Source organism: Sinohyriopsis cumingii, chromosome 10 (genome assembly GCF_028554795.1).
Source record: "Sinohyriopsis cumingii isolate HCF-2022 chromosome 10, ASM2855479v2, whole genome shotgun sequence".
NCBI lineage: Eukaryota > Metazoa > Mollusca > Bivalvia > Unionida > Unionidae > Sinohyriopsis > Sinohyriopsis cumingii.
This window is the reverse complement of record NC_142970.1, coordinates 101,526,078-101,598,166: the sequence shown is the minus strand read 5'-3', so window position 1 is coordinate 101,598,166 and position 72,089 is coordinate 101,526,078. Positions and strand designations below refer to the sequence as shown.

At 34.7% G+C, this 72,089-nt stretch overlaps 2 protein-coding genes across 2 annotated transcripts; both read right to left on the bottom strand.

Annotated features, from left to right (window-relative positions):
- Positions 1–17,426: 17,426 nt before the first annotated feature.
- On the bottom strand, positions 17,427–20,757 carry LOC149790730 (uncharacterized). The gene is made up of 2 exons (XM_089972785.1): positions 19,981–20,757; positions 17,427–19,605 (listed from the first exon to the last, which is right to left on the bottom strand). Exons 1-2 carry the CDS (start codon positions 20,627–20,629, stop codon positions 18,971–18,973), a joined length of 1,284 nt encoding a protein of 427 aa, XP_089828911.1. The 5' UTR covers positions 20,630–20,757; the 3' UTR covers positions 17,427–18,970.
- On the bottom strand, positions 20,625–66,626 carry LOC149790729 (protein henna-like). The gene is made up of 14 exons (XM_089972784.1): positions 66,149–66,626; positions 46,944–47,053; positions 45,723–45,787; positions 43,238–43,305; positions 41,162–41,212; positions 39,908–40,053; positions 35,901–36,036; positions 34,337–34,463; positions 33,439–33,534; positions 31,919–32,052; positions 25,298–25,380; positions 22,149–22,214; positions 21,494–21,565; positions 20,625–20,972 (listed from the first exon to the last, which is right to left on the bottom strand). The coding sequence occupies exons 2-14, from the start codon at positions 46,996–46,998 to the stop codon at positions 20,758–20,760; spliced, it is 1,314 nt and encodes a 437-aa protein (XP_089828910.1). The 5' UTR covers positions 46,999–47,053; positions 66,149–66,626; the 3' UTR covers positions 20,625–20,757.
- Between the last annotated feature and the right edge of the window lie 5,463 nt (positions 66,627–72,089).

Here is a 72,089-nt window from a genome sequence, read left to right as displayed (position 1 = left end):
CGCCCCCGTTTCGATTGCTCGTTAATAATCTCATAATCGGATAATATTTTTTCACTGTCGAGACCATCAGATAATTCAATTCCTTGATTTTTTAATTTTGAAATCTCGGCTAATATATTATTGATGTCTTCGATATTCATTATTCTTATAAAACATCTTGTTTTTAAATAAAAAAAAATGAAACCCTGTGTATCAATTCCGAAGGTGTTTAACATTCGATGAAACATAAAACAGAATATTACAGTTGTTTGTAAAGACAACTTATTAATTGTAATAGACTGCAGCGTTCACACTGTCGGCAACTTTGTCACTCGGTGATATACCATCACAAATTATTCCCTTTGATGTTAGATATGAAAATCGAATTCTTCGCCCGGTCTTTTTTGAGATCGCTGAATTTTGTATTCCTTCTGCAACAAATTGTACCGAGGCTCTACAAATGTCAAAGTATTTACCAGCCGCATTCATAGAGTGAAATATTTTTTCTTCGTGCGTTATTGTATCAAACGATTTGACGCTCTTTGCTTTTTTTGCGTGCTTCCCTGTTTTACCTTTTTTGTTATTCTGACTCCGCGAGACAGCTTGCAGGTTTGAAAGAGAATTATCAGTCTTATTACTATTAATATGATCAATCACAAGTCCATTCTCGATTGGCCCTTTAAACGTTTCATATACCACCCTGTGACAGAGATACTTCTTCTTTCCGGCACTAAACATCAGATACCCCTGATTACTTACGGTACCAACCGGCTTCTTCAGTCTACGATTTCTAACAATGCCGTCGCGAGATGCCTCGTAATTGACGAGCACAGGATGCGGCTGAAATTCTTGGTCCATTTATATAATAATACTATTTGTCTAATTTATTATTTGGTTTAATTATAAATCTTTCAACATAGTCTTGGGGGGTTTTGATGACGAAGTCAGCGGTGGGGTCAATGACGGCGTTTTTAATTCGTTTATCATAATAGCGTTTTAACTCTCTGTATCGCTTTCCGCCACAATTAATACACAACTGCGATTTTCCTCTTACACCGACGTGGCAAACCAAGCACGGTAGGGGGCCAAGAGAGCCATTACGAACGCTTTGTAAATGATACCCGCAGAATTCACCTCTACATGATTTATTGCACGGGGTTATCGACCCAATCATTAACCATTTGCAGTGATTCATTATACTATATTCTTTCATTTAAATACTTGTTTTAATTATATGGATGAGTTCGAGAGATTAGCAGCAATTAAGCCCCGGAAAAATATTAAGTTCAATCTCGATAGAGTCCTCAAGGACACACCAAAAGCGTTAATAAACGATAGAACCCTGTTAAATAAAATACGCGATTGTATCAATGAATTCAAGCGTGATGGTGCATCTCATAGTTGGTCAACATTTCGAATTGATGGCGTTGTTGATGCTACCATGAACGACAACCGCGCAGCAACGATAATATCACAACTTGACGGTAAAAGGTATTTCTTCAGAGTAAAATTCATTGTCCGGGTGGAATCAGGTAATTGGATCATACGTGATAAATTTGAACCAGTTCTCAGCGATAAGAAAACAGTCATTGTTAGCCGCGACTCCAAGCCGGGGTTGTTAACCGGAATTGATAGACCATACTATGAACGAGCGTATCCTGAAACAGCAGTTGTTTATGGAATATACCCGTTAAATAAGAAACCTGATATCGGAAAACTGAAACCGATGAAACAATCAACGGGGATAAATTGTGTAGCAGAACGAATAATAGAGCATTTTACAAATGCATGTCGAGGAAACAAATTGACTGATTTACGACGTAGCAAAATCAACCAGTGGGAACTAACCGTAAAAGAGCGTGGAGCGACCATCAGCGACATAGCGAGATTAGAAACATCGCTGAGATTTCCAATAACCGTTACAACGATAACCGGTGAAGTATTATACGAATCGAAGTATAAATCGAAGGGAACCCCAATCAAAATTATTGATCATAACGAACACGCATGGACGCCCGCGATCACAATATTTCCACGGGATAGAACAGTAAAGTATATACCCGAAGAATTCCTGGGAGAACAATTCTCCAAGGACGGTTTTCTCGCGGAGAGGAAACTATTTGATGCTATTGCCTACTTGTGTAAAAACGACCCTGTATCAGTGTGGTTACTTCGCAGCGCTGAAAACGATGCGGATACCTTTGATCAGTTTGTAAGACCAAACGGCGAATTATATCGTACTGAAGCATTTCACAACAGGATGAAAAAAACCGCCATGGAATTTGAAGAGCATGATGAACAACTGCTAACAAATTGTTTTACGATTCCATCGGTTGTAGCTCATGTTGCAGCAAGGAAAAATGCGTGGAGACCAACGCGCAAGGAATTTTTACCAGATGTACAATCCAGTTGTTTGGAATACTATCACGGTGGACTATGGAACACTGAATACAACCGCGACGCTATGATTTCCGTTGATATGGTTGCCTGTTATCCAGCGAGTTTTCTCGGGTATGGATCCGCCGCTGAGTATTTCAAACGATTTGGACACCCCAGACATGAAATGACTCGTGTTGCTATTAATGGACCACTGCCTGATTTTGATTCAACCGGATTCGCTCGCATAGTATCATTTGAATTCGCGGCAGGACTCCATCGCTGTTGCTATATTTGGATCGGTAGACACATAGCTGAAAAGAAGTGGTTGCCAATAGCGCTGCTACGGTATATGATTGATTGTAGCATGCTAGTTTCGTTGATTGTCAGTGACGCGATTATATCATACCGGGCGCAGACTGAAGTCTGGTTACCAGAACCGGAGCGTCTAGACAGCATAATTGACGAGTCCAGAAAACACATTGATGCCGACGAGGAATATATCATCGAATGGTCCAGGAGGATATTCAACCAACGAAACCGCGAGGCAAAAGATCTCGGTAGAAGAATAATTGGTAAGTTTACACAAGGTGGAAAAAACTGCGATTACAAACGATATTGCTCACGGCTGATTATAGATGACGCAGAATATGATTTCGTAATCAAGGACGCAGTGGCGAAAAATAGATACGTGAACTGCAAAACAGCTTTCTTGTCCAATGGAACAAAGTTGGGTACAGTTGTTTCCTACAGCGATGGAGACAGCCCCGCGTATCCACATTTGAGGGCGTCTATGCTGGGTTATGCCGCTATCAATTTATTCTCGATGATAAATAGATTCCCCGATACCGCGGTTAGAGTAGCCGTTGATTCATTTTATATTGACGTAAAGTATAAGAAAAACGTAACCGAGTTTACTAGTCCGGACGAGAGTTGGGGTACATGGAGAATTAAAGAAGAAATACGACGCGATTATTCCCCGTCAGCAAATGTCATCGTTGAGAACAATTACCTACGCGGTAATAATTTATCAGAATGGTCTAATGCACCATCGTGTTCTGATCCAATTTGTAGACACAAGACGGTTTATTTAAGCGGCTGTGGCGGGTCAGGAAAGACGACTCGGGCAATTGAATTATTTCGAACGCGGGCAAGTATAATCGTGCTTACACCGACTCATAGACTAGCGCGAGAGATAAAACAACGAAATGTTGACGCCGTTACTTATCACAGCTTCTTTCGATACAGCGGCGGTGAGTGGAATCCTGATCGAATGGGTGAAAAATTTATTCCCGACATTATCATCTGGGATGAGATATGTACTGTTTCGTTAGATACTTTACAAATGTTTCTTGAGTGGTTGCTGCGCGCGAATACAGCGGTAATCATGTGTGGGGATCATGGCCAACCACCACCATTTGTCGGCGAGGGTCCACATGATTGGTTAAAGGGTTTTGTGGACTATTATGAAGAAACCGATACTGATTACCGAGCACTTGATGAACAACTGCGCGAGGTTAAAAAACTAATCAGATTACAGCCGGATAGAGTTCAGTGTGAAATAATCCGCGAGGTGATTCCGGAAACGCCGTTGAATGAATTCTGGGAAACATGGAGACCAAACGATTTGATTGTAGCGAGTAGAAAGATAGTCAGAGACACACTTCAGCGGAGGTTGTTTGCGTTGCATAAGGAAAAGTTTCCAACGCGCCCAGTGCCGTTATGTTATAGACCCGCGGATACACGGCGGCAGAACATTGAAGTTGAGATTCCAGCCCCGACAGCGTCGGGGACAAAAAAACAAATTCTCGTGCTGAATGATATTGTGCTCGTTGATATCAGCGTCGTCGAGGACGCGCTACGTGCTAATAAATCCCCGTGGACGCTAGGATACGCAACAACAATACATTCCTCGCAGGGACTAACCATCACGGACACAATTGTTTGGATAGTTGATAATCGCATCGAATGGTCGAATCTAGTCTATCTTGCAGTGTCCAGAGTACGAAGGATAAATCAGCTTCGAAGAATTGTTGTTGACGGAGCCGGTGACGGAGTCACTGACGAAGCCGGCGACAAAGTCACCATCGATGCAAGCGTCATTGATAGAAAACTCTCGGGTTACCGCCAACAGGATTAAAAAAAACAGCGGCGTTTTGATATTGATGCCGAATTAATAATCTCGCTACGACAACAACAGAATAATCACTGCGCGAGTTGCAATTGTATAATGAGTTGGCGTTATTCGGATAAAGACACTCGCCAATTTACCGTGGATAGGATCGATAACAGTCTCGGTCATGTCAAAAACAATGTGAGGTTGACCTGTCTTGAGTGCAATAGACGCAACGGCGCTAGTTAAGACCACGTGGGGGTAATTGAGTATCGTTAGGTATCACTTGTAGTTGCTCGCGTGTAAATCCGCGCTGAGGAGCAGTTGAATCCAGTCTGTAGATCGGTGGTCTACCAGTTGATCGTGTTATCGTTGATATGTTATGTGTGGTAACACTCCAAATAGGATCAGTAGCTCTTTTTTTACCGCCTTCAAGCTCTCCTGGTTCATATAGATATCTAACAGTGACATTGCCAAGAATCGACTTGGAAACGCTATTTATTTTTGATTTTCCGGGTATATACTCGTATTTAATCGCGTCGCTGGGCTTCATGTTGATTGCTCGGGTAATCTCGTTATTTAACGCTGCAATTACACCTGGCAACCTTTTGACCCATTCTCGAGATCGTTTTTCTTGGATGAATTCCTTCGCGTATTGATATCCAAATAACCGTTCAGCGAGAGTCCGATTGAATCGTTCAACAATTGCCTGATCACGATGTAGCGCAGTATGACCTCGTCGTATCGCGACGCTATGATGTTTCAGCGTTGATAAAACAGCGCCGCGAAATTCACTACCAGGATCAACTTGTAATAGATTTGGCCAGCGCAGAGGACCTCTTCGATAAATCCGCTCAAACGCATCGGCTACTTCAGTTGCTGACTTTGTTTTCAACGGTTCCGCTTGTTTGTATCGACTCGCAACATCAACTACGGTTAGCGCGTATTTGTAACCGTTGTCATGCGGTAGAAATAGTATATCAGCCTGATGAACTTCATTAGGTACGCTGACATCAAAGCGCGAGAAGTTGATTTGTTTAGGCGGTGGTAGATAGATTTGCCATATAGCCTGTTTGGATAACCAATTAACCGCAGTGGTCTTTGTTACCTTTGCAGCGCTTGCAAGCTTACCAATTGCGGCCTTCACCTTCCAGTATCCTCTCGGAGAATAATAGATGGAATCCATCGTTTTTCTTGGATGATTGTTATTAATTACCAGCGCCAATCATTAATTTACCTTTCATAGCCGATTTTACCAACCATGAGGCCAATTTTTCTTTGACGGATTTATCAGGAATAGCATTTAGCGCGTGAATTAATTTTACATCCGCGATATGACGCTGTTGCAGATCGCTACTTTTGTAAGCAACATCATGAGCATGACACGCCTTATCGATAGCGTTTATTGGATACTCACCGGGTTTGGGCTGATTTTGATCATCGAGTCTAATATCTAATCGTGTTCCGGGGCCACAGTAGTTATATCCTGGGAGGTGTTTTTCTCCTGGATACTTTGCCCACGGTGTTCCGGGGAGTTTTGCCAATTTGGCTGCGATGTCACCTCCTCGCTTTTTTTTAAAACATCTCCGGGTCTAATAGAAATAAATCTAAATTTCTTTGTACCGCATTGTACACACTTACCAGTAAGCGCCGATCTGTTATTTCTTGTCGTAACGGTTGTCATATCATTTGTGCCAGTACGCACTCTACACTTCACACAATATAGATCCATAATTTATGTATAGAGATATGAATATAATTGATTTTTCGGCGACTAAAACAAGAGAACCAGTTAAGCATGTTGCAGCGTTACCAAACTCGATCCGGATGATTATCATCGGACCATCTGGATCCGGCAAGACGCAATTGTTACTCAATTTAATAATGAGATGGATGAAGTGGGATAAGTTGTATTTGGTTGCTCCTAGCGTAGATGATCAACGATGCTACGAGGTGTTGAAAGATTTCAACGAGAATGCATCAGCGATCGCTAAAAAGAATGTTATTGAGTTTATTACGGATATCAATGATGCACCGGGTATTGATGATATTGATGGCGACGTTAACAATCTAGTCGTATACGATGATGTTATGTTAGACAATCAAAAGAACCCAGCTAGGATATTTTCCAGAGGCAGGCATAAAAACACTGACGTGATATATGTCACTCAACGATACACTCAGATTCCAAAAGTAATCAGAGATAACTGCAATATTCTTGCTGTATTCAACGGCGTTGATACACACACGCTACGAAATATTTGGCAGACATGGTGCGGCGGTGACATGGACTTTAATGTTTTTCGAAACTTTTTTAGTCATGCTCAGTCGACCCCACATGGATTCATAACGATAAATTTACATGATCCTCGGACACGATATCGTATCGGACTTGACCAAATATTCGGTTAGTTGTAAATAATTTTCATTGTAAATAACCACTTAGCAGCAGAGGGGGCGATGACATCGACGCGGTCGTCGATGTGCTTACCGGACGCTGACGACGCTGGGGATCGGCGCGCAGAAGGTGTTAATTAAACCAAATGACGACGCGACGATCCCCCAACGACGTCGTCGTTTTTTTTTTACCAGGCGCTGACGACACTAGATCGTTGAGTGCAGAAAGTAATAATTAAGCAAAATAACGATTGGACAAAATGTCCGATTCGCCCCCTCTGCTGCTGTCTGTGTTCAGCGCTGCAAAATTTAGTATATTTACTACATGTCCCTGGCGTCATTCACCCGAAACTTTTTCTGGAGTTGTCTCTATCATATTAAATAAAGGGAACGAAGAAATATTTATTCTGGAGGTATCTGATAAGAAATTAACCGCAGCGTCTTACTATTAGTTTCTGGAATTTGTTGCTGAAACACCTCAATTGATTTCTAAATAAGATATAATGAGCCTTCTGATCAACGTGCAGAAATTTAGATATAATCAAGCTCCTGAACGGCAAACAAAATTAAAAGATATCGTTGATGGGTATATAGTAAAAGTAAAGAAATATCGCAGACGTGTAGTTATTGTTGACATAATTGTTTATTCAGCGTCTGCTGTTATTGCTGGAACCAGCGTATTATTATAAGCAATAACACCATCACTTGTAATGGCACCAGTAGTTGTAACAATTTGTGTTTCAACTGAAACAACGATTGCTGGTATTCTTAGTATCGTTGCAAAAAGATATTTACGTGCACAAATTCAAAATTGCATGATTATATAATAAAATTGCACATAGCGACGTTAGCATACTCAAAATTATCCTCATTATTATCAACAAGTCTTAATGATGGAAAAATATCAGATTTTGAGTTCACGGATATGATTAAAATCTACAAAGAAGCAATGACTGTGCTTGATTTAGAAAATCAGGATTTAAATAATAATGTCAACTCCACTGACATCGTCAGGCGAGCTACTTCAGCAAATCGTAACGAACACAACTCCGTCAAAAACAACAATGATATTGGTAAGCTAAACTAATTCAGAATGTAGTGTTAACTTTCCAACTACAATTACAGTGAAAGAAATCGCACTAGCACAATTAGTAGTATATTACAGCTGGCCAAATATCAGATCAAAATCATTTGGTGGATTACAGGCGAATAATTCGCTTGTATTTGCAAATAAAAAAATAAAGATGACAGAACACCTCACTGGCAGGTTGTCGCTATTCCTACAGATAATTGTCAGATCAAACAAATCAATGATGACTTCAAACGTAAAATTAAAAATCCAAAATAACTATAACAGTTCACGAATAGACGTTATCAGCTGTAATTGAAATAAATTCGACGGATTACGTTGTAGATATTTATCAATCATCGATTAAATCTGTTTTGGGTTGGCCTGAAATTAGACCAGGGTATTATGGACCACTAGAACCAAAGTTAAATGATTTTAATACAGACATAAAATTATTTATAACAACTCCAGAATCTCGGAGAAAATTTCCGTGGAATTCTTTCCGTTATTGGGGAGATAAGTTTCCGACAATAATAGGTGATTTATATACCCATGATGATAAATTAAATCCGATTGTCCATGAACAATTTATCAAATCATTTTCCGATCCCCTTAACTCCGAGTTTACACGATCATTTAACCAATTGAAAATTTATTTTCTGGCGGTACACAATACTACAACGATGATATCAAACAACAGATTATTACAACGATACAACATCTGAATCAGGTTTATCAGATTTTGATTATAGGAATAAAAATGTCATTTGAAATATGAATCGCCTCGGCGATGAATTTGTTGATTACCATGGAAAACCCCATACAACAACCCTTAAACGGATGTTTCTAAGACACTATGCGATCAGAGAAGAACAATTATCAGATATTACACTACCAGACTTTGAAACTGACGGACTAAACAATCACTCAACTATCTCAGCAACGAGAACATTCCTAAACTCGTTGAATCATCAGATTCAGTCATGTTTTAATTTCTTAATAATCCTCTGCGCTACAGTACTGAGTAAAATTACAGCGTGTATTTATTTCTGTTTAGAAACAAGCTGTATAAAAATAATTATATATATAGATATATATATTGATACATATATATATATATATATATATATATATATATATATATATATATATATATATATATATATATATATATATATATATATATATATATATATATATATATATATATATAGATATATATATATATATAGATATATAGATATATACACATATATAGATATAGATATATATATATATATATATATATATATATATATATATATATATATATATATATATATATATATATATATATATATATATATATATATATATATATATATATATATATATATATATATATCTGCCTTGACAAAGTCAGGTTTGAAAAAATATATATTTCTGTGTAACAGATCTAAAAATAGCTTCGTTCTATTGTACATGTAACCGCGTGTTTTTCTGTCTTGACTTTGTTGCAAGTTAGAAACCATAAATAATCCTTCTACTAATTTAAACTATTATACAATTATGTTACTTCACTCATATCAATTATGACATGGATGGTTAATTAATTGCGATGACAAAAATTATTTACGATTTACGGAGAAAGATATACTACAGCGTTATCTTTTTTCAGGTCATTGACATCAAAAGGGAGGTAACTTTTAAATTACTATGTCAAGGATACAAGAGTTATCTCCCTTAAAAAATATTGAAATTCTAAAGAGCTATCAGAAAAAATAATTATTTTAATAAAACAAAATATTAAATAAATAGTAATTTCAAATCAAATAACAGCAAACACGTTATCAGTTAAATATGATTATCCATTTATTTAATTATTTTATCAGCATATTTCTTTTGTAATCGTTCTCGCACTATTTCATCTCGTGATGAATATACAGCGCTATTTGATGGATGTGAAAATCCTCGCGTAATTTTATCAATCACCTTCACTGAAACAATTTCATCATTCATCCTTTTGGTAATCATATTCCGTCCTGGAGTGGTTTATCATTAACAACATTATTTTTTTATTAATGACATTACTAATTATTTTTAGTTTATTTTGTTTAGGTCATCATAAAAATATCTAAATCAGTTTGAAATGATAAATTGACAGTTGTATCATAATTAATAACTACATGACGACAAAAAGTTACATAAATAGTTAGTAATATATTCGAGATAACTATTTAATTAACTCTACCGAAGAGAGACATCTATCTCTCTCAACAATAATGGAAAGATATTTTTTGTTTATATTTTTTCAAAACGCCGATCTGTATATTTTATTTGCCACAGAATGTATTGAAGCAAAACAAATATCGAAATATTTACCAGTTGCATATGTCGATTGAAATATTATTTCTTCGCCAGTCTCTTTATTTACGGATACAACTGATCTTGCAGTCTTATCATTACGGCCAGTATTTCACAATCTGCAATTTTGGCTCTCAGTGACAGCTCACAAATTATTCAAAGAGTTATTTTGGGGATTTGAGTCAATATGAGCAATCAAAAGACCGTCTTTGTTTACTCCATGGACACACTCGAATATAACTTGGCGACAGTAATATTTTTTCTTCCCAACAGTAAATTTTAGATAACCAAAATTATTAACATCGCCGACTAAGGGTCTTTTTAGTCGACAGTAACTGATGATACCATCACGAGATGCTTCGCAATCCTTGATAAAAGGACGTCTCACAAATTATTTGTGTTCCATTTATATATAATATTATTTGTTTAATTGATTAATTGTCTGAATCACTACTTTGAGGAGCTAGATAGATAATCTTATTTTCTTATGATCTTATCACTGTCGTTATTTTTTAAAATAAAAATATTTTTCCGTTCTCTATTTTGTATCACCACATTGCACGCACAGCCGCGTTTCTCCTCTAACTACATTACTTCAAACACGGTTTTGGTCTTAGACTTCCATTTTGAAGGTTTTGTAAATGAAGTCTGCGGAATTCGTTTACACAAGCTTTGTTACAAGGAGTTATAGAACCTATCATCAGCCACCTGCATTTGCTCTTTGTTTGAATCATTACATATATATATATATATATATATATATATATATATATATATATATATATATATATATATATATATATATATATATATATATATATATATATATATATATATATATATAATATTTCAATTTAAATATTTTTCTTAATTATAATATGAACGAATTTGAGAGATTATCTAAGATTAAGCCTTCTAAAGATAAATTTAATCTTGACAGAATATCCTCTGACTTACCGATACGAGCTCTCCTTGATCCGACGGATAAAAGTTTGATTAATACTATTCATACCGCCGAGAAAGATTTTCGCAGAGATGGTGCATATCGTGTGTATTCAACGTTTAAAATCATACGCAACACCGATGGTGTCGATGCTACGATTAACTACAAATGATCGGCAACTATTATCAATTATCTCGATGATCGAAAATATCTTTGTAAAGTAAAATTTGTTGTATTAGCAGAAACAGACAATAATACATGGATTATCCGTGACAAACATGACCCTGTCCTTCATAATGAAAAAAATTGCCATAGTGAGCAAAAAATCCAAACCAGGAATGTTGACTGGTATTGACACATCACATTATATACGAGCGTATCCTGTAACTGCAGTTATCTACGCGTTATATCCGATAAATGATAGACCCAGCGTTATAATCTAAAACCAATGAAATTTTCAAAAATAAATTGTGTAGCCGAACGAGTAACGGAACATTTTACAAACGCGATACGTGGAAATAGTTTAACGGAGAAAAGACGTAAACTAATAAATGAATGAGGAGAAATATTTAAAGATACCGGAGCGTCTGTCAAAGATATCGCTGAGCTAGGAAAGAAACTAAAATTTCCAATAAAAGTAAAAACGGTAACCGTAGAGATTTTGTACGAATCAAAATATAAATCGAAAGGAGCTTCGATTGAAATTATTGATCATAATGCATATGATTGACTAACGCAGTAACAATATCCGCGTGATCGAACTGTTAAATTTTATAACATTGTTATATTTGATTTTATCAACGAAATAAGTAAAAATGATTCTGTATCAGAGTTCAGAAAATGGAAACTATGATCAGTTTGTACGAACAAATGGCGTTATTTATCGTACATAATCTCTCCAGGAAGAAATGAAAAATCTTGTGTTGAATTATACCGATGATGCTGAACAATTACTCAGTAATTGTTTTACGATTCCGTCAGTTGCTGCTCATTTTACTAGAGAGAAAAATTCCTGGAAACCGACACGATTAGATTTTCTCAGTGATATAATATCGAGTTGTATCGAATACGGACACGGTGGATTGTGGATTAGTAAATACGATCATAAAGATGTTATTTCGGTTGATATTGTTGCCTTCTATCTTGGAACGTCCTAAGTATTTTGAGCGATTTGGTCATCCCACACACGAAATCATCAGACTATCGATAAACGGACCATTGTCAGATTTTGACTTGACTGGATTCGCTTGTATCGAGTCATTTAAGTTTGCCGAAAATCCTTATCCGATTTGTTATGTCTGGTTTGGTAAACATTTTTCAGAAAAAAAATGTGGGCACCAATACTTTTATTACGATATATGCTCGATGGAATAATACTATTATCGTCGATTGTGAGTGAAATATTCTGATGATGAAAATCCTGATATAACCGATTACGAAAATAAAATCGCAAAAGATCTTGGCAGAAAAATAATCGGTAAATTTACTCAAGGAAGATCATATGATCATAAACGACATTGTACAAGATTGATTATATATGATGCTAAGTTATATTTTATCATTGCTGATACAACCAAAAAAAATACGTTTATAAGTCGAAGTAGTGTTAACGTATCGGACGGAACTAAATTAGGTACAGTTGTGAGGTATATTGATGGTGAGTCACCACAGTTTACTCATTTAAGATCTTCAATGCTCGCGTACGTTTCGATAAATCTATTATCGATGATAAATAGATTTTCTGATACTGCGGTTAGAGTCGCTACGGATTCGTTTCACATGAATAAAAAAATATCCAGGATATTTGGAAATATTGAACATCGGCATTTATGCATCATTGGGAAAATGGAGAATAAAATAAAAAAAATATAATCATTCATTCTGAATCCGCCGTCGTTGATTTTAAGGGTATTTATCACAAAAATAATCAAATATCAAAATTGCCATCAGCACAGTGTATGATCCTGTAGCTAGAAAAAAACAGTTTATCTTTATGGACTTGGTGTTTCAGATAAAACAACTTGTGTGATCGAATTATTTCGGAATTGTTATATGATCGTTTTAACTCCTACACAGACTCGCAAGAGAAATGAGAGAAAGAAATATTAAATCATGTACTTATCATAAATACTTTCGATGGAAGGGAGATAAATGGACTTCTGAACGAATGGGAGAGCAATATATTCCAAGGATTATCGTTTGGGATGAAATATGTACAGTGTCTTTAGAAACATTAAAACATTTCTTGAGTGGTTGTTGACAAAAGATACCGCTGTAATAATGTGTGGCGATCATGGTCAACCGCCACCTTTTGTTCAATTGTCTCCACACGAATGGTTGTAAAAGTTTGTGGATTATTATGAAGAAATAATTAATGATCATAGAGCGCTTGATCCAAAATTAAGAGAGCTTAAGAAATTAATCATACTACAACCGAATAAAGTTCAGTGTAAAATAATGCGTGAAATAATTTCAGAAACTTCTATTAACAAGTTTTGGAATTTATGGAGACCAGATGATTTGACAGTTGCAAGTAGAAAGATAGTTCGTGATACACTTCAACAACAATTATTTATGTTACATAAAGAATTTTTTTCAAAACTACCCGTACCATTGTGTTACCGACCGGCTGATACGCGACGACAGAATATCGACGTTGATATAGCAGGATCGTAAGAAAAACAAAACCTTGTACTAAATGATATTGACCTAGATCCCGTCAATGTTGTTGAGAGCGCATTAATCATGGACAAAACTCCGTGGACGCTAGGATACGCAATGACAATTTATTCATCGCAACGATTACTTATTACTGATACAGTTGTTTGGATCGTAGATGATCATATCGAATGATCAAATTTAGTTTATCTCGCAGTGTCTCGAGTCAGAAGAATATCTCAGCTGCGGAAAATTGTCATGGACTTTGCAGAAACTACTGGCAATAGCGATCTTATTGACAATTATATAGGAAGAAAAATATTAGTTATAAACAGTGTGACAAAACAAATAAGCGCGACTTTGGCCTCGATGCTGATTTTATAATGACATTAAAGCAATAGCAAAATAATCATTGTGCGAGCAATATTCTTAATAATCCAAAACAATTTACTGTAGACATAATTAATAGTAATTTTGGTCATACACGCAAAAATGTGGTGCTGACCTGTCTTGAATGTAATCGACGTCGAGGTGTTAGTTTACAAAAGTGAATGCGGTGGTAATTGTGTGTCTTCAGGAATTACTTGTAATTGTTCACGTACAAATCCACGTTGTGGAGCAGTTGAATCTAGTCTGTAGATTACAAGTCTACCCGTGGATCTTACCACGCTAGATACTTTATGTGTCGTAATGCTCCAAATAGGATCAGTCGCTCTGTTTTTTACCACCCTCAAGTTTACCAGGTTCATATCAATATCTTTCAGTCACATTACCTAATACTGGTGTTTTTTTAACGTCATGTCGTTGTATTGATATGATGTTTGTAAATGCATTAATGGGTTTCATAGAAGTTGTTCGAGTAACTTCATTATTTAATGCATGTATCACACTTGGTAATCTTGCAACCCATTCGCGAGATCTCGTATCTTTCTGAATTATTTCCTTCTCAAATTGATATCCAAATAACCGCTCAGCAAATGTTCGATTAAATCGTTCAACGATTGCCTGATCACGATGAATTGCAATATGTCATCGTCTGATTTTGACGTCATGTATGTTTTGTTTTTTTTTATTAGAGTTGATACTGCACCAAGAAATTCTTCGCCGGATCAACCTGTACTAGTTCTGGCCATCGTAATAATCCACGTTGATAAATTCATTCAAAAGCAGATACAACTTCAACAGCTGTTTTAGTTGATAAAGGTTCAGTTTCCTTACAGCTACTTGCAGCGTCAACGACAGTTAACGCGTACTTGTATGTTATTTGACGTCTTCCAATTTCAATAGTATCATGTGGTAAAAATAAAATATCTACTTGATGAACTTCATTAGGACTAATGACATCAAAATGTGCATTCTGAATATTTTTAGGTGGTGGTAGTTAAATTTGCCATATTGCATGTCGTACGAACCATTTTTCAGCAACAGAACATGTAATATTTGCTGCATCAGCTAGTTTACTAATTGCTGCTCTCTCCCCCCAATATCCTCTAGGGCTATACTAAATCTAGTCCATTATTTCAATAATTGGCTGATTAATTACCGGCTCCGAATAATAATTTACCTTTCATCGCAGATTTTACCAAACAATTAGCTAATGATTCTCTACAAGATTTTTTTATATATAATTTAATGCATGAATTAATTTCACATCTGCAGTATTTCGCTGTTGCTGGTCTTTACTTTTATAAGCTACATCATGACGGTGACATGATCGATCAGTATCATTTATAGGATACTCTCCAGGTCTTGGTTAATTTTGGTTATCACGTCGAGTTCCAGGACCGCAATAATTATATCCAGGAAGATGTTTTTCTCCTGGGTATTTAGCCCATGGAGTTCCTGGAAATTTTGACATTAATGTAGCAATATCACCGCCATCCTTATGCTGAATTTTAGGTAAAAACGAAACGCTTTTTCTGTTACATATTGCACATTTTCCACCATATGCTATTTTTTCCATTTTTTGTTGTAACCGTGGTTAAATCAGTGGTGGGAGTTTTAACTCTACAAAATAAGCAATATAGATTCGTTTTCATTTATAATATGAATGTAATTAATTTCTCAGCGACACGAAAACAAGAACCAGTCAAACATCATCCAGCGCTACCAAATTCTATCAGAATGATAATAATAGATCCGTCTGGAAGTGGAAAGACACAATTATTACTTAATTTGATAATGAGATGGCTCAATTGGGATAAATTATATTTAGTGGCACCATCTGTAGATGATCAGAGATGCTACGATGTTCTTAAAGATTTTAATGAGGACACAAAATTATTAAATGAAGAAGGTGATGATATTATTAATTTTATAACCGATATTGATGAAGAGCCGAGCGTTGGTGAACTTGATGGATTTATTAATAACTGAGCTGTTTATGATGATGTAATGCTGGATAAACAATCAAATCCGGCAAGAATATTTTCTCGAGGCAGATATAAAAATACTGATATAATTTATGTTACTCAGCATTATACAGAAATTCCTAAAGTGATCAGAGATAACTGTAACATTTTAGCCGTATTTAATAGAGTTGATACACATACACATATAAATATTTATCAGACTCGGAGTTCAGGAGATATGGATATAATTAAGTTTAAAAACTTATTTTCACGTGCGCAAGCTACCCAACGCGGATTTAGAACGATAAATGTATATGATCATAGGTCGCGATTTCGTGTAGGTCTTGATAAAATATTTTGGTTGAGAGACTGATATAATAAATTATATCAGCAGAGAGGGTGCGACCACAATGAGATGTCAGGCGGGTAAACGAAAACGCGCGTACACATTTAAAAGAAATAAACGACACAGACAAAGTAACAAAAAAACTAACCCAATTAGAGAAACTCTCGGTAAAGTTAGAGGTTTTGGTTTAGCGTTAGTGACCTTATTTTATATTTTTTTCATAGGAAGCCTTAGTTTTCAAAAATAACGTTTCAGCAAAAGGTCTGTTCACTCTCTCTGTTGCTCTAATTCCATTAGACTTAACGTTTGACATGATGCGAGAACGACAAGATTTAATACATTTAGGGAGATTGTTCCGTTCCAACATCTCAAACTTGAAGGTAGCCAATCATATTATTGCAACCATGTTCAAAATGGAACTGTCAAATTAGTATTATTTCTTATTGGCGGTTGATTATTTGGCTTACATTGCTTGGAACTTCATATGGAAATAATATGGTGGGGTATAATGAACTAGTTTGAAAACAAGTGTTATAATATTCTAATAGGGTCTAGTATATAGTTCCCGAATGATTTTCAATGAAGACATTTTCATCAGAAATAGATCTTTCTCAAACTGTAACAAAATGACCTGATTTTCTTCATTTCCTCTTTTTTGTAGATAGTACAGTTATCCCTGAGCCAACGTACTCTACTATAGGTTTAATAAACGAAAATTAAACAAAATGAAGCAAACAATTTCCACTGATTTTCTGATATGAATTTTAGTCTTTGAAGGATATTAATGTGTTGCCATTATCACGTGGATAAACTGAGAGGGGACTAGGCTAGTGACAGGGACGAAAGTGAACTATCATAAAACAAATTTATTTAAAAATATTGAAAACAAACTAAAATATTGAATTATAAACAAAGTACAAGTAGGTTTGTGAATGAATTACTCAATGAAATTGCAACAAATTAGAACCTTTCGCTGTTACCATGTTCAACATTGTTAATTTATTACCAATTTTCATTGATAATATATGACTTTAAATATAAATAGACTTTACTTAATCAAATCAGTTTAAATCATATAATGAAAATTGACACGAACTCCAGAATCAGCTAAGAACACGAAATACATGATCAAATAAATGATAGAGAGAGCACATGAAGCAATTATTACATATCTATACAGCTCAAAACCTAAACTCAGCAGGCATAACGTATTGAATATATACCAGAAAGTGAAAACCTTCTATTTTCATCGTGAACATTAACCACGATTCTGCAACGGGCAGTAAAGTAGGTAACTGAAGGTAAATAAGGTTTAAGTCAATGCTAACATCTCGGATGGTCCACAAATCGGTCTAACAAGTGCGTAAAGCTATATGTCCATTACCTAGTTCAGTACAGCCAATACATACACATGGATAACGATGTCTTCTAGATTAAGAAACGGTTAACAGGATTCCCATTCTATTCACATGAAAATGTAATGCAATAGCAGCTTGATCCGCATCGTTTCATGACAGGCATGCCCTTTTCAATAAAGATAACAAGTCTTCACTTCAGACAGTATGGCTCATGCATAGAAATAAGCAATACAAATGTATTTTAAACATACAATATCATATATGTCTTATGTATGGATAAAGAAGTTATTATTAATCGGAATATATATGTCATTGTTAGTAACAAAATTGTGAAAGACCCTTAAAGAATAATTTGTTGCATCTATCTATAATTCTAGAATTAAGGTAGATATCAGAGTTACACAGACGGTTCAAATATATAGTTCTTCCCATTGGGTATAACTCTTGTCGTATAAAACACATATTGTCTCATTAATACTTTAATACTATATACATTATAATTATATTTACAAATATGGTAGAGTAACTGTTCCGTATTGAAAAACCTAAATCTAAATCGGAGACTTTTTTTTTCTTTATACACACTCACTAGAGTTTTTTTCTACAGAAGTGTACAGTACATTGTACCGAAGTAACATCTGAATAATCTAATTTGGTATTCAAGTAACAATTTAAAACCTACCTAAACGTATGTCGGATAGAGTAGACAAAAATATGTAGTGTATCATCATATCTTCATAATGTAACATTTTTGGATTTAATATATGACTCAAAGAAATATAAATTTAGACATATGCAAGGATTTCAGTCTTCTAAAAAGATATATATGGTAACGTTTGTGAAATCATTCTTGACAATGTAATCATACAATTGAATACAATCATTAAAAAAACATATAGTGCATCATCTGAAAACTTGAATGTTCACAATATAAAAACTTCACTGGGGTTATTTGCCCCCCTTTGCTATTAATAAACGAGCCGATACTGCTCATGTTCGCAAGCAGGTTATTTTCTAAGTTGTTTGGTGTTATACTATTACTGTTTCACCTTTGAGTGTTTGATCAATTTTTCCAAAGCGCATTTCATGTCTTTCATTGATTTGTTTAATGTGTGAGTCTGCCTTTTTTGTTGCATAGCTTGTTCCTCTTGTTGTCTCCTTTGCATTTGTATCTGTTTCGTCAGCTTTTCTATTTTATTTCCCTGTTTAGTTTGTTCCTTCTTAAGCTCTTCCAGGGATATCATTTGCTGGGATCCACGACGGTATCCGAACTTTTTCAAGCATTTGTCGGGCAAATTCAAGGCTCTAAGGATATTCAATATCGGTGTAACAACCGTTGTTCTAGCCGTAGTGCCCCCGACTACCATACCAACCGCAGCTAAATTTCTCCTGTTTCCTCCTTGTGCCATGAGAACAAGGGAACCAGAGTCACCTTCCTGTGCAAATCTATCGAAACCTTGCAGTGGCACGATTTCCATTTGGTTGTACATAGCGTCTTTGAACGCAAGATTGGGTACATGTGACCTCCTGGCGAACAGGGTTGTGTGTGCAAGCAGTCCCCTCGTTACACCACTTGTGGCACCAAATTTTACGACTTCACATCCCTCCATTTGTTGTTCTATTTGGATGCATGTTCCACTTCTAAACTCCATAGGACTATCTGGGACGTAACCTGTGGAAAGGAATTGATGCATGATTAAATATCGATATTGATCATGCAATAGAGGCACGCTGTAAAAAAGGTCAAAATGGTTAACACTTCTATCATTTCATACATGTTAGCTTCGAATTAATGAATTCATGTTGCACTAAATTTTGTTGGACTTCTTGTTTAAGAACGTTGCAATGATTTTATAACGCCCTTTGTACTAATACGTATTTACAGATACGGTAATGTTAAGAATAACAAACGATTTTCTCATTGGTTTTTTATAAAAGTGTAGAAAATTTCAGACATACGCCATATAAATCAGAACGTTTGTGCTATGTAGACATCTCCATGGTTTGATGGTTCACACAAAACAACTATTTCAAGCTAAACACAGACCTGCAACTCGATTGTCATCTCTAGGAAATCTCCCTGATTTTGGTAATCTTGCTTCGTTAGTAATCGTGACGACTGCTGCATCAATTCCAACCTCCGACGAACTGCCTGGATTCAAAACAATGTTTCTTACTGTTCCGAAGAGGTGCCAATTATCAGGCTGGCCTATCTGTAATGTTCGAAATTTGAGAGACGTCTTAACATCCATTCTCTCTTCCGTCGTGCAGTTAATATATTTTTCTCTCTCTTGATCTGTCAGAACCACATGGGCACATGTCAAAACTCCAACGCCACCACGTGGAAGGTTAATAAAACCACCAATAGTTCCCGCCGCGTTTCGTCCGCTACGAACTATTTGGCAACCCATCACTAAACTTTGGTGATATTCCTCAGCTCGAGGAACGTATGGAATGAATTTCCCTTCACGTACGTCTACAGGAAAGTTACCTATACGTCGTGGAAACTCATTCTGACCATTTGGAATAATTCCCTTCACGTGAACGTAAATTACAATGCACGTCTCGTTAATTAGTCTTGCATTCCTCAATCCGAAATTTTTGGAGCGAACGGAGGATACGCTTATCATTTCAATGTTGGTGTGAACGCTTAGCAGCTGATTCACGTTATCAGCAATGGTTTCCTTCAGTTCCATATTATCCTTGTTTCCAGTCACGATCTTTTTTGATTGTTGTTTTGCGGTTACTGTACCAGCCTCTTTACTTACTTCATATTCATGGCGGAAAACACATTTGTACTCTTGATATGGCTCGGGAAGATCGTTCAGAGAAAGTCTGGATCCGTCGTTAGGAAGAAATCGTTCAGAGAAAGTCTGGATCCGTCGTTAGGAAGAATTAAAACGAATATTCGATCGCTTGGGCATTCTTTCCGATATCCTTCCCATACATCTATTACTCTTCCTTGCAGTACTGATAACAACGATTGTGCCATTTCGCCAGATGGACTTGTAGGTTGGGAAGGTAATATCGTTTCGGTACCTTTAGAAAGGATGCATGAAACTTATATTAATATTAGACTGACATTTGGAAACATTTATGAATCATACCTGTTCTATATCATATTAAATCTAGTTCAATATAACTAAGTAGTTTAAACCTAAAATATCTAAATTGTCTTACTACTTAATACAAACTTAACTATCTTTGATAAATTCATATTTGACACCATTACTAATAACCTAACCGTTTCTACTTTGCATACGCTTAATGTAGTAATTCAGTGTTAATGGCAAATATTTATGACAATACAAAGTTAGAAACAAATAGTTTCGTAATGCCATTCCTTTTCATGAAAACAATAAATGCAACATAGACGAATTCACATTTTGGTGCCGTTAATTGATCACTGAAAGCGATATTTCACTTCCAATTGATACGATCCGATCTTTTTTTATCATTAATACATAGTTTATTATGTAGACAACGGTTGACTAAGGTATATGAAATAGGATGTGGTCTTAGAGTTCCCTCAAACTTCTTCAACAAAGAAATATTCGTACCAATTGTGTCATGTTTACTACGTTTCCTGTTATCGTCAACCTCTCTGTTCTTTCGCTTTCTCAATATCCTACCTGCACAAATAAAACGAGCCATCATCTATGAGGACAATAGTAAAATAGGCCAATTTAGACATAGGCGTGAGACTCAACGCATTCAAAATGAAATTAATATCATCTATATGTCTCAAGATGTTCATATGAATTATGGTGGAGGCGAATGCTTCCCATAACGGGCATTGTGGTTCTCTCGGTATTTATCACGTCTATCAATTAATACATAGTGAAAACCATTCATTTTGTGTGATCTCGTTAACAATAAAAATCACCTATGCGCTTATGGTTCGCACATACAAATTTGTGTACCTCGATATCGATGATGAATAGGTAGGATGGCACAAACAAAAAAAGCAAATTCATTGATGTTACTTTTCTTTATTGCAAAATATCCCACATTTCGGTCTCATTATTTGTTCATTTCGAAGTGATAAAATCCTATTTTGCTGTCAATATTGTCATTTTCAGAACGCTTTCAGAAAGTTTATAACACAAGAAACATGTACAATTCCTTTGCGAGCTAAAGTCTGCACTTGATATACGAAATGTTCTCAAGCTATATTTATGCATCGGAAGTCTCAAAAAAAATAAATACCCATACCATATGTCGCTTGTCTAGTACGTTTGCTAATATGTTCAACTTCTTTGTTCTTTCGTTTTCTCAGCCCTGGAAAAAATAATGATGCTTCAGAAATGCAAGATATACAATAACAAAGGACTAATTTTGGTATATTTGCGAATGCCTATTTATTCAGTTGGAAATTCTCGAACTATTTTCAGAGGTTATATGAATAATGTTGTGACTTTAATAATTAGGATACGTGCACGATTGAATGGGTTAGTAACCACGCTCTGTCTGCCCAAAAACTTTCTTATACCCATGAAATGAGGGCAACACTATTCTTAGAAATTATGAAGAAAAAAAAAAAGAAATTTGTAAAAATAAAAAAGATGATTTTATCTATTGTGAGCACCAAATGATTAAAATGAGAATTTAAAGCTTCTAAAGTTATCAGATTTTAAAACAAAAAATATATTAGATGCGAATATGCTGATAGAAGCAATGGAAACAATTTTATAGCCCAGTTGTTATCTTAGAATTAAAAAGGGCCCGCGTAATCTACATGGTACACAGATTTATATTTAAATTTCACACATTACCAATGATGAATGTCATATATATATATATATATATATATATATATATATATATATATATATATATATATATATATATATATATATATATATATATATATATATATATATATAATCATCTTGAGGTTAAGGAAGGGATTTGTGTGCAACATGAGTGACTCGCTGAAATGGACAAAATCTTGTTGCTACGGTTTACGTTAATCGACTTTCCAACACAGAATGAATGTATTAAATATTAGCTCGTCCATTACACTATAAAACGCAATTTCCACTTGCTCAAAACAATTGACATGTACACCAGTGCCATTAACCATGTGTATAGAGATAATACGTCAGAATTATACTTATATATTTCGTGCATTATTTACATTTAGTACAATGTATACTTTCTACTAATGGTTGTTGATATCGTCTTCTTTAAGTCATCCTGCCTTTTGATTACGTGCATAATATATCATAGTAGTGTTCGTATTATTAGTAGTAGGTGAGAAAAATTTGTAGAAGTAACAAGTAAGCCAATTTCCAAATCGATTTACCATAGAATGTATCATATATATGTGAAATATGCTCCTAAGATTTCCTATTATAACCTCTAAATGTAATGGTAGCCACAAATGACTTGTGCAACGTATGCATCTTCAGTTTTAATTTACATGACAGGCTGATTAAGTTATATTAATTCCTATTGTAACGGTGACAATACAAACTCTCTCCCTCCACCTCCACCCCATCTCTCTCTCCCTCTTTCTCATATATATATATATATATATATATATATATATATATATATATATATATATATATATATATATATATATATATATATATATATATATATATATTCTATTCTGATAATTCTGACCTATGGGACATCTTCGGTTTTAGAATAATAACAGAAGTTTGTAAATATGTATCCGGCATATGTGTGTGCAACATCTGACACATTTGGGGCAATATAGGTGCAATCGTTCTACAAACGCAAAAATCTATCCATTCCAGCTATACAAATAGCACTTATTTTTTTAATTTATCACGCTAGAATTTCCCATCTTTCTTTTGCGAATAATATTATTTAGGGTCCCAAAAAGATAACTAGATGGATATAATTACTAGTATAGTCTAATCTATTAACTTTAGTTTAGTAACCTAGGACATATTTGCATTGATTACATAATCAAAAGACCTGAATCAAATTTAAGCAACCAACGTAAACATGTATGAAATGTGCATTAATTTTTTCGGCTCCCTTTGATACAGCTGGCAAAATAATCAGAACATCGAAATAAAAGTGAACTAAAATACAATATATACAAAGGGTAGCTTATCGTTCCCAAGGAAATATTCATATTCGTGCAAATAATATTAGGTGATAATATTAGCTGATCCAGGAGTTCACAGATTTGAAACTTAAAGGGAGAGGGTACTGAGGGCATGTTTTATGAAAAGAGTAGAACCCATACGCCAAATAAGATGGCATATACAGTTGACTTAACAGGATATCGTCATCGAATTATGTATATTTGGTACGGGCATATATTTATATTGTGAGCACTAACTTGACAGTACCCTACCTATTTAGTTCAGGCAGTATCTAGGATTAATCGCTAAGTATAGTTATTATAAGTGACCGTATAGAGCCAACGTGACAGTTTATTAAAACTTTTCAACGCTAGGCCCTTTGAGTGTCAGATTTAAATTTGCCTACTGTGGGTTACAGTGTCAGCAATAATGTAATGATTCAGCCCATTTAAATAAGATATCTGTCTCTAAAGTTTTCTAAGCAGACGCTGCCCATTTCTCTCGTGTTCCATAACACTATTCACTCTAAGTATCAATTATGGCTTATTATACCCCAAATATTATATTGGTACATTTAGTCTTAATCATTGGACTTTATTAAACGCAACAAATCACGAAATGTGCCCATAATCTTCCCAGTATTATCGGGTACTTCGCAATGTCATATATAACATCATATGCTGCATAGACTACACTGCAAACAAATCAATCGAACCCTTCATGCCTTAATGTTACACTGTCACAAGCCATTGTTTTTAAACTAAAAACATTCCCCAGACTTTAACGTATTGCTGAGATTACTCATTACTGCAATATAACAAAACGAAACATTACTCGGCATATATATGGTTTACTACCTTCTTCGAAAGTTATACATACAGGTTTATGGTGTATGGGGTATAGACTTCGAACAAGACCTTTAAGCTTTTGACCCTAAGCTTGCGAAAATCATAGTAGATGCACAAAACTGATTACTTATGCAGTATTTAAAAAGTGCAAATGCATTAATAAAAATGTGTGAATGGTCTTATTAATCTAAGTGGTATATATATATATGGACATACAGACATATATGCAGACAGACACACACATGTATATATATGTGTGTGTGTGTATGTCTGTATATATGCCTGTATGTCCAGATCGAGCATTGCGTACAGCGGAGAAAGAGCAGGCTCAGTCATATTAGTTTTTCTTAGAATGTTCGGGAAACATCATAGTTCCTAATCTTTCAAGATATAATGCAACAGGAGCTCTAATTGTGCCTTACCATCAGATAAGTGCAGTGTTTACCTTTTTTGGCAATAACTTCTACACTCTCTGTATCGACGTTATAGCGAATTGTGAATGAACGAGGAATGGTCGCTGCATATGTACTGTAAACAAATAAACAAAAGCTAAGTCAATATTAAATTATTAAGATCACGTGCGAGAATCTCATCTAGCCAGAGCTTATCACAACTTACATGGCTGGAAATACAAACGTCTTTGTGCAGAAACCACCATTACATCACAGGTTATACCAACAACCCCCACCACCACTCTCAAATTTATCAGATTCCTTATACGTTATGGCTTTATATCCTTCAAGAGAAATAATATTTGAAACATCCATTTCTCACATACCTCAATTTCTTAGGTCAAGTGGGTTTTGTTTGTAGTGAACAACGAGGAAAAGTTATATATTTCAGGATGTGAATTGTACTGTTCATTACATTACCGACTGCAATCAGGGCACAAACCCAATGATTTTCGTTATCTCATGCGCTTATTTCACAAGTTAAGCATTATTTCCAACATATAAACTGTCTATAACGTACGTTAATCGTAGGTCTGTCGTTACTTCCCTGGTTCGCCCTCCACTATTTGTTCTGGCCTCCATGTATAGCCTATCTTGTACTTAAAAATGGCGTTAAACCCCATAACAAAAATAACTACAACATACAATTTTGAAGTCAAAATCACAACACAGGACGTTTTCGAATAATCCACATAGCAACAAGTATAGACTATGTAATCTGTTTTTCAGTCGAAAAGCCGCTTGTATAATAGTTTCTTTCTAAATTCAAATTCTCATCACCAGTCACAAAAGTAAAATCTGGTCAAAATCCAAGTTAAATAAACGAAATATTAATTATCAGTCCCGAAACGTTTTTATAAACCTGGACATTATGTTGATTAGTTCACATATGTACCATTGCTTAAGCTGTCTTCAACATTAAAAATGAGTGTCGCGTATTATCATAACGGTCTCGACCTATCTTGATTGAAGGTTGCTATATGTGCAAAGGTTATTTCATGTGTATGCTGAATGTGTCAGTTAACTTTTTGCGCTCTTTTCTACAAGTCTGGATACTGTTGTTGTGTGTTTTGTGGTGTTGTAAAGTTTCATACCTTTTACAATTTGCTATTTTTATATTTGGATACCATTTGTTCAATACAATTTTTGATTGACATGTCAATATTCCAATTGTTTGATGTCCTCACGGTTTCTGTCAGTCTTCACAACGAGTTAATTAAGAAGCTGATCTGAGTTTTGACAATATTGTCAACTTCAGACTAACATTTAGGTGTAAACCAAATCAGACGTTCTCTTTAAAGATTCAGAAACTTTCAATGTATATATTGCCGTTTTAATGTTTTAATTGTATTAGCCTGGCATCATTTCGTTTCATTCTCTATTTTCCACCCAACATTGTGAGACAAAATATCTACGATATGAATTTGCCACATCTTGGTCTATAATGTGTGGATCTACAGACTCACTGCTTGCTACGAATTATGCATCAGTTATGGGATCTATATCGTAGCATCAATGCATAAGATCGATTGTATTAATCACAGAGCTACATTGTAAACATACGTACCTGGCTTAAAAAGAGCCTATGACTTTACGTAATTAGTGATACAGAATCGCATCACATTGAAAACCAACTGCCACATTGCTCATCTTAAAACGATTATTCACGATTTTATCACATCAAGATTTACCTTTTTGAAAACTTGTCTTTTAGATGTGACCCACGATCTCATTAACCGTTGATGTCGACATGTTCGTTTCAATGTCATTAAAAGAACTGTACAAGAGGCAAGCGCTTGTGTATTTCCTTTAATCACAGTGTCATATTAATGATTAACAGTAGCTCAGAACACAAATAGCTGTATTATGCCATTTGAAGGTACGTTGAACCACTATAGAGACGAGGACTTGAGACACGTTTGAAAGATAAACCCTTTTAAATATATGCAAACATATAAAAAAGTTACATACTTTAGTATATTGTAAGATGTATAAGAGACAATAAAATTTAAGCTCAACAGACATATACAATTACTCAGATATATGGCCAATATATGGTACATAGACCGCCATACATTATCAAGTCTACGATTCGTTCTGCAGGAAAAGGATTCTAATGATTTTCATTGAGTTCACATCAAGCAACCTCTGTCTCACAGTACAGAATTTAACACACTCGACAATAATGAGTTTAAATGTCAGCGTACGCTGGTAGAGCGTGCACTGATATCGAAGTTCGCCCTTCAGGAGGCATGCACGAGTGTGTGTCCGATAGGAGCTCGGCAAAGCACCACCTCATGCCTGCAATTGTTTCTATATGAGGGATGCAATTTCCAAGGACGGATATGATGTTCTGAATTAAATTTCACATATTTTGGTATATATGAAGAAAATGATTTATCTTCATTTCAGATCAGAATATCTAATCTTCCAGGCGAGCACGGTGACTATCGGGTAGCATTATGTACTGTATCTGTCTTTTCATTATTCTTCATCCTGCTCTATATATTGTATGTGCAAATTATTTTCCTTTGTGAATTTGTAGATTAAAAGGCCGTTAACGTTCAGGTTTTGTGAGGATTCCAGTTTGGAAGCGGAATTAGTTTTGAGGATAAAACTTGTTCTGGTGATATTTCAAAGTTGTGTATGATTTTTAGAAGGCTGCAAGTGCAGCAGTAGAAACGGATGGTTTATCTAGTAGATGGTGCAGCTGTGTATTGCAAAGGCACCTTTAACCGTGTCTGCACTTGCAAACCGACTGCACTCTTGCACGATTGGCCGAGATAGGAAATATTTTACCTCAATACAGAGGCTTTATGATGGGAAATAATAAATGCAGTCAATGTCTAAGTCATTGATTCTAAACTAGATCAAGCGTCTGTTGGTAAAATTTACAAATACAAGCGTGCACAATTGAGACGTAGTGATTTGCAGATTTAACTAATGGCCTAAAAACCCGTAGCAAGCAATTACGATGTTCTCTGCAGTCTGTGTTTGCAAAATCCGTTATTAAATCCAGACATTTTTGTCCACTGTCCCCGAGCTACTTAATATGCGAAATGTACGTCAGTTATGGTAGAAGGTATAAGGCGACTTGCCCATTGTTGTTCCTCTCCACAAAAGTAATATAACAACAGCAAAGGCGTGGCGTTGTCTTATTATGATTTCGATATAATTTGCATAAGTAAGTACAAAAGATTTAGATTTCAAACATTCCATCCCATTTACATCTGCCCATTACTGAACTATATTTAAGTTTATCTGTAGCTACCCTCAATAATATTCATACATTCCGACTTATGTCAGTTCAAAATCATGAGCATTCAGTCATGGGAGAAGGCATTTAACTGTACTTTTGATATTGATAGGAACACTGCCATTATGCTCAAAAAGAGGTACACTCAGATCTTGAAGATAGTCTTCAACCTTGGGTCTACTTTAATTATCAATCAATAAAAAATATAGTCAGGTAGGCGGCCTTTTCAACCTATATTGATTGTGCCGTACTGTATATTGTTGTCATGACTTTTCACCCAGTAGAAGAGATGGGCAACTATGTATTTTTTTCTTTATGCCCGTTTCACATATACATGCTTTTTGTCTGACAATACGGTCTATACTGCTTCTCTGGCACTTGAATCCACATTGAAAGTCTGTTGTTGATTTGTTCCAATTGGATTACCAGAGTAGTCTGTTGTATATCATCACCTCCATGGTGTTCAAAATATTGGTTGTTATTGATATTAGACGATAATTGGAAGGGGTGGTATGGTCCCTTTCAAGGTTAGGTACATGTATTACTGACGCATCATGCTCAGAATGTGGGAAGTCACGAACATAGCAATTGAATTTAAATAATTAATATTAATGTGTATTAGTATATGGAGAGATTATCAAATATGTGTCAGCAGTTCATTGTGGTAATGCTGAAGAGCATGGGAACGTCCAATGCAGTTGTATTGCTCTCTTAGTGTGAAAGGTGAATTCTAATCTTCAGCTTTAAGACATTTGAATGATAGTGGAACGTTTTTGGCAGGCTTGTGACAGGATGGAAGTTGTCCGAACAAAATTATTTCGCTAGCATTTTAAGAGAATGTGTCAGCAACTGTAGTTCAGATATATAGTACGATCGTAACCATTGCATCACATTTATTTAAATATTTACTGCAGCTGCATATTAATTTATCATTTATTTATTTATTCATTTTTTAAAATTTATTTATTTTTTAATTTATTTATTTATTTATTTATTTATTTATTCAATTTGGGTTCGATCCCCGGTCGAGGCTTATCAAAGACTTATAAAAATGGTACTAACAGCTGCCTCGCTTGACTCTCAGCATTAAGCGATTTGTGCTAGGACTTGTCGGCCTGGTGTCAGGATAATGTGACTGGGTGGGACATCATGCTTAATGTCTGCGGTATGATGCCTTAGTGCTAGACATTACTATAAACTGCCACACTGCAGACATCGTAGCGATATGACTGAAAAATTGTTAAAACTACGTTACAAATCCAAATCACACTGCTGTGTATATTTGATTTAATTTATATTTGATTTAATTTATATTTGATTTAATTTAATTGTTTGTAAGCTTTAAAACCCTTTTATTTTTAATTTAATTATATGTCGAAATAATGTAGTTTTGTTTACTAGGAACTCGATATGTTTTCAGAAAATAGTTTGACCTTGACTCTTCAGTTGTAACAGCTAAAGCTTACCTACTTCCCGACCTTATTCAGAAAATCATTGAGACAAATAAACAACTTTTTATCTTTATGCTATTCTTAGAGTAACATGATTGGCTTTTGTTAGAGTCATACTGAGACTACATGCTTTTATACGTAAATACATCTCGAAGGTTCTGGAATGTTGACCATCATTCGTGAATTTGTTTTGCGTTTCGAGTAAAAGTATGATTATTATTTATAGAGATATCTCTCAGTTGGGCTTCTAAACACTGGGACGTAAAGGTGTTTCCTTTGTTGTGTCATTTTGGGAATTACATTTTAATGTTTATTTTAATTATTTGGATTCTAAAGGATAATTTTTTTTCCCGGAAATGTATGAGTGTTCATGCAGACTTCTTGGACAAAGACATTTCATTAATTCAAACACCGGTTTATTGTTTGTGAATAACACAGAACTGTAGACATTGCAAACACCACAATGGATACAGTATACGTCATCGCCATCCATATTGGATACTTCGTCGAGACTCAAACTTGAATTATTTAGAACATTTCATTAATAGGAATTCTAAAATTTAATTGGTGCATTATCCTTGGCTTATGTTTGGATTTGATTCTTAAAACCGTAAGTTGTTATATGTTTCATTTTACAGTATTTTTTCCAAGGAAATACATGTTTTGTTAAATCTTTCAAAGCTTGTTGCTTTCACTCTGTCTCTTCTTACTATTTATTCGTGCCTAAACAGCTAAGATAAGAATACACACTAACGCACATTTCTTTCTTTCTTTCTTTATTTATTTATTTATTTATTTATTTATTTATTTAAAATGGACTACAAGCAACTAAAGTACTTTGCTCTGGAAACTAACATCCAGCCAATTAGGACTAGTCATTATGTTCTTGCAAACTACTAGCACTAAGTGTAGTAACAATCAGAAAGTTATACTATATATTCAAACTGTTCATAATACCATAGTATAAATATCTTCAAACATACCCTAATAAACGTTTGTTAAGTAGACAACGAGACAACATTTAGTTCGTACACCAGTTTTTTGGGGGCATGCAAGTTAGAATGTTTAAACTTTATTTATTTTGTATTGATTATAGAAGTTCTATAACACAGCTAAATGCTCTCGGTCTCTAAGTTTGCAGTCTGCTCTTAGACTCGGATGTTGCCCTGATTTATTTCATTCATAATAAACCAGGACGAAGCCACTGTCCCGAGATGGGAGATATCATATGTGTATTGAAGAAACCAAAGTCCAAAAATGGGACGACAAAAATGCAAAATAATAGTACTAGCTATGCACTTGTAAAACAAAAAGTTTTAAAATATCTGACCTATAGATGATTCATATGATTTGATGACTGCCGCAAAGATTGAAGTTAAGACAGTTTTAAGGTTTAACTACGAATAAAAAAAACACCATATCAAAAGAAGAAACATATATCAACATTCCTTACATCTTTCAAATTATAATAAATTGGTTGTGTTGCTGATTTCAAATATATATCGACATAATTGTATTATATTGACAACAATAGGAAGCGGATACTTGTAAATCTCCATGGTCATGACGTTAGGTTTGCAAATAATTTTCATACTTTATTAGCGGCATTAGTATACATTTCTTGACCAAATATTTAATACTGGTTTTTCTAAGTGCCACTAATGTTATACAAACAATAGGCTAACTTATTAATGATGGCATAATAACATACACCCAATGATGTATAATGTTTTGGCTGTATAACGATAAATGTGAAAACAGCAAGCACTAATTTGAATTTAAGTTAATTTCTTTCTTTTGAGACTAGATTAATCTTATAATACAGGTGGATGTTAAATACACATTGGATTCCATTGTCATATATCTATATTACGATTGAATAGCTGATGATATAGTAACATATATACCGCATCTGTGCATGAGCAGTTTCGAAATTCTCCGCAACATAGTAGACAGACTGCATTTCAGTCGTTTTGAATTTTTGTTCAGCTGTTACCACTGGGTCAAATGGTCGATATTTTGTCTTATCTATAAGGCAGGCCTGAAAACAGTTCGAATAATGAGTTTTACTGTTCTTTTTAATTAAAGATAAACGAAAAGAATACAAGTCTGAATAAGGATGAGACTAAACAAGCTCGAATAAGGAAAGAAGCGAAAGGAATAAAATATAAGCTAACTTACATTTCCCATCAGCTTCCAAGAAAACAAAATAGAATATTTATTCATATTACACTCCTAGAATCCTTGCTGCAGATATCACAATACTAACCTGCAACTTAATTTCTGATTATCTGCCAGTTCATTCACTTGTTACTTGTAGAATCAATATATTAAGCAAATAGGTCCCTGACAGCAAATATGTCCCTGACAGCAAATAGGTCCCGAAACAAGATTTCATATTAATATAACCTAAATCAATACATTCAAATATATCCGGTTAAAGTCAGCAGTCTCTTTCCGCAAAGAATGACAATGCTGCTGATTTTAATGGTAGCAAAATGTTCACATTAAATGAAGAATTATCAAAAAATAACTAGCAGTACAACTTTTTGTCGTAGGATATATAGTTAAAGAATTACTTAAGCGGAGTGAAGACAAATATTAGAGCTAGTAAGAACGAAATAAATAATATTGTTCGATGTTCACTGTAGATCTAAAACATTTATGAAAACTTCTTACTTAATTTATCGTCGTATAAAGTATACTCCTTCTAACAAGAACACATTTATATTACTTTCTGAGTGTCTTGATGTCTTTATTTTATACATTTGATCGTACAATATATATATATATATATATATATATATATATATATATATATATATATATATATATATATATATATATATATATATATATATATATATATATAACAGGGACGTAAAGAGAGACAGAAGATTAGTTCTTACTATACCAGAGTGGCTGGACATAAGCAATATGATGCCACGCTGTGACATGATAATAATCTCCGTCTCGTAGAACTGCATTCAGACCTTGGAAGTTAGGATATGAATGCAATTTCAAACGTATTTTAATTTGAATCATATGTTAGAGCTTGTTAAAGAATAAAATATGAAAAGTCGCTTATATTTCATAAATTATGTTTCCAATGAAATAAACGTTACATGACGTGCCCCTAACTCAGCATCATTCAAACGTGTTCATCTGCACATTTTACTTTATTACAACAGAACAGGTAATAGTCATGTTTTACGCTCCATATTTAGTGAAACCTTCATAATCCGGTCTCTTTCTTACACTTTTAACCGGCTGACTCTACAACCTGTCCAAATTATTTGTTCCTAATCAACAAGAAATCAAACAACTTTTGACAGTCTCTATAAAATATCCAGAATTGTAAGACTCATCAGTGACTAAGGGTCAGGTTTAGGGAAGTTGTACTTAATTATAAAGCAAAACATCAAACCTTCAGTTCTCCGAATGAAGAAAGAAGTCCCGATCCATAAACCTTGACTTCTCCATCTTGTCTGCATAGACCGAATTCCACGGTGAACCAATAACACTACATCCAAAGATAATGATATTCTTGTATGAAATGCAAATATAAACACGACTGGCAATATAAATGGAAAATACGAGGAAAAACATGCTGTGAGTATATGGATAAATGTATTTCCTACATTTTATCCACTGGCATGCCATTCTTGAAAAGAAATAAAACGAAATGCACGGCTTTCAAAATTACAATATGCAGTAGTGTATGGTCATAAATAAAACAATACACCTTTAAATAATGCAACATGCAGTTGATTTACGTGTTTTATTTGATTACTAGAAGTAACGTATGTTCATGCACCATTTACATTCATATAGGCTGTTAAACAAAATAAATTTAAAATTCATGTAAATTTCTTACGCTGATTTTTGTACCAACAAGCACACTCAGTGAAACGCCTGTCCTAATAATTGAAATACGTTAATAAAACATAAATCACAAAATCTTTGCATTAGAGACTCTCTACAACGTCAGTCGTATACAGAGGGATGAACATAGGTGCAATTAAGTATTCTATAAATATTTTTATCTTGGGGCATATCATGTTTAGACAAAGGGGTGTTTGCAAGAGAATTAATATTATACCGTATAATATTAGAATGGGAATTATTTTTAAATAATCAAAATGCAAAGTTACAAAAAAGCGAGAGAGTCTTGCTCACGAAGATGATAACATGCAATAGTAATCTAGAGAATAAATTGTTTGGCATAATAAAAAATCACTAATACAAACAATAAAATATAAATAAACTAATATATATATATATATATATATATATATATATATATATATATATATATATATTACAGTGGAAAGTTTCTCAATGTACTCATCCGGGGCTCCGAGGCTGGCCAGACCAATCTCCTGTGAAAACTTTGCATAGGCTGGGTCAGCAAACATCGCCACGTGACCCATGAGCTCATGGCAAATGTCTCTGGCAAATGAATGGAGTAACTACAACAGTTTTAACTCAAACAACACTACACATTCTCCTAGTTTACCAACAATATGATTTAGACAGTGTAACTGTTGAGAGAGTACAATATTAATGACAGCAAAATCAAAACCTGATTATGTATGAGTGAAGCTTGATAAGGACAATTAACTTTTATAGAAGTTGGAATATACTTGGAGAGATGGTTCCAATGTTTTAATAGAACATATACTACCTAAAAGCAAAGGACCTTTATGCAAAAAGAGAAGAGTTCGTATTCTTGCTTACCTTAACTCGGGTCATTTTCATAAGCATTGATCTTTGGGTCTTATTCAAATTAGCAAGAAAAACGAATTAACGAAAATGTTATTCCTGACAGAGGCTATAAAACAACAAAGCATAAAATTATCCTCTTTATAAGCTTTATTTAGAATAAATGCAATTTTGCAAAAGCATTTATATTAGCTAAAACTGTACAATGCTAGCATATAACAATCTGCTAATTATTATGGATTAGTTTTATATTCTCATTAAGTCTTTGAACTAAACCTTTGAATTTTCATTTGATTTTATCCCTTCTTTTAAAAATTATTTTCCTCAGGAGAATTTGCGGCTTAAGGAGTTCATATATCCTTGAGTGTCTAATTAATATTAATCAAAGTGGTACATGTATCACACACACACACACACACACACACACACACACATATATATATATATATATATATATATATATATATATATATATATATATATATATATATAAAGAGAGTGAGAGAGAGAGGAGCTGCTACATTGATGTGGAGTGCACATATTGTGCACACGGAGCTGAACATTAAGCGAGAACAGATCAGGGTTTATATTTTTCATTATATATGTGAATACAAGCAAACAATGGAAGCATGAATTTGACGTCATACATATGTTGGTCCATTTTTTATATAGGTCAATATTGTTCCTGTATGTTGTTGATGTAGTGCAATGCCGATTATCCAGATTCGCATCGCTAATACGTTTTGCCGAGATAAACCTCAACCATAAGCATTTAAATTCGTAAATAATAACTACCTATTACCTGGAAAAATACTCTTTCCCAAAATAATGGAGGTATGGTATGCATGAAAATGACATTGCCAACATAATTGTACATGTGTTATACTTTCCTTTGTCAAAAATATATTTATTTCAGGCACAAAAGTATTGTAAAGCATAACTTCACGTATTAATTTTAAATCATTTAGAAGTGTCCTAACCTCTGCATCTTGAATTGCAATTCAGTTGATTGCTAAAGGGTAACATAGTATATACTCTAATATACTTTCAATTGCAGTAGACGTTCCATACAGATAAATGAACAATGGCATGTTTATAACTGTCATTTATTTACACTCCTTTCTCGTACATTGGTTAAAAGGAAGATTTGGGTCTGATACTCACGGCTCTTTGTTGAACGTGGAAGATGACATAGGGCGAACGTACTGGGTTGCGTGAAATACCCGGTACGCCAGTCCTGCAAGAAAGTCCCTTGGTGACAGAAGTCCTGCCACAGGCCTTAGTCGGAACCCTGTGCGTTCTGAAATATCACGCGGAGTTTTTACCTATAAAGTTTTTCGAAATTATCATTGTGCATTTTCATTAACTTAAATATTACAAAAGGGGCAAAACAGGAGCAATTTCTCACTGAGTTACTCACTAAAAACAATAAGACTAAGAATAATAATAAAACGATTAATACTAATAGTAGTATTAGTCGTTAATGATATTTCTTATCATTTTGTGCTTCCTCTTTGATTGATATTCTTAGTAGTTGTAGGGATGTAATTTCTGACCCATACGTAATGCTGCCCTGTTCCGAATAGGTGACGCAACTCGTGAGATGTGTTTTGTATCACAGATTATTCTTTTATCCAGCGTGTAAGTTATGTTGTCCTGGTCAAGTCAGTTTGTAATAATATTTATTTTTTTTAATGTGTGGATCCTTTCAACCTTGTATTAAATTTTATGAATAAATAGAGATCAACAATTTTATTAATAATTTTATTATGTATAATGCATATAAATGCCTAAAGAGATATAAAAATAAAGAAATATGAAAATTAAAAACAAAAGAAAATAAATAATATATATTGCTATATTATTGACGAATTTATTGACTCAATTTTTATAATAAAAGAGTATGGTTTGCATAATACTTATAATCAAGTATTTTATAAATAATTAATAATAATGTATTGAGAATTAATTTAAAAATTTACTTTCATTTTTAAATAATTGGTAAACTTATTTATATGATACTAGTTAAGTTATTCTGGAAATTAGAATAATATAAACATATTCTTAACTAAACGTAAACATGGGACTTCATTTTAAACAAATGATTAATGAATGTCGTCTAGTGTTTTCGGAGTTTAGACCTTTTGGATATACCGTATTAAGACGGTCAATCCAATAGGTTTCGTTTAGCATAGGTTTAATCATGGAATCAGCTATAATAGTCGGTTGAATGGAGAAATCTTGCAAAGCATGCGAACTCTTGATAAAACGTGCGACAACAAGAGATGAAAATGATTGATCGATATAATTGTTTATGTCTCATCTATGTCGGTTCATACGATTAGATATTTGTTGACTGGTTTGTCCAATATATTGGATGCCACACTTTTGCATGTGATCAGATAAATAGCATTTGATGTTGCACACTTTGTATCACAATGCATATTAAAAGTTTCTTTCGTATTATTACTACTGAAAGAAGTATTTTCATTAATAAAAGAACAGTGCTAACATCTAGGTCTATTACATTTAGTTCATGATCCTTTTCATATGATTTTTTTTTTAATTTAGAATTAATTAGGAAATCTTTAAGATTTTTAGTCCTTTTATAAGCAACTGTGGGTTTGCTTTCTTGTCACTATTTAACACTTGCTTTACATGATAATTTTAATAAATCACAATATTTATTGATAATCTCACCTGTGTTAGGCAGACTTGGATTGTATTCGATAATGAAAGGAATGATATCTTTATTTCTATTTCTGATTTTACATTGTAAAGATTTCAGTTGTGTAAGGGAAGATACTTTTTGGAAAGCAGTATTAATGATGTCAATAGGGAAATGCTGACCTAACTCTGTCGAGGATAATTTAAAAGCAGGGTCATCCGAAATAATTATTCTATATATTTTTGCTTGACAATATGGTATTCATTTTTATGCATGATTTAGGATGGCATGAAGGATATTCAACATATTGATGAATATTTGTGTTTTTATCATGAACCATGGTAGCGATGTCCTTATTTTCATTTTTCACAACCTCTACGTCCAAAAATGATACTTTAGTTTTAGAAACATTGAATATAAATTTTATTGTAGGAAGTGATTTGTTTGAACTAATGTAAAATAATAACGGTCTTCTAATGAATAACTCCAAATCATAACGATATCATCTAACAATCTTAACCAAACATCTGGTTTTAAGAGGCATTTATTTAGAAAATCATTTTCTAATTTCCTCATAAGTAAAGATGCATGAAAAGGTGCAATAAAACTACCCATTGCAGTTCCCATTTTCGGGAGGTAGTTTATATTACCAGATTGAAAAAAGTTATTTTCGAGTACAAGTTTTATCAAATCACGTACATGTTCTTTTGATAGTTTACATGTGTATTCGATTTCTTCAAGATAATATCTGCACGCTTCGATACCATCATTGTGTGGTATATTCGTATAGAGTGAAACGACATTAGGTGTAACTAGGAATGAATTATCTCTTAGTTTCGGTAAAGATTTAAATTTGGCAATGAAATCAAAAGTATCTTTGACATATGAAGATAGTAAATGCATCATTGGTTGTAAAATATGATCAATATATTGCGATATATTGTTTGTAACTGAGTTACATGTAGAAATAATGGGTCTATATGGATATCCTACAGGTAGTGACTTATTAACCGTTTTATATATTTTGTGTAAAATATAAAACGGAGGTGTGCGTATTTTATTCGGGTAGATATCTAGTTCATTATATACGAAGAAATTGTGTATAAAGAAATAATTAAAATATTTGCTTTTTTTAAAATTTCTATACAAGGATTATAGGAAAGTTTTGTATAATATTCGTCATCATTTAATTGTCTTTCTACTTCCTTAAGGTAATCCTCCTTATTCATTATTACTATGGTGCTAGACCTATCAGCTTTTATAATAATAATACTTTCGTTTTGTGATAAGGTACGTACAGAATTTAGGTCCTCTTTAAATATATTTGTAAAATGTTTTCATTTAGGACTGCTATTTCAAATTTCATGTTTAGGAGCGTCAATATAAAAATCGATATATATAACTCGTCTATTAGAAGGTGTAAATTGATGATACTTTTTATTGAAAAAGGGCTTATTTTGTAGATGAAAGCTACTTTCATATTGTAAATATGTACATGATTGTGAGAACAATTATTTTAGTTTTAACCATCTTGTGTATTTGAATAAATGCTTCTGCTAAATTAATATTATCATGCACTTAGGTTCTCGGACAATATGATAACCCCTACCTAGAAGAATGTAATCACTATTAGTTATAATTCGCTTAGTAAGGTTTACCACAATTTCCTTCCTCTTTCGATTTCCTTTTTTCTTTTCTTTTTTTTCTTTCCTCCATCTGTTCTTGTTTTTTTTAATTCTAATAAATCTCCTATTCTTTTTTCTGCTTGTGTTGTCTAACTACTCTCATTATACATGCATGGTTGTCGTGTATTGAAAACATGTGCAACTAAACTTTGCATATACGAATACTCTTGCTCTACGTTGAACTAACGAGATCGCATTGGGTCTGGATCTCATGAACCTAACGTTGAAGTTAGAATATTTTGCTAAACAAACAGACACATCTGTCCATAGTTACTGTCAAATAAAGGATTTATGAGAAATAGCAAATGTGTTGTCTTACTATGTTTCACCTCCAAGTCATTATATTGTTTAAACAGTTGATGGAAGATGTAAAAACAGCATACAAATTACATAAATCTAATGAATCGTCTCTTTCTCTGAAACTTTGTCTCCAAGAGCCTTTTTTATATAAAAGTAACTGTTTCTTGCTACAAAATATATTTACGAATAGGTTAATCACTTATATTTAAATGGAGCAACATTGAATTGGATACTTCAAAGAAGACTCTCAAAGAATGGAAACGAATTAGGATACTCGAGTGCGACCTTTCACTTCTCTGCACTTACTATCACATAAAAGGGCTAATAATAGCCATATGTTTCAATTTTCATCTTGTATTCTGACACCCGTTTCAACCAATAAATTGTCAAGCAGGTATATTTGATCCGCTCTAAGGTTTCCATTTCATAATTATGGCATCCATTATCTCTCCTTTAAAATGGTAAAATACAGAATTCATTGTTTTCAAGAAATTCAATCTCATTTATTTGCTCATTACCTTTCAGAAAATTTGAAACATCTTCAAGCTGGGGAATGTTATTCTGTCTGTATCCACATCTTCTTTTCAGGAGAGTAAAGTTCTTATTAAACTCACGGCAGGCATGTGTGGGATACAGCTTTGTTAGCTTCTTGTACATTATACGCCTGTAAAATATACACACTTGGAAGACTTACACACACACGCGTGCACACACACACACACACACACACACACACCCTCACCCACATATATATATATATATATATAAACAAGAAATGTGTTCATGCTGATTTAATTTCTTGGATGAAATGTGTCAGTCTACGAGGAATTATACAGTACCTGAAATAATTAGGTTGCCAGTAATTTTGACTTTAAAAAGCACAATCAAAGCAAAATGACGTTTCTTTCTTGGCGAAAATGGCTTGTGCTTTTGTGCATTCCTAATACTTTCTTACAAACTGAAACCTTCGAGAATGCAGTTTATATAAAGGTCACAATATCCTGTTGTGCAAGCGCATATGACAAAGTAATTAGTGGTCTATTTACTATTTGGAAATATGTTGTCTTTGTGCCCCTGTTTCGAAGAAATTAAAAAAATTTTATTACAGGTTTGTTATTGTGGATAAAGCAACAAACAAAGTGGCCTTATATGCATACTGTTGTGGGAAAGGAACTGTTTAAAATGTACTTGTAAGAATGACTTGTATTAGAGATAAAGCAACACAATAGGTTGTGTCATTGTGATTCCACCATCATGTTCCCCTTTATCAATCTCGCAAGCAGCCACTACAAAGTTGTAGCCAAGACTTTGGTTTCGGCGGAAAAGTGATACCTAAGCCACACCGAGTTGGACATACGCTGGGCAAAAGTAAACCCATTGATATAAACACTATAAGGAATACAACACATTAGTTTCCCCACTCCAATAATGTCACATTTCTTACTTTTGCATTATGATTTATGTGAAATTGAAATAAAACTGGGATGAATTATCTTACATACGTACGTTCAGCTGAAACCCGGTAAGTTTTCACACCGAGTACATCATCGATGAGTAATAAACTAAAGGCTGTCCGTTATGTCAAACAACACTAAAGTCAGAAGTAAATTATCCAAACAATGTAAGACAGAACACATATGGCAAGACAGATTATGGTCAAGATATATGATCATTCTGTAGCAAACATATTGCAGGTCAGGAAGAGATGTAACAAATAATCTTATAATAGTTCTACAAATACAAAATATGCACAGTTGGTTTACTGTACTCACCATGTGTTTATTTCGTTTTTGGTGTACTGAACCCTTGGGATTGGCTGACCACTGGAAATGCGAGAAAAAGATAACATTATAAATATATTAGCATGCCGAAAGTTTGCATTTCTCTGAACAATAAGCCATCTCTGACCAACAGATATAAGGATAAAATTCATGAAATTCTGGAAAACTGAAACTTGGTACTCAAAATTCGAGCACATGAAAACTTGGCATCAGTCAATTAGCTTTAACTATATATCGAATAAGTATTTATATAATGTATAATAAAATGAAATATATTCTCTCACATACAACAGAGGGGACAAGATTCCTCATTAGGTGGAATACCAAGACAAAACTTTCAGTTCAAGCTTGATTCTCTGCTTGAAAACAATGCAAGTGTTGCCACTTACGGAATCAATCAGTCTGATGTGTCTCGCCAATGGATATCGCTATGATGATGCAGATCTATGTCAGTGTATACACATTTGGTACAATGCTACCTGACGTCAGTTTCAATTGTAAACAGTAATTGATAGAGAAAATATTTGGGTTATTCTTAACTCAGCTTAAAATATCAAAATAGACGAAGCCGGTACTGGCGGTGAAAATGCGATACTTGTCTCGTCCTTTACTGATGAAACAGGGAAAAGAGATTGTGTACAATCTATGATCATTTTAGGGTAACTAGTCTCATAAATGGTAACTATAACAGCGGTTTATTTGTTAACATTTCTAACGGCTTTCTCGGCTTTTTATCTATAATTATAACACTTGACTTCATAATATGGTTAATATTTGCTCTTATTTATAAATGCTTATCTGAAATACTTAATGGAATTTCAATATATTGTAAGTTACAATATCTTATTTTCGACGTTTTTAAGAGAAAAATCGAATTATTAATGTTAATAGTATGACTTATTTTGAATGTTTCCTAATTACATCTCTGTTCTGGATTTATTCAAGCATACAGTTTCTTCGTGCTGTTTCAAGAGATAGAACGTACGTAGAGATTGAGAATTATTTTAGGATCAATTGACATTCCAAAAGATACATTACACATAATAATAATAATGATAATAATAATAATAATAACAACACTAATAATTGGCTTCCTTTGAAAATTCATTGATACGTTTAATATTTGTGCTTACATTTACATGTTACATGCATACTTAAAAGCAAAGTAGCATGTCCTCGATTCTAAAAATAAGTTTAATGTAATAATGAATATAGCATCGCTAGCTTATATTATATCTTTGAAGCATTTATAAGTGTAACATAATCTCTTCAAGACATATTCATACTAATTTAGGGTGAATAAGTACCAATCCATCTTATGTTGTATATTTGGAGAGAAACAAACAATAGGAGAAAATCATTCTTAATAACATAAACAATATTCAGAACTCAAAACACTATCAGAAACAAACCATTGTCAAATGTTATTAACATGTCAATATCTACATGTATTTTTTCAAGCTTATTTGTTATCTTAAGCTACAAAATTTAAACTCTTTAATAATTCAATTCTGATCTTTCACAGCAATCAACATTTAGATTTGCTGGATATCTTGTTTTATATCATCTGATGTTAAACACCGTTTCTAATAAAAATTACAAAGCGGTGGACTCTCTTTCATATCCTATTTTAACTGTTTCTTAGGGTATTTGTAATCATTGGGGATTGTTTTCGGCATCAACTGTTTATGGTTATTTAAAACGAAACGTTTGTTTCCCTATCCTTTTAAAATGCAGGCTGTCTGAATTCTCCCAATATAGCGTATATTTAATTAACAAAACAAGCCATTTACGTGTCAGATCCTGTATCATTTATATTGTTTCCTTCAGTTTGTTTGGAGAGAAGAAATAATGTTAAAGTTCTGGATCATATTCACCGGTATCAATTGCGTTACAATCACATTGCGGAAATTATTGTATTCTTTGTATGTATATTCCTTGCTATCAAGATAAACATTTATTCGACTGAACTCGTCAATTCCATATCGTCAAACTTATGCTGAAAACAATAACGCTTTTTCCAATGTATGGATTAGTGGTTTGATGCAAAATATGCAATGCAATTACAGTTTGTAATTGTAAGCTATCTTGGCAATCTCATTCCTTCTGGTCATGTAATCAGGATCTCCGACATCCTACAATTAGAAAGAAAATAGAAGAAACATCCGCCTTAAATTATGTTTTCAATCAATAATTTTCCAATGTTACTTGTTCCATCATTTATTAACACTGAATCAATGAAACATTTTATGCTAACATGAGTATCTTTAGATTTGGAAGATTATACATAACGTATTTCCACCCTAATTAGAGCTCTTTCTACACTATGAACAAACTTAAGCTTTGTTCCGGTGGCCTAGTGTTCAGAACGTCCCCCTCGGATGTGGGAGGTAATGGGTTCGATCCCCGGCCGAGTCATACTAAAGACTTACACACATTGTACTAACAGCTGCCTCGCTTGTTGCTCAGCATTACGAGTTAGTGTTAGGACTGGTCCGCCTGGTGTCAGGATTATGTGACTGGGTGGGACATCATGCTACATGTTGCGACATCATCCCCAGTGCTAGGCATCACAAAAAACTGCCACACTGCAGATATCATAGCGATATGACTGAAAAATTGTTAAAGCTACGTTAAAAATCCAAATCACACATACACATACACACACACAGAGCTCTGCTCCTTCAATATTTGTACATGAAAGTTTCATTAACTGTACCTTTTCAAGGTCTTTTCGAAAGCCATTGCATGTAACACGTTTTATACTTCCTTACAAGGCACATTATTCTTTTATAATAAATTGTGTAAGCGCTTTTAATAAAGAAAACTCATGAAAGAACGAAATGGCAAAAATTCAAAATGAACCAGAGCCAGGGGAAAAGGACCTAAGGTAGTGATTGGTTAGGTTTCGTTTTCGTTGGCTGATTACATATTTCAGCATAGGAAAGGCTATAAATGGTGGCCAGTATAGTCGGTGGAGGAAGACCCTGGGAAGAGACATCGACCCATGGGGAAACTACTGTCGAGGTTTCTCACATACGTTAGCCGAACGAGACTCTAACCCTCGGAGAAAAAATGCGAGATGAGTGATCTATAACGGCACGCTCTTTAGACCACTAGATCACATGATGCCCGTCATTGGAGTGAAAATATGCAACAGTAATATATACAGAGCAATTTGGAGGTACTTGTCAAATGACAAACTACATTCCCCCAATTTTGTAATAAAATTTGGTTCCTCATGATAAACAAATCGCGGCACAAATTATTGATTTTCTTTTTCTATTTTTGGTTTGCTACGGCATTTGGAACAGATTAGTGATAAAATCGTGCCGAGGAAATGGGAGCTGAATGCGTTTCTCAATGACGCACAAAGGCAGCCGATCTCGGCTGGCCTGGGCAAGTATTTATTTCGCGCCATTTGGATTCCGACTCCTGTGTTTTACCAAATGACCTGTTTCTCTCCCAGCGTAGGTTTTTTGAATACAATATCACCCTCAATTATTCAATACTCTATAGTGTTTGACTTTAAGGCAAATACAAAATCTTTCTTATGATAAAAACGCGAATGTTTCAAGTAATAATTTGGGCATTGCATATTGTGACAAAATAGATGCTTGTTGTATGATTGCTCAAAGACAAGAGCTTGAAAATTCATAGAACGTTTTGTAAAATGTCAGAGAAACAAAACTTTTCAATCATTTTTAAAAAGCACCAATATAGTTGATATGCTACACAATAGACGTACCTAAATATAACACTTTAATAATGTAAGATAGGGCAAGTTAAAACCATGCTCAACCTGACTTTTCGGCCATATTCTTACATTTGGAAGAAATTAGTCTGTTCTTATCCAATCTACCATATTCGCCGTAATTACAGCAGTGTACTGATCCGTTAAAATTTGTTTGAGTTTAATTTCGCTTTGCTCATTATAATAAGCCCACATTATCGATATAGTTTTTCTATTATGTGTCTTACACATTAGAAGAATCACTTATATTTGTCTGTCGGACACCAACTGCGTTTGAGATTCTCACTCACATAGTGTCCTCATGCCGAATTAAACACGTACATTGCCGTTTTGCAACAGACATATTCAAAACAAAATGTGGCTGGCGATGAGCAACCAGAAATCATGAAGATTAGTAACAATAACGGGTATTAATTTAAAGTGGTTTTAAGCGAGTTTCCTTCCTGCAAAGCATACCTGGATCAAGACGATATATATACGTTCAGGCGGGTTATCACGGAAAGAGATGATATGTTGTTAAGGCACGTCTTTGTGATGTTTTACAAAACAAATATTTTGAACGCCGAAAGTGATTGACTTATTAACCGATATCATCGAAATATATATATATATATATATATATATATATATATATATATATATATATATATATATATATATATATATATATATATATATATATATATATATATATATATATATATATATATATATATATATATATATATATATATATATATATATATAATTCCCATGCTTTTCTGCATTAAATCTCATCAGGAAACTCTGAAGTCTTACTGGAGGATCGGAAACCCTGTTGGCAAATCTGTCTAGCTGTTTGATCTCAACAGGAAACTCCGGCGCTATAGAAATAAATTAAAAGCTACATAAGCAGCCAAATTCAAATTTATGCAATTCGTATTGAACAATTATGTTAGCAATTCAGCTCTGAAAGAATATCAATACACCGTTTTCATTATCGGTCTTATGAAATCACTTTTCATATAATTATTGAAACAAATCTTGCAGGCAACCGGCTATTTTACTTGGAGAGAATTGTCCTTCAAAATATTATTCACGACATTCTAACCTGACTCCGAATGTATATACTATAAGCCCGAAAGCATCTGGTATTCCAGCCATAGTAACACCAAATATTCAAATATTTTCAAAGCATTAGTTTCATGTTTTTTTTTTGTTTTTTTTTGCTTCTGATTAAAAATGGCACTGCATGTATGAAGACATAGACACAGATATGGAAGAAATCAAGCAAATAAATGTCTAATCTCGTAAATGGCAGTTTTGTGTTTAGTTTTATTTATCACAAAAGGAAAATAGCTGTTTTAATTTCGGCAAAGAATCTAACTTCTGTCTTAATTGGAGAGCAGGTTTCATATATAGTCTATGTTGTGCAGTGCATACTAGTCATATAACGAAATGCGAAATGGCAATTTAGGAAAGAAGTATTATAGATGTTTTAATGAAAACTGTTTGCTGATTAGGTAACAGATATCGTATAACACTCGGGAACACCCAATAAATATCAATACAATCAGAACGTGATGTTGTGTCTATATATTGCACGATGGATATTTGTATGACGCAAGAGAAAGCTAATTTTTTTATTTCATTGTTACATATTTAAAATTACGTTATAGATCCAGAATATTGTACTCGTCCAGAAACATTTGAGTTTACTTCCTCGGGTTTTCATTGACTATATGATTGTTCAGTTATGGGTTATGGAATCCCTTTAAGAACGAGTTTCCTTTCAAACAATCTCGGTGGTTATCATTGCCAAATATGGCGAAGACTTCAGGGGCAGAAACGTGTCAATTCAGTGAGACAGTAATGATATGAACTTATAAGTATAAATTCAGAAATCGCACGTAAGGCTCTTTTTAAAATATGTACTGCCCAAGGACAGATATGATAGTGCAGTCGTTTTTGTCTGAACAACTATTCGAATAATATGGAAAGATGGACAGAAATCGTGGATATGTATTCAAAGTACGTTACCGTCTCCAATGGAATCTAACACAGTTCTTTTAGAGTTTGCCCTCTGATCCACCATGTTTGATTTTGAGCCTACAGTTGGGAAGTCTGGTGCAACAAACGTCTATTCAAGTCTGTAAAATGATAAGTGAATGTATTCATGTACGTTTTTCAAACTCTGGGTATCAGCACCATCAGACATAAAGCAGAACACACACACACACACACACACACAGATATATATATATATATATATATATATATATATATATATATATATATATATATATATATATATATATATATATATATATATATATATATATATATATATATATATATATATCGTCAAAAGCAAACAACTGCTAAGTTGCAAAATACCATGAAACGACCTTCCTACACAGTGATGTAAAGGAATTGGCATACTTAGTACAAATTGTTACAGTGAACTTACCTTTGCAATCTGCAGCATGCATTAAACGTGTTCTGTCTTATATATGCAGGAACCTACTCCGTGGTGTGATTGAAGTAAGTGAAGTAAAACTTCTGCTATTTGTACTGAAACGACTTTGGTTGTTAACATTGACCTTGATGTATACAATGTTGCGCCCGAAAAGAATATTGATTAACAATCATCTGAATGTAATGTATTTGTAGAATTTGGTAAGAATATGTGTAGAAAGATTCAAGTCAACCCGCGATATACAGATTCTTAAAAGATGTATTGATCGATCGATATAACCATAACACTGTATCTTTATAATATGACATTGTCATTGAGGCAGGATATGTGCACATTATATGTTGATATGTGCACATATTCTATTCCTAAGCAATTTTGTCTATACCTCGGATTTTTTCGTCAAGATCAGGCCCGATGTCGAGGAAGAACTTCAATATCTTGGTGAGTTTAACAGCCATTTAACCCCCCATTCCGACCAAAGGATAAACGGTAATATAAATCTACCATTTCGCCTTAGGTGCAGACGATGAAACCTGTCTGTTTGTGCGGTCAGGTGTCCCAAATCTTCAGAGATATCTGGCCACGGTCAGCGCCAGGTCGGAGAATGAATATGGAGTTTTGATTAAATTGATGACAAAGGTCAAACGTTATATATTAAAAATTACTCATCCACAGTTGTAAAAAAATGACAATTATGCATTTTATGCGTTGCTATTCTGAACATTTTGTACAACTGACGCAGGGTCAATGCTATAAATCAGAGTTCGAACACCTACAGTTCAGAAATTGGTATTAAAAAGAGGTTAAAACTTTCCCAAACGACAATGTAAGCATAATAATATGTTTTATATTGAATTAATGATAACCTATATTATGAGGAGACCACTTCTGAAAAACGTATTGTTTACCGTTAACGTGCTTAATTACGAAGGCCTTGCACACGTCAGTCACGTCTTTAGTAAGATCTGTACTTGGTTATGTATGGATCTATTTTGTACCTATCTGCTTCCAAATTATACCTGCATATGCTCAATATGGCTATGTATATTTAATTTGTATTTGTTTATCAGTTTTTTCAATCATTATCTGTTATTTTTAATTATATATTGGACTTGACCTTGTCCAAAATCAATATCATTGTGTTTCTGTCTAGAGCGATCGATGATGTGTTAATTTTGGTAAACAGATAACGTATAGCTAATATTCTTTGTAAGAGTGTTAGTTAAATATTAGGATCAGTATCATGATTTGAATCAAGGGCATCATAGTTACCATGTTCGTTAGAATAATTTTAGTAACAGATTGTTCTAGAAATGAACTACATCCATGATCTACGTTTAACGCTTAAATTTCTTTTATATAATGTTGTTTAATCTAGAAATTATTCATTCGTGCTCTAAGATCTTGAAGCATAATCACTTGTATTTTGTTGTTTAGTATTTGATTTGGGTGAAATTATCTGTTCAAATTATTTATTCATTAAAAATATTCTTAGACAGAAACATTAACTGGGAACTATAATGAATTCAAACAAATACATCATGTATTATATTATTGTGATTCATCAATCGATTGTAGAGACATCAACACGACACACTTCACTGCAGGCACAACAACACCCTTAGTGTTAGATCTTATTCAGGTCACCGATGAAATTTAACAAGAATTTTATTTATCATGATTGGTATAGACATTTTGGACAATGTTGTCATTAATTCGCAAGTAAGTTCTTATAAATTTAACTTTGTATTCTAGAGAGAATATATCATTTGTTGAAGTTGACAAAACGTAATAGGTTTCACTCTTTTATATTACTTAATTTAAGATCATACAGCCGTAATATACACTCTGGGTCTCCTGTACGGGACAAGAATTTCTTTAAAATATTTCAGAACACTTTCTTTTAAATTTAAATTCACTTTGCTTCGACATTTTCGAAGTCCTAGTTATCATTTGAAATATCATAGATATCAAAAGTCAAACGAACAAACCATCAAATGCCATCTAAAGTGGAGAACTAAATTTTTAATTTTACCCAGTAAGAGGTCAGAGTCTATGAAAAAGAATTAATTATTCCAGTTTGCTAGACAATATGATCTCTCTGCTGTGAAAGTTTCTTTAATGAAGGAAGAAATAAAATATATTGGTACAAACTTGATGGAAAAGAGTAAATCTCTATATGGTTCTTACAGGGAAGTTAAGGAATTGAAAAATAACACAAAACGGAAATTGATTTCAGAAAGCTTGAGCTACGCCTGCAGAAAGAAGAGAGACAAATACAACTGCAGCTGCAGATGAAAAAACGAGAGAGAAGATAGGCTAATGTAATGCAAATGCAATCTGATCAGATTGAGATATAGATACCAAAGAAAACGAAACGGAAGAAAGGGAATTTCTACTTAGATTAAAATAATTAGAGCTGGCAAGTGGAAACTACCTACTTTACATGCAAGCTTAGTTTTAATGATACTAAAACTATTATGTTGGTAATACCTGTTAAACAAAACACAATAGATACGTTTTCCATATTTGATAAAATGTTGAACTTTTGAATTGACAAAGTAAAAAGTTTAAATATGGACAAAGCTCCTGAAGCTGACACATCCCTGTCCCTACTGATGCTAATTACAATGCTATTACGGAACTACCTTAAAGGGTTATTAGCTGGTACCTGACAAAGGGTTAAGAACTATTAAAAAGAAACTAGAAAAACCCATGTTGAATTTGCAAGGGAAAAAGTGCAGTTACTTGATAGTTGGTGCTCAGCCAAGAAAGGTACTGTAAAATTAAACAACTCATAGTGGTTAAAGAGTTTAAGAATTTCATCAGCAGTGACGCTACCACCCACCTTGATGAGGAAAAGGTCGAAACATTAGCAAATGTTGCTCGTACTGCTAATGATTATTCCTTAACTTACAAAGGTTGCTTTGACAGTAAATTATCCACGCTTATTGGTAGAAAACTATTTCAGCCTCATACGAGTACTTCCAAATCTCGAACGGGCACATTTAGGAATCACGATTCTGAGAAGACTAATCAGAAATCATTATCTCTGCTTCCAAACAAATATTACACAAAGAAAGAGCACGTTATTTCCGATTGCTACAGATTGAAAACAAGCAACATAATCAATACAGACATTAAAAATGATTTTATTTCTTAGAGGTCAAAGTCACGGTCATGTATTGAAAGCAATACATTTTTTGCGTCAAATAAAACCCAGCCTGAATTTATTATGTAGAGGTATGAACCATTCGTGATGAACAGTTCTATATGACTTATGGGTGATTCTGCCAAATATATCCCTATTAAACTTTTAGGAGACACGGCAGTTTCTCAGGGTCTAATAATCAGTTGCCATTTTCTGAGATGACTTTGTCTAATGAAAGGGCTCTTTTTCGCGGTGAAACGTGCGACTTTTTTAATGTTCCACTCCATTGTTTAAATTGTTCGTCAGACTTAGTCTCACGAACCGTGACAGTCGTAAACGTGTAGTCTTTACCCATCAAGGTTAGTCATGTATTGCTACGCAAGGATGTATCCGGACATAAGGTTGTGGTTAATACACTTGTAACTGAAAATTCTTGTTTGGATCGGAAAGTGGATCCTATTGAAAACGACATCCCTGATGTACAGCCATCTTGTGCAGTTACTAGAGTTACGGCAAGGACAACTCTTAAGAATCATTTGACCAGAAAATTACTCCTTTAATTGACACAGGCTTTCGAAGAGGTCACTTTTTCTTGTGGTATGTATCAATCAAATGGTATTAATCACATAGATCCTATTTTTACTACTAATTCTCTTTGTTCTAATCAGTGAGACAAACTACAGTTACTTGTCTTCGAACATGAACAAAATCACAAAATCTGGATATCCTAGATGTTTCAAAGGGCTATTTGCGAAACTACAGAAATACACTATACGTGTTTGTCATTTTGTTTAACATGGTGTCCTTGTCAGAAAATGTATATTATCCGAGGTACTCGCTTCTGACGAGTGGTCTGGGCTATCATCTTGTTCCAAAGTGGCATAGACAGGACATTCTTAGTCTAACCCATGAAACGCCTTTGTATGGTCATTTAAAGTGTCAGTGAGACTTAACACAACATATTGAATCACTTTTATTAACCGACAATTACAAGTCATGTTTGTAAATACGGTATATTTTGTCACATGTGTCAAATGGTAACCCAGTCAGAAGATACCTACTGCATCCAATTCCTTACTTGGACGAATCAATTAGCAGATTAATGATTGACTTTGACAGTTACATACCTAAGATCATGTCAGGCAAGCAATACTTGTTGACCATAATGTGTTCGTGCACAAGATTTCCAGAAACAATCATTTGAGGAATATTACAATTAAAACCATAGTACAAACGCAGACAACGTATTTTTGCACAATTAGGCCTTGCCAAATTTGTTCAATCTGACCAGGTGTCAAATTGTATGACTGAATACTTCCAGCTAGTTATGCATTAATTAGGCAGCCACCAAATTTAAGTATTCTGTATGTTGCACTGAAAGCTTAGAAAAAATATGATTTGGACAAATTGCTTTTGTATACCGGAAAAGACTGGGATGAAGGTGTTTATTATTGTTTGCGGTTAGGGAATCATTTCAAGAATCTGTATGTTTGTTTTGTAGACATATTGTCCGTGGTCAACTGAAATCGGTGAACGAAAAACGTCTTTCAAATCCAGATTCAGAAATTAATCGTCTGCATTATTTTTCGAATGTTAGACATAATTTCTTAAAGGCCTGTGAAGTTACAAAAACTAGTCAGCACTCTACGAAGTCAAAAAATGAAATCAAGGTATGACAAAAATACACAGGAAGTTTTCAGAATGGTGATAGAGTTATCATATCTTGCCCTTACCTCACAATTCGATTCAGGTATACGTAGTATGGTTCTTATACAAAGTACTTGATTTAAATTATATTATTAATACTACTGGGAGGCAAAACCAAAAACATCCTTACCAAATAAATATGTCAAAGGAGTATGCCGATAGAGAAAGCCATGTTACTCATAGTCAATTTAGTTGTACCTGTCCCACACAGAGCGTATTTATGTGATGGAATGAGACCGCTCTGGAATGATTTTGGAGTAATCAATCTTCAGATTTTAGAAATTATGAATAACCAGATTAACAAATTTTCACATCTAAGGCCTCAAGTAAAATATAACTGCATTAGTACAAGATGAATCATCTCGAAAAGGAATTAAGAAAAAATTCAGTATGTGCTGGAGAATGATTTCATAAACTGATTAAAAGTGACTGGAGTTCACCCTGGTTTTGTGCTGAAAAAAGATAATTTCCGCATGTACACAGACTACAACACGTAACCGTGTGACTAAATCAGATTTATTTATATTGCCAAAAACAAAATGGATGGCTGCATTGATAAAATTGGAATTTCAAAATATGTCACCAATTTTGACCTTTTCAAAGGATTTTGGCAAATTCCACTCCCAGAAAGGGCACATAAATTTCGGCATTTGTAATTCTAGATGGATTGTATCAATATAAAGTGATGCTGTTTGGGATCAAAGATTGGCATTGTACATTTTAAAGCTTAATGAACATGATTGCATCTGGTTTAGATCACTGTGGTGCTTACATCCATGATGTTACCATCTACAATGTTACCCGTAAGGATCACTTCAAGACGATTCTGAAATGTTTTGATATACAATGATGCAAATTCGACAGTTTACATTACATTTCTAGGATACATCGTGGGACATAGACAAGTGAAACCTATAGTACTTTCTTAATTCCCTATGTCTACCAGTAAAAATAAACTGATGTGAATTCTGGGTATGGATGGATATTTTCTAAACTTTTGATCCATTGTTTTGCGTAGTTACTGCGCCCCTGACAAATTTATTGTGGAAGAAAACCAAAGTTCCTTGGTCTGGAAACTGTAATGAGGCTTTTCATGACTTAAGAGTGTACCAGTTCTTTGAGCTACATATTGTAGTTAATCATTAAAAATGGCTGTTGATGCAGGCGATGTAAGGGTTCGAATTACCGTTAAGTTCTTTACAAATTTTCACTTTTGTATTCTATGGAAATAAAATAATTATTTTGTATAATTTTTGAAACCATCGTGGCTGTCGCTCTTCCCTTCGAGTTGGTGTAAGGCCATAGCAGTCAGATACTTAGCCTTGTTGTTATGTATATTTGATTTACTTGTATATGATTTAATAAATATTTATTTTAATTTAATTGTTTGCCAGTTTTTTATATTTTTTATTACATGCTATTGTAATGTAAATTTATCCTCAAGAGAAGATACTTTTTTCAGAAAATAGTTCGACCTTGACTGTTCGTTTATGAACACCAGGTGTTGATCTAGATCCTCACCTTGTTTCAAAATTTGTATCAACCAAGTAAACATGTTCTATCTTTATTTTAAAATGATTGGTTGTTGTCGAGGTCATGATCGGACTTCGTGTAAAAGATGTAAACAATTTGTTTTATTTCTTAGCGTAAAATGATTGGTTTTCGTCAGGGTCACAATGGGTGTGCGTGACCTTTACCAAGTACTTAAATTCTATGAGCTTCCAGAACAGGATTACGTGAATACCTTGTTTACGTTTTAGGCGACCATCTAACCTCTTTTTTGGAGAATTATTCTCAGTAGAGGCTGGGCTGTTACACTGGAAGTTGTATGTTGTGCTGTTTGGAGTTATTTCAAATTACTTGGATTCGAAAAGGATAAATTCTGTTATTTTTCTGGAAAATACGTGTGCTCCTGTAAAATTGCTGAACAAGGTCAGTTTTTTTATAATAATGTATTCAGCTATCATAGACCGGGCTGATAAATCTTGTTTCTACAAGGAACTGTAGAATTCAACACTACACATTTCACCATACGTCATCGTCTTCCATCTTGGATTCTTCGTCGGGATTCGAACTTGAAATCAGTAGAACATTTTGTTATTAGGACTACTAAATTTTATACTTGAATTAGTTTTTATTTGATTATATAAAACCGTAAGTTCATATTTTTTTTATCTTTACAGAATTATTCCAGGGAAATAATAATTGAATTTTTTCAAAGCTTGTTGTTTTCACTCTTTCTTGTGTTAATGGTTATTCGAGCCTATACACGTGACATTGTGGTTTTTGTAAGCTCCAATTTAGAGCTATTAAACCACCACTTTTGCAACACGTTAACGGTTAATAATCCAGATGATACAGAATCCTGATCTTTTCATGCAAACTGATGAATGTTTATGTACTTTAGGTTACCTAGTTTCAAGGTTAATGAAAGGGCGAATAAAACTAATGCAGCCAACTTCACATAAACACAGTAGTGTTTATGCCTTGCAATTGAAAATAAAGTTCTAAATGTTTACAAGAAATGAGCAAATTATTTAGAAAGATAAGCCCTTCTTTTTATTTATCAAAGGATATTTGTCATAAAAACTTCGTTCCCTCAAATAATCGACGGTTTTCTCTTAATCAAGCACACATCAAAATACGTATTGTTCAAAGGGAAGGGGTTGATACAATCATTAATGCATTCCACTGCCAGTGCACACCAGCGTCGTTAACATTTCGTTCACTGTTCATCTTTGAGAAAGCATGTGTGAATCAAATGTCATGTGCACTGTCGGCTCAATCCAGTATAACTGATATTTGTTCTATTTGATGGGTGCCACCGTCAAATGATGCATTTGTAGACACGCATTAGACCAAGTATATAGGTCATAGCAGACGAGAAATCATGTCTCTGTAATATCTGGAATATGAACGGGTTTCCAAGTGATGTTTTCCAAGTCTTTTGGTGTGGAAAAGAAATATTCGAAACGAAAATATTGATTCTCCATTTTTCTAAACCGCCTGTATTCAAGTCCGCAGGACCAAAACAAGGCGTTCTGCTTTTATTAAATTGACTCTGAAAGATGAGAATATCTGCTCAAAGATATTATCTTTGATGGATGGGGGTGTCAATCACCATGGTATTCAGTTTAGAAAGTAGAAATATACCGTATTTCCAACATTGATGTGCGATTTGTAAGTATGCCAAATGTGGGAATAAAATTTCGTGTTATATGAAACACTGGTGGTATTTGGGTCTAAAGATGACAGCTGACACGGGATTAGATGAAAAGCCAGATTCGTGCTCATGAGATAAAATAGGTTTGCTTCAACATAGAGCTTTACAGACTGGCAAGTCACGCATTCATCTCGACAGCAAAAAAATGCTTGATTGTGTACGGATCCAGCATCAGGAGGTAAGATCTACAAATTGATTCTTAACTAATAAAACCATAATGATGGTCATATCTTACTACTAATAGCTAGCAATACTTGTAGTAATCCCCGGAGGTTCTCGTCATTTTCTCAGAAGTATCTAATATGTACAGGGAAAGTTATTTTTTCTATTAAAACATAAATCTGTAACATTTTATGTCTTCCGCAACAAGAATAAAATTATATTAAGTGAGGTTTCTAAGTGAATGGGAACTTCGGTGTAATTTGTAGAAATGCATACAAACAGTAATAAATTTGAAACATATGAACTAGTTGGGACGTCCACAGAAGGGATTTACCTGCACACACGATCAGACGGCAGACTGTTTAACCTGGCACGACTGAAGGCAAAGAGCAAAGTGCGTGAAGTAACCATCAGGGACATGCTCTTTGCAAACGATGCTGCTCTAGCCACCCACACAGAAGCTGAGCTTCAGCGCCTGATGACCCACTTTGCTAAAGCATGTGATGAGTTTGGGTTAACCATAAGCCTAAAGAAAACAAACGTGATGGTTCAGGACGTGGACCCCCCCAAGCATCATCATCAACAGCTACGAACTTGAGGTGGTGAGTCAGTTTTCGTACCTCGGCTCTACCATCACCAACAATCTCTCGCTCGATGCTGAACTCAACAAGCGGATCCAAAAGGCATCAACAACTCTCTCCAGGTTGTCGCAGAGAGTGTGGAGCAACAGCATGCTGACCATGAACACTAAGATCACCGTGTACCATGCATGCGTGCTAAGCACTCTTCTGTATGCCAGTGAAACTTGGACTCTGTATGCCTCACAAGAGAAAAGACTGAGCGCCTTTCACATGCGATGCCTCCGACGCATACTCGGGATCACCTGGAGCGATCGGGTAACAAAAAACGAGATGCTAGAGCGTGCCAAGATTCGCAGCATGATCACACTCCTCCGCCAACGCCGCATCAGATGGCTGGGCCATGTACGTCGGATGGTTGACGGACGGATCCCCAAAGACATTCTTTATTCGGAACTCGCCTCTTGCAAAAAGTCGATCGGACGGCCACATCTTCGCATCAAGGATGTCTGTAAGCATGACATGAAAGCCCTTGATATTGATGTCAACACCTGGGAAGAGCTCGCTCTAGACAGATCAGGCTGGCGTCATGCTCTGATCACTGGTCTGAAAGCCGGAGAGGACAAGCAACGCTTGCTAGCTGATGAAAGACGATCGCAGAGGAAGAAGAAGCAGATTCATCCAACACCTGACACAACCTTCAAGTGCAGCAAGTGCAGCAGGAACTGCCACTCTCGCATTGGACTACTTAGCCACAGCAGACGCTGCACAACCACCAACCGGGACATCTCTCATGGGCGCAGTTCCATCGTCTCTCGAGACTAACGGATGCGAACGACAACGATGAACTAGTTTCGTTATGCTTATTACTGAATTATATTTAAGCCTATTGTTATTGAAATACTATGTATGCTCTTTGATCAACATCCTATCAAGAAAGGAGTAAACATATAAAAAGCGGTCGTTTCACATAATCGTTACTTTGTAAAGTTTATGTTTAATATGTCACTGGTAATTTGCTGCCTGAAGCATACCCACGAACACCTTTTAGCAATAATGGTACCTACAAAAATTAGAATTTCTTTTATCTCTCAAACAACTTGTCCTTTATAGCTAGGCTGAATATGTCATTCATTAAGTCATAATTCCATGTTGTGTCTATAGCGTTCGGCACGTTGACAACGATACCAACTTCCTTAAAAAAGTGTCTCTGTCAAATGGCATAAATGAGAAACGATGTTCTAAGGTGGTTTTCTCTGGTATATAAATGCACATTGAAGATTTGATAGTGTCTTGTTGAACCCTATAAAATAGAGGAGACATTTTTCATCAGTTCCAATATTTTGCAGATGGAAAATGATATGGGACAATAGTTGGAAGGGTTGGTATAGTACCTACTTTATGTATGGGCATCACTGCTGCTTCTAGCCAGGAATGCGGTAAGTCGAGAGGAATTAACAAGAGTACCGCCTCAAAGTTGAACATTGCATCCATTGGCAATGTTACAAAAGTAAGTAATGGCATCATTTGTCGACAGACTCCAATACGAAACGGATTGTTCCGACGGTAGCAGTGACCATAAAGTGTAGACTGTGGTACAGGTGAATAATCAACACAAATGTGTTGCATGATACTTTAGAACGTGTACGATTGACATTGTATAATAGTCGTTGGAGATTGCGCATTTGCTTATTGTTCGATGTGTGGAACGTTTCGTCTTCACATGCCTCTTTTTATGTATTAATTAACTAGAACCTCGTGAGAGACAAGCAATACTTGACTGGAACTCCACATACATATTGTTATATCAGACACTTTATATCAAAACACCTTCTTGATAGGTATGGTCGACATGATATACATGAACAACACGTTTTATGACTTAAGGACTGGACATGTCAAGGTTTCTAGGATCATGAATAGGTCACAGTTTTAAACTGCATCCATCAGACTCTTCAGACACGGTCATAGGCACGAAAACCGCTGTTCTATAAGTTAAATGTTCCCTAGGTCGCGACTGATATTTTGAGTGACGACTTTGCACAAAAACAAGTGGCTGACTAAACGATGGTGTATTGGCGAAAATCGTGATTCGGAGTGAGAAGCGTACTGTTTAAGCTATTAAAAAACTTGGAAGATTTTGCCCTGTAGTTGATTAATGTATAAAAGTCTTATCGCAAAAGACAGTATGACATGTCTTCAGTTGTTCGTATCCAAGACATAATGTTCATGTGTGTTGATATTTTGTTTTGATATGTATGTGTCCATTTCATTAGTTTGCTCTTTTTCGTTACCATGAATAACATTATAATTCCTACTGTATGATGTACACGATTCTCTGAAACGTGCCATCCAGTTTTCCATCCCCAGCTAATTGATACAAACCATAATTTGTAACATATCATGTGTTTGGATCGTTTTATTTCTCACAAATATATAATGGTACTATGAAGGTAGGTTAATATTTCAAAATATTTTTCCCGCTAAGGCTTCCAGACATTTTTTGTAAGTGGCATATGAATTGCATTAGAGATTGCCACATCGTTCATTCCTGGACTGTCCACACAAGTCATATTTATCATTTTTATTTTCCTTTCTAACTTGCACAAGTGAAGAAGCCCAAGGTAATCTTTATTTACAAATGATCAATAGTTCATCCACTGGTTTGATAATTTGTCGCTCTTCAATCAAAGGCGTAGGGATCAGATCAAGGGACTGATAAGATGGTGTTTCTTTCATAGTATCAATGGTGCTCTTGCTGTGAATGCTTGATCTACGTTTTCAACAATTATCTCCATACTAATTCCGCATTGTTGCAGTTATGGCCTTTCATGCTTTGTTCGTCTTTCACCCTCACTTTCCAAGAACTCATTGACGTGACCTAGCACTGAGGTTTCTTTGGATATTTCTGTTATTGACCAAACTGTGCTCTACTTCTTAAATTTAGTTATTCCCAGTATTGTATTCTTCTAATCGCACTAAAATGTCCGTCCCGTTCCTAGCACTCCGCGTCCACTACGACTAACATAATTTACAGGTTTATATTGTCCCCATTGTTCTATGTTGCGTGACTGAAGCTTCTGTTGGAAAGGATTAAGCGATGAACTTTTGTGCAATTCTAGCTGTCAAGACGAGTGGATGTTCTTATCAATTGTTTACAGCAAACTCAACCATGTCTTTGTGTTTTCCCTTGGAACTATCTGATTTATGACATGTTACATCGACGTCAATACGTCGTTCACAAATTCCAAGTACAAAATAATGGAGAGCAGTTCAAATTTTTCGCTATTGATCTTCAAGTTATTTTTTTTGGAATTTTGATCTTACCATAATTTTGATAAGACTACGTCCTCTGATCTACTTCTTGATGTCTATGCCTAAAACTATATCTAAAATTAGAGCAATTATGTTTTTTTTTTCAGTTTGAGACGGCCTACAGGAATTCTGAAAATCCTCTTTCTAAATTATATCAACGCGTGTTTAAATAACCTGCTTAATGAACAGTTGTACTCTGTGCCTAGTACTGTTCTAAGTCTGTCGGTTTAAAAAATCTTAAGAAATGATACCTGTTGCCTTTTGCTATAAATCTAATCGAATCCTTGAAATATTTCCTTCAATGAAATTATCATCACTTCATTTAATTCATTGTCAAAGAATCATCGCTCCATTCTGGGATATGAATAGTCGAATCAGGTCATATATGCTTTTGTTTTAACCAGTTTGTTTCTTCCCACTGGCATTATTTTCCAGTAGCATTATTTGCTTTATGGGTGGATTTGAGCGTCTTATGAAGCTATCCATTTTTTGTGGTTGCTTGTGAGTACATATCCTGTTCTGTGTCGCACATTATATCTTGGCAAGATGTATCTGTATCTGCCACTGTCCCATTGATTCCTCAGGTTATATCAAGTCTCATATGAAAATAAAAAATATCATATTGCTTACAAGTATAAACTTTAGTTCTTATATGTTTCTCAACAGTCTGATTATACTTCCATTCTGATTTCGTACGCCATTAAAATCTTTAATTTTTATGTCTGTCTTTTACTTTAACTTTTCACTTTTTCTTTTATCAAATGTTGAAAAAAATATCAAGTTGAGTCAGTTACCCTGCATTGCCTTACTGTTTATAGGCTATCTTTATTTTGCTTTCACAAACGCAGCGTTCAATCTGCTCCATTGACACTGAGGACATCTCAAAACACTGCGGAATAGGCACGCCCTGTTTTCCTCTTCGCAATTTACATCAGCATTAGCGAGTAAACGTTTTAACTCCGCCGTGTATTCTTCATACGATTCATTTTCTTTCTGATTTATGTGATTACATCAAGCATCGTGCATATTTTGTGTCCGTCATTATAAAGACGCTGTTACTACATACTTTCACCTTGCCAGTTGTAGCAAATGACCAAAGAAATAAGCAACAAATACGCGCAGCCGTCAAAACAGTTCATCGTGTTTAATTCATTTGTTCATTCTTGAGGATTTGCATGCTCGATGAACCTACTAAACTATGCATTGGAATACAGCGAAACGTAAAGTAAGCTAATTTTGCAGTTTTATGTTACTGAAATGTATAGTTACTGATTCTAATAATCTAACTAGCATTCTATACAAAGTATTTCAGTCTTTCTTCACTGATTGCTCGAAACTGGAATACTTATTTAATGATGTGCTGTCAAATATTCTTATTTAGTCTACTTTTGCCCTTCTATTCACATTTTTATTAATTTGAAATCTGACCATGAAACTGACAAATTTAATCTTTGAGGCAAGCTGTTGTCACATAATAGGGATATACTTAAATTTAGATATTACTGAACATCTGTATAATCTGACCTGATCTCCAGTCAGAATTTGCAAATAGTATTACATCTAAGGCTTATTTTTTCCATTTGTCTTTCAACGGTCTAATATGTAAAAGGAAAGCTAGTTTACTGTCCATAAATAAGCCCTAACGACTTTGGCCTCTTCCACAACAGTGGTATTAGGAACATAAATAATGAATTTGGGTCATTATGATTTGGATCATACTAGCAGAAGTGCATACAGATTTATATTCGGAACATTGAACCCGTTTTCTTTTCCCAGCTATGAAATCTATTTAAGTTTATCTGCTGTTGATGTTCAATCGTATACATATGTTTTCATCTAGAGCAGATCATAACGTCGTCAACATCTATTGAGCAGTTCGTTTATATTACAGACAGAGGGATTGGCCTACAGAAAGACATTATTATAACATAATAAAATCCACCTTATGGCGGGAATGTAATGAAAATTATTGCTACACATATATAATATGAGCGCTTTACATTTTATGTTGATATTTGAGTTTCTACATGTGCTTAGTATCGTATTAATACAGTACGTAAAAAGCGGTACAAAATAACGACTACTCCCACCCCTCCCCAACAAGCGTGTTATGCAGAGGGCAAGACAGACAAAGCGGTTTCAGTCGGATTTTTATATAATCTGACCAGCTTAACTAAAACTTACAATGATACACATATTGCAGGGCTTTATCAAGATATTCAAAAAACAACTATACAATGCCTTATTCCTCAGTGCATGGCTGACTATGAAAACCCATGTGCAATCCGTTGATAAAGATATTATGAAAGACAATAATGGCTGCGTAACAGGGTAATTGTATTTGTGAGAAGCCTAATTGATTACTGACTTAAGAACAACAAGAACATTCTGTTGAACAACTATCAGATGTCTCTTTACATGCCAACCAATTAACCGGTATTAGTTATACATTCATAGTAGTTATAATCAAAACAAAAACTATATTTCGTTACACACACAAACACACATATACACACGCAAAAGTAAAAAGAGACTGCAAGTTTCACATGCACGTTTGATTGTGAATGATGCTTGACTTCCATTTGATGGTTTAACTTTCGGGATTAAATTGTGTTATGTTTTCAAAACCCCGGAGATCAAGCTTCGGGCATTTAGATAATAACGATAAATTGAATTACCCTACTAGGTGATTTGTGCTGAACGCAATATCAGAAACAATAAATATAATAGCATATACATTCTTGCTAAAGTCACTAACAAGAACGAACATTGGTATGGATAAGGTTTCTGAGATGTAGTCGATTTTGTGTTTTATTGATACCTGCTTGATATTTATTTCACAAGTGTGACTTTGGCTTCCGACGAAATGTAATATATTTGTGCTACTACGTTATAAGTGCAGGTATATATTCACGAGTTACAGAAATTACATTAAAATGACATTGAGAGGAAATGAAGCGTGATAAATCGATTTTTGCGGAACAAACACCGGACTACCTCAAGCACCATTGAGTTTATTTCCAACAGTGATCTCGGTAGCGAAGTATAAATATGCAATATAACACAATGAGTAAAAGAACATATATTTTTAATAAAACACTAACATAGGGAAGTTTTCAACTTTATCCTGTCTATAATATCAAACATTTATCCGACCTTTACCAAACCCTTTTGCTCACAAAGTATATATCATTATATCCCTCAAAAAAGACCGATCTGCCAAGTGATAAAAGTGAAGGACTTAAATGTTAGAAACGGTAGGTAATATATATATATATATATATATATATATATATATATATATATATATATATATATATATATATATATATATATATATATATATATATATATATATATATATATATATATATATGTGTGTGTGTGTGTGTGTGTGTGTATTCATTTGTATATTAAAACTGTAGACTGTGTTCCGCGGCACATCAACTTATTATGTAGAAGCATATATCCAAATGTCGTATGACATGACATGAGTTTCTGTATTATATGATAATGCAGGATGAAGAAATATTATAAATAGTGAAGCAATAAATTAATACATTTCAATTATTAAAAGTATATGATTAATAGGTGTCATAAATCAAATTGGAAAAAAAAATAATTGTTATGCAAATTAATAAATTGATCGACATCTGCTGATATATCACGTTATTTTCGTAATCAATGTTAACATCATCATTTAAAATACCAGCAAAGAAAAGAAACCTTTACTGTAATCAGTTGATGGGAATCGGCAATCTGACTGAATTGTATATTTGCTGCAAACATTTCTGCATGACTTTAACTACATAATTTTGCTGTTCGCAAGTGGGACCTCACGCGATTCCACTTTATCATCCCTCGGTATCTTTAATCGTTCAATAAACAGTCAAAGGTTAGTCAAACGGACAAAGGTATGGTGTTGAACACTTTAATCTATGCAATCAATCATAATCCACGTTTGGTGGCAGAAAGTTCAATGCTGTTGAAATGAGAACAGACTACACTCCTTTAAGTAATTTTCAATTATCTCAGAAGAGTGATATGTGACAAATGTTGATGCGTGTAGAAAGCTCCTCCTATTATCCACTCACCATACAAGTTTGATGGTAATTAGTACCAAGGTACAAGAACTGCAACCAACACACATTTCTAATGCTGGTGCAATAAATGACAGTGACCCGGCTGAGACGAATTTTGTAGGGTTCCTGTTAATGACTGTAGAAAAATACAATTTCCTGCCCTGACGAGTTAGGGGGACATAAATGTTTAGTGAGTTAAAATAAAACATGTAGAATGCGTTACGCGATCACTTTCAGGTGTACGGCACACTTCTAACATTAGTAAATTAAGACCGTAGACGTATCTTGTGCACATTAAGTAACAGCGACAGTTTATTTTCGTGGGCGCAATCAAAATGTCTAAAACGCACACAGTTTCAATGTTGATGTTATCAGGCCTAGTACAAACTGATTACAGCCGATACCGATAGGACTACAACAGTTTGCAAGTAATTTAAATAAATAATATTGACTACGTCACATCAACCCAATTATCTACGCGACACAGCTCATCCTAAATTCCACCTCCAATGCACGTAGGGTGATAGCAGTTGAAAATGGCATTTGCATTTGAACGAATACATTTTTTCGTCAGTAATTTGAGATAATCCCCGGATGTTATACAACAGCTACCCAGGTGCCATGCGTGTCAAATATTTATCTCAAGTGGCAACCGTAGAGAACGTTCGATGTCTAAAAGCAAAACAAGTTTTATGGTTACATGCAAGACTAGGAGGATACCTGGACACACGTAGTCACAGACGAATGGATGAATAAAGTGAATCTTATATACATTTTTGTACTACTAACCGGGATGTATGGAAAGGAGAAACAAATGAAAACGTTAAAGGAATACTAAAAACAACAGGAACGAAAAAGGCCTGTTTACAACCCGTATGCAAATATGAATTCTCACTCAGCTACAAATGACACAAGTGGTACTAAACTACAATAAATACATCTACCATTTATATTTTGCCACTAATACAGGTATTAATATTGTTACTGCTATAACTAATTCTGGAATATTAATATAACTGCAGCAACCAGCATCGTTATTTTGTATTATTACGACAGCAGCAGCTAGTATTATTGACACTGCTACAACTAATGCTTCTATTAGATACCGACTAATATCCAGTAGCACTTTGTTTAATAACATGGTGGAGTCTAAGTGTACATTAACATGGAACTCTCTTTGGAAAAGAATAAAAATATGAAAATTCGCTCAGTGTCTACAAAGACACGTACATTACAAACAGCCTTGCTGGGAAGACACCTGGCCGGTCTGTGAAGTTCCTACAGGTGGAAGGTACAACTGATACTTGGTGTAGGTTTAGAATATATGTCAAGCTGAATATGCAGAGCCTGTCAATTTATGTTTTGTGAACACAAATACTTAAAGTTTTGCAAAACCAGTGTGTGCCATCAGATCGGAGCTTCTACTTCTAATTGTGTACATTAGCAACACCAACGCTGCCGTTACCACTACTATTTCTACTACTACCACTACTGATACTGAGCTTTCTGCTATAGCTGCTGATATTTATATTATTACTACTTATAAATACCATATATAAGTCTTTACTTCTTAGTTTATCGTTGCCTTCTTTGGTTCTTAGCTTGTAGAGATGCAGTCGTTAACTTTCATGACTTGAACATAAACATGACCAAAATGCAAAGCCTTGGCATAACCCAGCACAATCTTAAACACAGATCACAGTAATCTTCTTTTGTATGTGTTTGGTACTATTACAGATATATACAATCGAACAGTACTTGAACTTTACCTGAAATCAAATATATGAAATATGGATCGCAGTGACCTATCCTTGTGAGTTGGTTGCAGTTTCGCATCCCACGAGTGTCAAGGTACTACGTATTACCTTATTTATACCAATAGGCATACAACCACGTTTACGTAATGAGATCAATGCAAATCGCAAATTAGGCCAGAAAATTTTACATGTTGAACACAGTTTTTCTGTCCTGGTGAGGATATGCTATTAACAGGGATGAACATGGTCCTTTATTTCTTGAGGAATATTTCTTGAAAAGAACTTTAGAAACGAACTTAAAACACTAGGTTTAACCAAAGTTAATTACATTTAGAATGTAGCACAAAACAACATACTTTTGCAAGCATAAAAAGTGACTCCATTTAGAAACGATGGGTGTTACGAATCCAACACTGAGCTTTTGCCGAGGACCTACGAGGAACGAATGGTGTAGACAGAGTGCGTATATCTGAACCATCGCTGACAACGATGAAGGCTGTGGCACACAGTATCCAGAAAATATAATGAACTAAAGTGAATTACTTTAAAACTGCCTGACAAACATTAAATATAGGACATGAGGAGCGTTTTAGTTGCATTGGTATGGTAGTAACAGTGATGCATATCTTTGTCAATTCCAAACTTTAAGCATGACCAGTGCCTGAAAAATCTACATCAGGCACAATCGTTAACACAATGCAGTGCAGCCTAATAATGCCCTAGCAAAATGGGGTACTGTAAATCGAGTTAATAAACCAGTAAAATATGACATGTATGTCATAGGTACTTACATTTGTCGTAAGGTTGTGGTATTGAACTCAGTAAACATATATGTACGGTGTTAACTTCCTCAGCGTCCTTAATAGAAACAGTTGGTACTCAAGGCACTCCAGGCAGGTGCCTAGAACGAAGTCGGAAAGAATGGTTCAGAGCGGCTCCACACGAGTACATGAACCGACAACTAACCCTGTTGTACAATTGTAGATCGTGTATGCATAGTAGAGTTGAACTACCAAAGAAATATATTATTTAACTCCGTAATCAAAAATGAGTATTGAGTTAGATCCTATTCATAACTACAAAAACTACGTGACTGCACAATTTAAAATATATCGTCTTTATAGTTCAGGTAGCCAATATCAAGAGCAGAACTATGACCCGAACACGACAATTTCCAAGTACTGCTATACCAAATGTCACATATGTACATAGCATGATGTTATTTAAACGGTTTATGAAGTAATCCTTCACGCGTTGATTTGAAATGTTCAAATTATGAGGCTTGTATTCAAGTATGTGTATAATGTACTCAGTAACATGTACAAATTAAGCCATCGATCACTTGGACAGCTTTCACCCAACTGTAGTTAGTTGTTCTCCAATAAAGTTTCACTTTGTCTCGATCATATAGAGAATAGTTTCAAAATGGAAACTTCCAGTTTCAAACATTTGAAATGTACATACAAGGTGAATTTTATAAACAACAACCACTCTGAATTATACGGACAAAAGGTTAGGCCTGTATACGGACAAGGGAAATTGAACATAGGGAATGTATTGTGACAATGGATTGGGTCTGTATACGGACAAAGGAAATTAACATAGGTGGGCCTATACACGACAATAGGAATTGAACAGGAGTGACGTCACGCTACTGAACACTGACAACATTGATGCAAGGGGCTGACATCAATCGGGCGGAACAGTGTGGCAATGGGTGACCTGAATACGCGTTACTCTAGGGACTAATAGAAACACAGACATAGAGACGTGGTTAGAGACAGGCTTAGAGACGTAGGCAGAGACATAGACATATTACACATGCATAGATTTATCAACATAAATCAATCACGCTAACAATTATACAGCCGACTCAAACTAGTATGCAAGAATATATATATATATATATATATATATATATATATATATATATATATATATATATATATATATATATATATATATATATATATATATATATATATATATATATATATATATCTTTGAGGCAATTGGGTGGCCCTGAAAATGGGCGCTTAACGTTTTCTAATTTCCTCCTCCCTTCTTCACCATCTTCTCAATTACATTTGTCGTCTTTTTCTTCTTCCCATTCTCTTTCTCATCCACCTTCTCCTCTTGTTTTCTTTTCTCATTCTCCTCTTCTTTTTCAAGTTTAGCATTGTAGGCTCTAATTTGTTCCTTTTCTTCCTTGTCCTCCTTCTCCTCGTATTCCTTTTATAAGCAGCTAAGTCTTTCATTGGCCTTTCTTAAATTATTGATTTCCGTTTTTACTCTGTGAGGACTGTAACGTCTATCTTCCAAAATAACCAACATTTCCGCCACCATCCCTATATCGTCCACCACTTCTTCCAACTTCTGCATTTTGCTTGCGGGATTGCTTGCCATTTTTTGTTGGTTATTCAATGTTGAATGGCGCTATTGTCTATCTATCTAGGTTGGATTAAAGAGGTTTGCGCTCTTTCGAGCATGTACCTCTGCTTTATGACTACACGGTAGGCTATTTAATTGCTCATAGAGGAAGGAATTGGAGACACTTCCCCTAGGTATTTATGTGCTCAGAGAACAATTTTTAATTAAACCCACCAGGCAGTGGACCTTACAAGAGGTCCTAACTGTCTGAATGGAGGGCCTGAAGGCGAGTGGGAATAGACCCAGCACACACTCAACCTATTCAGTCGTCACTACTAAGCTGCATTTAGGTATGTATGAGTGGGAATTGACCAATCACACACTCATATATTTGGTACTGGATTTTCAGTAGTATTAAGGGCGTGCACTGCACGCTCTTTGTTTTGATATCTGGCCGAGGCAAGGGAGAAGAGGGTGGAAAGGAGGCTCCAAGGTCACAAGTCGGTGCTCCTAGACTTCAGGGTATCTGGTCTAAATTGTCGTCCTACACAATTTTGAAAAAGCTCTGTGCTGTTTTGAGTTTACAATTAGCCTAGGGGAGTTATCTTAGGTGACAGTTTTTAATAACGTTTGCCACCTTGTGTGGCTGGTCCTGATGGTCTTGGACTTTTCAGACCACCTTATATGAAGCATTCTGTTTTTAGGGTCTTACTTGTCTAATTTATCGTTGTTTTATTTGCAGCTTTGTGCTGCTGTGCTTGATGGTCGTTGGTGTTTAGACCACCTTATAGATGCTAATTTGAGGTCCTTCTTTCCTAAAGTTGTTTATAGTTTTGCTACTTTCTATAGCGGGCCCTGATGGTTTTGGGTGTTGGACCACCTTATATGCTCTAACTTTGGCGGCCTAGAATTTCTCGTGGTATAAATATTACTGTCACCTTCGGCTAGAGTATTCTCAGAGGTATTAGTGGTGTTACGTGCATGCTAGGTTTGTCAAGTATTGTTTAGAGAAAGTGGAAAGGATTGGTAAGACTGAAAAGGAGGAATAATAAAAAAAAATTATAATTTTTTTTAAAAAAACGAAACTTTATATTTCTCCCTTTCTCCGAAGAGGAAAGGGTGGAAAACAAAAAAAGTCCCCTTTAAATTTTGTTCCCTTTCTATTTCTGATTCCTGGTTGCCTTATTTCTATTTTATCCGTTTAGATTTGTTTGGTGTTATTTTCATTTTCATGCTATGTCTATTTGATTAAGACAGATACCTTTGCCGAATTACTCGGGTCGCTAGGACGGGTCAAAGACACCTGATCTTATTTTCCCCCTAAATTTGAGTTTCTTAGCCTGAATACTAGTTATGTGATGTTTATTACCAGGCTATGTCTATTTGGATAAAACAGATATATTTGCTGATCATTCGGGTCACTAACACGAGTCAAAGACATCCGGTCTTATTTGTTCCCTATGTTTAAGTTTGTTAGCCTGTACTAGTTGTGTGATGTTATTTTCTGGCTAAAATTATTTGGATAAGATTGATTTCTTTTCCGAAAAACTCGGGTCACTTAAGACAGGTCAAAGGCATCTGATCTTATTGGTCCTTATGTTTGCTTTATTAGACAGTCTCCTAATTGATAACAATTGAATTGTTTTGTAACCCAGATTCATGTATAATGTTAATTATATTTATATAGGTGAGATTGAGGTTAGGGTTGTTATTCATTAAAAATTCTGAGTACGTTTCCGGGGATCCAATCTTATTTTGCTCCATTTTTAGTTTGGTTCTTTCCTTTTTTTAGTATGTGGCAGGTGCTGAGTATATGTAATAGGTCTTCTGGAACCCGGCAGTGGTAGAAGTTTGGGTTGTAGGGTTGGGGTCCTATGTATTGCCCAAAGCTGCTGGCCAATTTGTTTTTTCCGGTATAGATCCTAGTTATGGTTTTTTAATCATTGTTGTTGATTTTAGGTGGTTTCTTATTCCTATTGATATTTTTTAGAATAGAGTATAGTTTCCTGCCTTTGGTGTTTTGGTTCCAGTCTTCCTGCCATTTGCTACCAATAAAGTTTTTGGCTATGCTTAGGAGTTCGCTGACACTGTAATGGCAATGTGCGTTGGTTCATTTAGTTTTTGTTTCGCTATTTGGTCAGCTAACTCATTTCCTTGAATGTCAATGTGTGATGGTATCCACATGAATTCGATTTGGTGTTTGTTGTTATATAATTCTTTAATTAACAAGCATGTTTGCCCAAGGAAATCTTCTCTTGATTTAGTATTGTTATTTAGTATAGATGTTAAGACACTCAGCGAGTCACTTACAATCACTGCTTTGGGTATGTTGTTGTCCTTAATCCATCTGAGGGCTTCCAGGATGGCCCAGAATCATGCTGTGTAAATAGAGCAGTGGTTAGGTAGCCTTTTGCCCATTTTAATGTTCAGCTCGGGTATTAGAACTGCTGCTGCTGTTCTGGGTGGGGGGCTCTGATATTTTGGACCCGTCAGTGTATATTTTAATTGAGTTAGGGTATTTTGTCATAGTTTCATTAGTGATAATTGTTTTAAGTTTCAGTTCCTGGTCTTTTTTATTGCCAAATTCCGTATTTTGTGTGTTAACTGATGGTTTGGAATTGGTCCATGGTGTTGTGTCGTAGTTTGTTGTTGATTCGGCTTGGTAATTTTCAATTGGTAGTTGGTTAATCAATTGGTGTATAAGTTTCCCTGCAGGAACGGTAGTTACTCGTTTGTTACTGAAAGGTGTGCTGCATTTATTGATGACTATACGGGTGTGGTGTATGATAGGGTGGATAGTTACTCTAGCTGCATATCTTAGGGTCAATTCTTGCCTTCTTAGGTCTATGTGGCAGTTCTCCAGTTGGGATTTGGAGTTCAGCTAGGGATACAGACGGCAGAGCACCGGTACAAGTGACTAGCGCTTTTCTTTGTATCTGGTCTAATTTTTTAAGGTGTCTATGTGGAGCTGAATTATATATTTGACACACGTAGTCAACTTTGATCGTATTAATGCCCTGTATAGTGTTAAGAGCGTTTCTTGATTGGATCAACATGTGGTTCCTTTAAGGTTCCTTAACAAGTTTATATCCTTATTTACTAGGTCATTTATGTGGTGTCCCCAATTAAGATGTTCATCATAATAAATGCCTAGGAATCGTGCTATTTTTACGAATTTGATGATTTTATTTTGGATAGTGAGTTCGGGGCACTTGAATTTATAACTATGTTTGGTTGTAAAGAGGACTGCAATAGTATTTTTCATGTGATAGTTTAAATCCCCATTTATCTGCCCACCTCCCTATATTGCTTAGGATATCTTTGATTTCACTATTAGTTTTGAGACTTGTAGGGTTACCTGCTCTATATTTTCTACTGCCATGCGCAAATTGTGACATTTTGACTAGGTTTGGAGTTATATTTTGATCCAAGTCATTAATCATAATGTTAAAGAGTTGATGAACATTAGACTTTATATACCTCAAACACGGACGTAAAGGCAAACATCACCAATCACAAACTATCCATACTTTATTTTCTATCAATACATAGTGGGAAGAAACATTTTACAGGGACAAGGGATTTTTGTTAAGATATAACATAAACACACACAAACGTAACGCATACGCATACACACACATACACATACACGTACGCGCACATAAGCACACACATATACACAAACGTACGCGCACACAGAAACACACACACACAGAGGGACAAAGTTTGTTTCTGTTAATATATAAACAAGCACACACACAAACGTATGCGCGCACACATACACACACATCATTATATTATTGGCACCGTGATCAGTCTCTCTTTACCCGAGATCTGGCTCGACCTGAGAAGGGTTGTTTTTTCTAACTCCAAATGTACTTGGTTAATGCCTGGCATATTCTATGTGCATCCGGAGTTCCAACAGTTTACTGATTCTACTCATCTTCTTAGAAGTTAACGAGTGAACGCTGGGGTAGCCATACTGACAAACGTTGCACTTTATATACCTGAAGGAAAACATCCCCCTTACACCAAAACTAACAATACCCACTCCACCATCAATAACATGACTGACGAGTTGTATGATGGTTGCATTAGTATTTTAGGAACTTTCTCGAGACTTATTTTGATGTGTCCGAATTCGGCATTCATAGTACGTGATATAAACACTGTGGGGTAATCATTGTAAATTTTTATTTTGACAAGAATGACAAATGTCCAAGTCAATTAGATCTCGGTCTCTTCGGAATTTAAAAAAAACAACTCAGAACCATATATTTGAAGTCACCGACTTTACCAGTTTATAAACATTTTGTTGTTTTTTGTTTATTTCCTTTGCTGCGTTTTTTTTTTCTTTCTTTT

Bases quoted from the DNA above. Each gene is read 5' to 3' on its own strand.
- LOC149790730 (XM_089972785.1), bottom strand. From the start codon at position 20,629: ATGGAACTGAAGGAAACCATTGCTGATAACGTGAATCAGCTGCTAAGC. The intron at 19,606-19,980 runs GTCTGTGTTTAG...TCCTTTCCACAG, and splicing joins AGATGACAATCGAGTTGCAG to GTTACGTCCCAGATAGTCCT.
- LOC149790729 (XM_089972784.1), bottom strand. From the start codon at position 46,998: ATGGTGGATCAGAGGGCAAACTCTAAAAGAACTGTGTTAGATTCCATT. The intron at 40,054-41,161 runs GTGAGTACAGTA...TATATTTTACAG, and splicing joins AAAAACGAAATAAACACATG to GCGTATAATGTACAAGAAGC. The intron at 22,215-25,297 runs GTAAACACTGCA...TATTTTTTCCAG, and splicing joins AGAAGTTATTGCCAAAAAAG to GGCTGAGAAAACGAAAGAAC.